The 71,805-nt window shown below is 35.9% G+C and overlaps 5 protein-coding genes across 16 annotated transcripts; 1 reads left to right on the top strand and 4 right to left on the bottom strand.

Annotated features, from left to right (window-relative positions):
• Window positions 1–28,568: 28,568 nt before the first annotated feature.
• LOC112290261 (endoglucanase 6) lies at window positions 28,569–33,914 on the top strand. Of its 6 annotated transcripts, none has more exons than XM_090255138.1 (12): window positions 28,569–28,719; window positions 28,894–28,998; window positions 29,852–30,282; window positions 30,449–30,629; window positions 30,741–30,772; window positions 30,939–31,139; window positions 31,415–31,504; window positions 31,690–31,854; window positions 32,117–32,240; window positions 32,447–32,610; window positions 32,786–33,125; window positions 33,302–33,914. In XM_090255138.1, exons 3-12 carry the CDS (start codon window positions 30,052–30,054, stop codon window positions 33,688–33,690), a joined length of 1,917 nt encoding a protein of 638 aa, XP_090111264.1. In that variant the 5' UTR covers window positions 28,569–28,719; window positions 28,894–28,998; window positions 29,852–30,051; the 3' UTR covers window positions 33,691–33,914. The 6 variants fall into 6 exon arrangements, with proteins under 6 accessions (XP_090111264.1, XP_090111268.1, XP_073394482.1 ...); XM_090255140.1 differs by having other exon boundaries at window positions 28,585–28,769; XM_090255142.1 differs by having other exon boundaries at window positions 28,579–28,998; window positions 33,329–33,914.
• A 5,601-nt stretch (window positions 33,915–39,515) lies between these two features.
• LOC112290544 (ethylene receptor 1) lies at window positions 39,516–45,142 on the bottom strand. 4 transcript variants are annotated; one of them, XM_024536905.3, is made up of 7 exons: window positions 44,537–45,142; window positions 42,508–43,534; window positions 41,903–42,271; window positions 41,389–41,703; window positions 41,076–41,203; window positions 40,745–40,942; window positions 39,516–40,504 (listed from the first exon to the last, which is right to left on the bottom strand). In XM_024536905.3, the coding sequence occupies exons 2-7, from the start codon at window positions 43,411–43,413 to the stop codon at window positions 40,129–40,131; spliced, it is 2,292 nt and encodes a 763-aa protein (XP_024392673.1). In that variant the 5' UTR covers window positions 43,414–43,534; window positions 44,537–45,142; the 3' UTR covers window positions 39,516–40,128. The 4 variants fall into 4 exon arrangements, with proteins under 4 accessions (XP_024392673.1, XP_090111263.1, XP_090111261.1 ...); XM_090255137.1 differs by having other exon boundaries at window positions 44,882–45,090; XM_090255135.1 differs by having other exon boundaries at window positions 42,508–43,526; window positions 44,537–45,088.
• A 2,104-nt stretch (window positions 45,143–47,246) lies between these two features.
• Window positions 47,247–53,160, bottom strand: LOC112290162 (SPX domain-containing membrane protein At4g22990). Of its 4 annotated transcripts, none has more exons than XM_024536164.3 (11): window positions 53,009–53,160; window positions 51,307–51,399; window positions 50,961–51,090; window positions 50,626–50,819; window positions 50,347–50,521; window positions 49,981–50,130; window positions 49,643–49,834; window positions 49,193–49,455; window positions 48,861–49,017; window positions 48,203–48,670; window positions 47,247–48,094 (listed from the first exon to the last, which is right to left on the bottom strand). In XM_024536164.3, the coding sequence occupies exons 2-11, from the start codon at window positions 51,357–51,359 to the stop codon at window positions 47,627–47,629; spliced, it is 2,250 nt and encodes a 749-aa protein (XP_024391932.1). In that variant the 5' UTR covers window positions 51,360–51,399; window positions 53,009–53,160; the 3' UTR covers window positions 47,247–47,626. The 4 variants fall into 4 exon arrangements, with proteins under 4 accessions (XP_024391932.1, XP_024391933.1, XP_024391931.1 ...); XM_024536165.3 differs by lacking the exon at window positions 53,009–53,160 and adding an exon at window positions 52,608–52,958; XM_024536163.3 differs by lacking the exon at window positions 53,009–53,160 and adding an exon at window positions 51,668–51,824.
• Window positions 53,161–56,118: 2,958 nt separating this feature from the next.
• On the bottom strand, window positions 56,119–57,454 carry LOC112290769 (chloroplast envelope quinone oxidoreductase homolog). The gene is made up of 3 exons (XM_024537432.3): window positions 57,404–57,454; window positions 56,960–57,193; window positions 56,119–56,829 (listed from the first exon to the last, which is right to left on the bottom strand). The coding sequence occupies exons 1-3, from the start codon at window positions 57,452–57,454 to the stop codon at window positions 56,119–56,121; spliced, it is 996 nt and encodes a 331-aa protein (XP_024393200.2).
• Window positions 57,455–62,751: 5,297 nt separating this feature from the next.
• On the bottom strand, window positions 62,752–65,158 carry LOC112290296 (uncharacterized). Its single transcript, XM_024536432.3, has 3 exons — window positions 63,992–65,158; window positions 63,603–63,763; window positions 62,752–63,489 (listed from the first exon to the last, which is right to left on the bottom strand). Exons 1-3 carry the CDS (start codon window positions 64,211–64,213, stop codon window positions 63,087–63,089), a joined length of 786 nt encoding a protein of 261 aa, XP_024392200.1. The 5' UTR covers window positions 64,214–65,158; the 3' UTR covers window positions 62,752–63,086.
• Between the last annotated feature and the right edge of the window lie 6,647 nt (window positions 65,159–71,805).

Genomic DNA, 71,805 nt, shown 5'->3' with positions numbered 1-71,805 from the left:
GACAATCAATATTATCTAATGGTTGTATGTTTTTTTATGACACCAATGTTCAAAGTGTTCAAAGTAATGATTTTTATACTCAAAATAATTTACAACATGATAGTTATTTTCTATATTATTAATTGCTTCAAAAATTCTTTTATCAAATAATAATAATATAATCAATGATACTGGTTTAAGTAATTTAAGATCTTTATCATCCATCCTATCAATACAATCCACAAGATCAACAAAAAGTTAATTACTAAACAAATATTATGATCATGTCTTATTTACAAATTATTCATGTTCTTTATTTGATTTTAATGAGCCTAATATAATTTTATAAGCTTTAAATAGTAAAGATGTCATCAGGTAGAAAGAAAAATTAGATTTTAAATGTAGTTTTTTAATTAGAAGTAATACATAAATTTTAGAGGATTATCTTCTGAGGCATTTAATAATAAACTATAAATGGATTTAAAAGAAAAAAATATTATTAATAAAATAAGAAAAAATATCATAAATACCATTAAAATATTTTAAAATATCAAAAATATTCTTTTAATCTTCATAATAACAAATATACCTCTTACTTTTGTGATAATTGAAAATCTATCTTTGAACTTAATAAATTATAATTTCATTTATATTTTAAGTGAATTCAAGGCTCAAATCACATATGCAAATTTGGAACATTATTTTTTTGTACAAGTTGGACTTTCAAAAAATTAGATGCTAGTATTGCGATTGCCGCTCTTGCTATATTCCCTTTGTTACCTACACATGGCTTAGTTGGTGGCATCAACACTCCACTACCTTAATGATTAAGTCCCAGTTTGACAACAAAGTTTTTTATTTGAATAATACCTAGTAGCTTCATAGACAATATATGCTAGTGATCCAAACATCGAATCACATTTGTATCACGGCCATAATCATGTAAGCTAATAATTACATATAGAAATAGGTAGAAGTAAGTAAAAGTAGATAAAAGTAAGTTAATTCTATAATATTTAATATAGAAGCTTCCTAAAACCTTCCTAGACGCTGCTTTGACTTCATAGGTGTCTTTAATTGACTTTTTGGATTAGAAACGTGGTCAACAAGTTGGCCATGTGCCACACATGTTGTTAGCTTGAAGATCAAGCTAACTATGTGGCCCACACGTAGAAAAACTTGCCTTGTAAGTCAAGGCATGTGTCCTACAAAGTCAACACATATTGGAGGTTCTATAGAACGTCGCCACGTAGCCCCTAGTTAGATAGTATATATAGAGACAAGAGTGAAGGCTTCTTCACTCTTGTCAACTCCTTTCTTGCTTCTAGTCTAGTTTCAAGGGTCTCTAGTTTTCTTGTCTTTTGGCAATAGCCATTCTAGTTTCTCTTTTCAATATACATACTTATTATTCATATTTTGTTACTTTTCTTTGAGTGAAGGCTTACTTGTCTGAACTGTTTTTTCATCGAGTTCTTGTCCTTGACAGATTGACAAGAGTGTACTTACAATATCAGAGCTTTGTTTTTCTTGAGTAAGAGTGGATTACCCCTTTCTCTTGACAAGGCATAAGCGTATTAGAAGTTTGCGGATTACCCACTTCTAAACTGATATTGTTCTTAGTATCTTCTTTGTTATCAAGTCTTTCTTTTCTTTTGTCTTGAGCAATATCAAACAAATTTTTCTTCTTAGTGTCATTATGGCAGAGCTTGTTGAAATGAAGAGTGCAATGGCACAAATGCAAGAGCAAATGAGGGAGTTAATGCTTGCGATGCATCAACTCAATTCACCAACATATGAAAGAACAAGAATAGCAGAAAGTGGGGATATAGAGATGATCGGAGCTGCTTCAACATCTACAACAAATCACGTTCCTTCTCCAATTGTACAACACCCTATAAGCACTAGAGAACCAAAAATTGCCTTACCTGAGAAATTTGATGGTACGAGATCAAAGTTTCGAGGGTTCATCAATCAAGTACAATTGGCAATTCAACTTCAAACATAAAACTATCCAACTCCAGGATCACAAGTCAGGTTTATTGGCACTCTACTTTCTGGTTCTGCATTATCGTGGTTTTCGTCTTTTCTTGAACAACGAAATCCAATATTGGACAATTTGGAAGCTTTTTTGGCAGAGTTTCGATCTATGTATGGTGAACACGATGCAACTCGTGTTGCAACAAATAAGATCCAAATTCTGCGACGAGGAAATCGCTCAGTAACAGTATATACTTCACAATTTCGACAACTTGCAATTGACATCAAGTGGGATGATGCTGCACTCATCAGTCAATTTCTTTATGGATTGCAATACGAAGTAAAGAAATTGATGCTCAACTTACCTGATCCTCAAACTTTGAGTCAAGCAATCGATTTTGCGGTAAAATGTGATAATCGACTTTTTGAATTTCGATCTGAGAATCATTCACGGGAACCTCAACATTATTACTCAATGGCAACATCAACATCTTTGCCAAACGTACATTCGGAAGTAGAAGACATGCAAATTGATGCGATACATTTTAAACCCCTAACTGAGGAAGAAAAGATTTGTCGTCGTCAAGAAGGATTATGTTTATATTGCGGAGAACCTAAGCACACTGCTCAACATTGTCCAAAGAAACGACACAACTATAAAATGAGGGGTACGAAGGTTCTTGAGTTGAATCCGCTGGTTGTTGGCTCTCCATCTAATTAGCGTCAGAAATGTAAAGAAGTTACAAACAAGGATAGGAAATTGAATGTTATCTTGCCTCAATCTTGTCTCTTTTATAAGAGAGATTTTCATCTTGGTTTTGATGGATGTCGTTGATGAAAAACTTTGACTTTAGCTGATGCATTTCCTAAATTCTTGGATGGCTCCCATGTGCGTTCACTAATATCATATCCGCGCCAATGAACAAGATATTCCAGCTTATTTCGGCGCCGCCTTGAGTCTAATATCTCTTCCACCTCAAATTCTTCATTATTATCTACTTCTATAGGAGGCGGTGGCATTTGTCTTCTTCCTTGTATATCCACTGTCTTATATGGTTCAAGAAGAGATACGTGGAATACAGGATGGATCTTCATTGACTCCGATAGATGTAACCGATATGCAACTGGGTTGATCTGTTCAGAAACAGAAAAGGGGCCAAGCCTACGATAGTCCAACTTGTCACAAGGTCGAGTAGTCTTGATATTGCGACGAAGTAGCCATACCTTATCACCCACGTTGATTTGTGGTTGCACCTTACGATATAGATCTGCGTTTATCTTTTGTTATTCTTGAGCTTCCTTCAATTGTGTCTTCATTATTGCATGTAACTCTGACAACCGATTTGCCATATCTTCTGCTGCAGGATTATCAACTTTTGAAAAATCAAAAGTATCAAGTCGTGGATGATAGCCATAATTGGCAAAGAAAGGTGTTTGTTGCGTGGAAGAATGTACCGTATTATTATAAGCAAACTCTGCCAATGGCAGAAGGGTTGTCCAATCATCTTGTTGGTAGTTGATAGTACACCTTAAATATTGCTCTAAGACTTGGTTTACGCGCTCTGTTTGTCCATCAGTTTGAGGATGGAAAGCCGAAGATAGCTTTATGTCCACTTTTAAAATCTTGAAAAGGGTCCTCCAAAATCTTGACACAAATTGAGTTCCCCTATCCGATATGATATCTTTAGGTAATCCATGATAGCGATAGATATTATCAATGAAAAGCTTAGCTGTTTCTTCACCTGTGATAGATTTTGTACATGGCACAAAATGTGCCATCTTGGTGAAACGATCTACTATCACAAATATAGAATCATAAGATCTTGAGCTTGGAAGATCTGTGATGAAATCCATAGAAACAAAAGACCATGGTTGTTCTGGTATAGGTAATGGCTGAAGAAGTCCGTAAGGTCGATGACGAGGAATTTTTGATCTTGAACAAATATCACATGATTGTACAAAGTCTTTGACTGACTTCCACATTTGTAGCCACCAAAAATCTCTTGATATGAGTTCCAAAGTCTTATTATATCCAAAGTGCCCTGCTACTGGAAAGTCATGACGTGCTTGAAGAACACGTAAACGTGCTTCTCCTTCTGGAACATATAGGCGTCCTTCAAAATATAATAGATTATTCTTGAACTCAAACTTAGAAGGATCATGAGACTTGGAAGAATTATTCTCGATATCATAAACAAGAGGGTCTGAGGACATACTGGATTGGATTTGCTTGAGAAAAGTTGAATCAACAGTCAATGTTGATTTCATTGCTCGGAGATGAAATTGATCCGGTTTCAAGAGGACCGTTCTTTGTTGCTCAAAAGCTGCATCTCCTTCTTTTGGTGCAAAATAAGAACTTCTAGATAGGGCATCGGATAAACCTTATTGTTTTCCTGGCCGATAAGTGATAATGAACTCGAATCTTGACAAAGACATACTCCAACGAGCTTGACGACGATTCAACACGCGTGCTGACATGAAATACTCGAGGTTCTTGTGATTTGTATACACAGTGACTGGACTAGAAGCGCCTTCTAGATAATGATGCCATTCTTGAAAGGAATCCACGATCGCAAGAAGTTCTTTATCGTGGATCTCATAATTGATCTCGGCTGCTGAGAATTTTCTTGAATGAAAAGCTATCGGATGGAGTTTGTCATCTGTTCCCATTTGTGATAAAACTGCACCCAAGGCAAAATCTGATGCATCTGTTTCCATAAAAAATGCCTTGGAAAAGTCAACACTATATAAGACTGGTGCAGAGACAAACGATGTCTGCAAGGCTTCAAATGCTGCTTCCGCTTCTTGATTCCATTAAAATTTATCTTTACTAGTCAAGCGTGTAAGTGGAGCTGTAACTCGTGAGAAATCTTTGATGAAGATCCGATAGTAATTGGCAAATCCCAAGAAACATTGGACATCTCTTACTGTCCTTGGAATCTTCCAATCCATGATTGTTTGGACTTTCTTAGAATCCATCATGAGACCATCATTTGAAATGATGTATCCTAAAAAGTCAACTTGAGTAGTGTGAAATACACACTTTTCCATCTTGGCGTACAATCCTGCATCTCTAAGTTTTTGTAATACTTGACGAACATGTATTTCATGTTCTTCGACGTTCTTAGAATAGATCAGGATATCGTTTAGATAGCAGACGACAAAATTGTCTAAGAATTCACGAAATACATCATTCATGAGATGTTGAAAAGCAGCTGGTGCATTCGTGAGTCCAAAGGGCATGACATTATATTCGAAATGTCCATACCTGGTTGGAAATGCAGTCTTCCATTCATCTCCTTCTTTGATCCGTACTAGATTATATGCTCCTCTTAGATCTATTTTTGTATAGATCTTAGCTTGATTCAACTAGTCAAGGAGTCCTGATATCAAAAGTAATGGATACTTGTTCTTGATTGTGATCTTATTGAGTCCTCGATAATCAACACACATTTGTAAAGATTCATCTTTTTTCTTTACGAATAGAATTGGAGCTCCTGCTGGAGATTTTGAATGACGTATGAAATTCTTCGCTAAATTCTCGTCAATATATGTCTTGAGTTCAGCCATCTCATCTTGCGATAAACTGTAAATTGGTCCAAATGGTGGCTGAGTTCCTTCCTTGAGGTCGATTAAAAAAACATCATATGGACGATGCTCAAGACGAATATCTGCATTCTTTTTCTCAAAAACGTCTTGATACTCTTGATATTGTTTCGAATGCCACTTGAAGTCTTTACGTTTTCAGAAATAGGTGCAGCATAAATAGCAAAAGTTGATCTTTCTTTTGCTGCGTGTATAAATGCTTTTGCACCTATCAGTACGGGTTTTACTGTACTAGACTTATAATTTTTTACTTGGTTCGTAGAACTATTAATAACGCTTTTGGAAAAGTCAAGTTTATGCTAATTCCAATCTATTCGAGGGTTATATTTTTCTAGCCAGGATAAATCTAAAATAACTGGATTGGACGGGGATTTAATTATGTTAAAAGCTATGTAGCTATCATGACCGTCTATTGTTACTTTTATAGGATGAGTTTCATGAGTGACATCTCCAGAAGACAAGGGACGACCATCTATGACTTCTACATGTATTGATTTAGGTTTCTGTACAAAGGGTATTTTACGACTTTTAACAAATTGTTCATCTAAAAAACATGCTGAGGCTCTCGAATCTAATAAAGCAAAGGCTTTGTAATTCTTAGGTCCTAAATATAAGTCTATTATAAAACAAGGAGAGGGTTCTGAGGAGAGGATAGGACCTTCATTAGGAATTGTACAAGGTTCCAGCTGCACGGTCCCTATTGTAGGTCAACGAATCCGTTTTCCGACATGTTGTCTTCTTTGACCGTTGTACCCCTCATTTTATAGTTGCATCGTTTCTTTGGACAATGTTGAGCAGTGTGCTTAGGTTCTCCGCAATATAAACATAATCCTTCTTGACGATGACGAATCTTTTCTTGCTCAGTTAGAGGTTTAAAACGTACCGCGTCAATTTGCATGTCTTCTACTTTCGAATGTATGTTTGGCAAAGATGTTGATGTTGCCATTGAGTAATAACGTTGAGGTTCCCGTGAATGATTCTCAGATCGAAATTCAAAAAGTCGATTATCACATTTTACCGCAAAATCGATTGCTTGACTCAAAGTTTGAGGATCAGGTAAGTTGAGCATCAATTTCTTTACTTCGTATTGCAATCCATAAAGAAATTGACTGATGAGTGCAGCATCATCCCACTTGATGTCAATTGCAAGTTGTCGAAATTGTGAAGTATATACTGTTACTGAGCGATTTCCTTGTCGCAGAATTCGGATCTTATTTGTTGCAACACGAGTTGCATCGTCTTCACCATACATAGATCGAAACTCTGCCAAAAAAGCTTCCAAATTGTCCAATATTGGATTTCGTTGTTCAAGAAAAGACGAAAGCCACGATAATGCAGAACCAGAAAGTAGAGTGCCAATAAACCTGACTTGTGATCCTGGAGTTGGATAGCTTTGCGGTTGAAGTTCAATTGCCAATTGTACTTGATTGATGAACCCTCGAAACTTTGATCTCGTACCATCAAATTTCTCAGGTAAGGTAATTCTTGGTTCTCTAGTGCTTATAGGGTGTTGTACAATTGGAGAAGGAACGTGATTTGTTGTAGATGTTGAAGCAGCTCCGATCATCTCTATATCTCCACTTTCTGCTATTCTTGTTCTTTCCTGTGTTGGTGAATTGAGTTGATGCATCGCAAGCATTAACTCCCTCATTTGCTCTTGCATTTGTGCCATTGCACTCTTCATTTCAACAAGCTCTGCCATAATGACACTAAGAAGAAAAATTTGTTTGATATTGCTCAAGACAAAAGAAAAGAAAGACTTGATAACAAAGAAGATACTAAGAACAATATCAGTTTAGAAGTGGGTAATCCAGAAACTTCTAATACGCTTATGTCTTGTCAAGAGAAAGGGATAATCCACTCTTACTCAAGAAAAAACAAAGCTCTGATATTGTAAGTGTACTCTTGTCAATCTGTCAAGGACAAAGATTCGATGAGGAAAAATATACACCAAAAGGCTATCTCGATATAAAATATAAACAAGTAGGTATATTAAAAGGAAACTAGAATGGCTATTGCCACAAGACAAGAAACTAAAGACTCTTGAACCTGGACTAGAAGCAAGAAAGGAGTTGACAAGAGTGAAGAAGCCTTCACTCTTGTCTCTATATATACTATCTAACTAGGGGCTACGTGGCGACGTTCTAAAGGACCTCCAATATGTGTTGACTTTGTAGGACACATGCCTTGACTTACAAGGCAAGTTTTTCTACGTGTGGGCCACATAGTTAGCTTGATCTTCAAGCTAACAACATGTGTGGCACATGGCCAACTTGTTGACCACGTTTCTAATCCAAAAAGTTAATTAAAGACACCTATGAAGTCAAAGCAGCGTCTAGGAAGTTTCTAGGAAGCTTTTATATTAAATATTATACAATTAACTTACTTTTATCTACTTTTACTTACTTCTACCTATTTCTATATGTAATTATTAGCTTACATGATTATGGCCGTGACTGATGGTCCAAGAAGACAACATGTCGAGAAACAGATTCGTCCAGCTACAATAGGGACCATGCAGCTGGACCTTGTACAATTTCTAATGAAGGTCCTATCCTCTCCTCAGAACCATCTCCTTGTTTTATAATAGACTTATATTTAGGACCTAAGAATTACAAAGCCTTTGCTTTATTAGATTCGAGAGCCTCAGCATGTTTTTTAGATGAACAATTTATTAAAAGTCGTAAAATATCCTTTGTACAGAAACCTAAACCAGTACATGTAGAAGTCATAGATAGTCGTCTCTTGTCTTCTGGAGATGTCACTCATGAAACTCATCCTATAAAAGTAACAATAGACGGTCATGATAGCTACATAGCTTTTAACATAATTAAATCCCCGTCCAATCCTGTTATTTTAGGTTTATCGTGGCTAGAAAAATATAACACTCAAATTGATTGCAATTCTCGTAAACTTGACTTTTCCCAAAGCGTTATTAATAGTTCTACCAACCAAGTAAAAAATTATAAGTTTAGTATAGTAAAACCCGTACTGATAGGTGCAAAAGCATTTATACACGCAGCAAAAAAAGGATCAACTTTTGCTATTTATGCTGCACCTATTTTTGAAAACGTAAAAACTTCAAGTGGCATTCTAAGTCAATATCAAGAGTATCAAGACGTTTTTGAGAAAAAGAATGCAGATATTCTTCCTGAGCATCGCCCATATGATTGTTCAATCGACCTCAAGGAAGGAACTCAGCCACCATTTGGACCAATTTACAGTTTATCGCAAGATTAGTTGGCTGAACTCAAGACATATATTGACAAGAATTTAGCAAAGAATTTCATACGCCATTCAAAATTTCCAGCAGGAGCTCCAATTCTATTTGTAAAGAAAAAAGATGGATCTTTACGAATGTGTGTTGATTATCGAGGACTCAACAAGATCACAATCAAGAACAGGTATCCATTACCTTTGATATCAGGACTCCTTGACCAGTTGAATCAAGCTAAGATCTATACAAAAATAGATCTAAGAGGAGCATATAATCTAGTACGGATCAAAGAAGGAGATGAATGGAAGACTACGTTTCGAACCAGGTATGGACATTTCGAATATAATGTCATGCCTTTTGGACTCATGAATACACCAACTGCTTTTCAACATCTCATGAATGATGTATTTCGTGAATTCTTAGACAATTTTGTCGTATGCTATCTAGACGATATCTTGATCTATTCCAAGAATGTCGAAGAACATGAAATACATGTTCGTCAAGTATTACTAAAACTTAGAGATGCAGGATTGTATGCCAAGATGGAAAAGTGTGTATTTCACACTACTCAAGTTGACTTTTTAAGATACATCATTTCAAATGATGGTCTCATGATGGATTCTAAGAAAGTCCAAACAATCATGGATTGGAAGATTCCAAGGACAGTAAGAGATGTCCAATGTTTCTTGGGATTTGCCAATTACTATCGGATCTTCATCAAAGCTTTCTCACGAGTTGCAGCTCCTCTTACATACTTGATTAGTATAGATAAATTTTAATGGAATCAAAAAGCGGAAGCAGCATTTGAAGCCTTGCAGACATCGTTTGTGTCTGCACTAGTCTTATATCGTGTTGACTTTTCCAAGGCATTTTTTATGGAAACCGATGCATCAAATTTTGCCTTGGGTGCAGTTTTATCACAAATGGGAATGGATGACAAACTTCATCCGATAGCTTTTCATTCAATAAAATTCTCAGCAGCCAAGATCAATTATGAGATCCACGATAAAGAACTTCTTGCGATCGTGGATTCTTTTCAAGAATGGTGTCATTATCTAGAAGGCGCTTCTAGTCCAGTCACTGTGTATACAAATCACAAGAATCTCGAGTATTTCATGTCAGCACGCGTGTTGAATCGTCTTCAAGCTCGTTGGAGTATGTCTTTGTCAAGATTCGAGTTCATTATCACTTATCGGCCAGGAAAACAACAAGGTTTGTCTGATCCCCTATCTAGACGTTCTTATTTTGCACCAAAAGAAGGAGATGCAGCTTTTGAGCAACAAAGAACGGTCCTCTTGAAACCGGAGCTATTTCATCTCCGAGCAATGAAATCAACATTGACTGTTGATTCAACTTTTCTCAAGCAAATCCAATCCAGTATGTCCTCAGACCCTCTTATTTATGATATCGAGAATAATTCTTCCAAGTCTCATGATCCTTCTAAGTTTGAGTTCAAGAATAATCTATTATATTTTGAAGGACGCCTATATGTTTCAGAAGGAGAAGCACGTTTACGTGTTCTTCAAGCACGTCATGACTTTCCAGCAGCAGGGCACTTTGGATATAATAAGACTTTGGAACTCATATCAAGAGATTTTTGGTGGCTACAAATGTGGAAGTCAGTCAAAGACTTTGTACAATCATGTGATATTTGTTCAAGATCAAAAATTCCTCGTCATCGACCTTACGGACTTCTTCAGCCATTACCTATACTAGAACAACCATGGTCTTCTGTTTCTATGGATTTCATCACAGATCTTCCAAGCTCAAGATCTTATGATTCTATATTTGTGATAGTAGATCGTTTCACCAAGATGGCACATTTTGTGCCATGTACAAAATCTATCACAGGTGAAGAAACAGCTAAGCTTTTCATTGATAATATCTATCGCTATCATGGATTACCTAAAGATATCATATTGGATAGGGGAACTCAATTTGTGTCAAGATTTTGGAGGACCCTTTTCAAGATTTTAAAAGTGGACATAAAGCTATCTTCGGCTTTCTATCCTCAAACTGATGGACAAACAGAGCACGTTAACCAAGTCTTGGAGTAGTATTTAAGGTGTACTATCAACTACCAACAAGATGATTGGATAAGCCTTCTGCCATTGGCAGAGTTTGCTTATAATAATATGGTACATTCTTCCACGCAAGAAATACCTTTCTTTGCCAATTATGGCTATCATCCACGACTTGATACTTTTGATTTTTCAAAAGTTGATAATCCTGCAGCAGAAGATATAGCAAATCGGTTGTCAGAGTTACATGCAATAATGAAGACACAATTGAAGGAAGCTCAAGAACGACAAAAGATAAACATAGATCTATATCGTAAGGAGCAACCACATCTCAACGTGGGTGATAAAGTATGGCTACTTCGTCGCAATATCAAGTCTACTCGACCTTGTGACAAGTTGGACTACCGTAGGCTTGGCCCCTTTTCTGTTTCTGAACAGATCAACCCAGTTGCATATCGGTTACATCTACCGGAGTCAATGAAGATCCATCCTGTATTCCACGTATCTCTTCTTGAACCATATAAGACATACAAGGAAGAAGACAAATGCCACCGCCTCCTATAGAAGTAGATAATAATAAAGAATTTGAGGTGGAAGAGATATTAGACTCAAGGCGGCGTCGAAATAAGCTGGAATATCTTGTTCATTGGCACGGATATGATATTAGTGAACGCACATGAGAGCCATCCAGGAATCTAGCAAATGCATTAGCTAAAGTCAAAGTTTTTCATCAACGACATCCATCAAAACCAAGATGAAAATCTCTCTTATAAAAGAGACAAGATTGAGGCAAGATAACATTCAATTTCCTATCCTTGTTTGTAACTTCTTTGCATTTGTGACGCTAATTAGATGGAGAGCCAACAACCAGCAGATTCAACTCAAGAACCTTCGTTTGCTGACCTGTCGGATGAGACATTACGATTGTCACAACCTTCAAGACGACGCAATCGAGATGAAGATCTTCAAGAACGATATGTTCTTACTCGAATAGATGGTGAGATACAACGCGTTTGGTATCACAATTTGGGAAGGGACTCCCGATGTTTGGTGATTTTGCTAGAGGTAGGAACAACTCCTGATGGTGTTCCAAATATTCTATTAGAAGGAAGTTACGAAGGCCTCAATAATGATCAAATAACTGGGTGGTCTTCTCGCCCTGGTATGGGACACTACCGATGGTTGAGAGGCCCTATCAATCATCTTCGAAGAGAATAGAGATCAGAGTATGTGGCGAATACAATTCGTCGCATCATAGATTTTCTCAACATATGATGACCGCTCTTCGTGGAACTCGTCTCTAGAAGGGGGGGTAATGTCACGGCTATAATCATGTAAGCTAATAATTACATATAGAAATAGGTAGAAGTAAGTTAAAGTAGATAAAAATAAGTTAACTCTATAATATTTAATATAGAATCTTCTTAGAACGTCGCCATGTAGCCCCTAGTTAGATAGTATATATAGAGACAAGAGTGAAGGCTTCTTCACACTTGTCAACTCCTTTCTTGCTTCTAGTCTAGTTTCAAGGGTCTCTAGTTTTCTTGTCTTTTGGCAATAGCCATTCTAGTTTCTCTTTTCAATATACATACTTATTATTCATATTTTGTTACTTTTTTTTGAGTGAAGGCTTACTTGTCTGAACTATTTTTTCATCGAGTTCTTGTCCTTGACAATTTGCCTACTTGTGGTGGAATGAATCAAAGAATATTCAATATAACATTATAAAGAAGAAGCATTCATTGACTAGTTGCCTAAATTACAACACGAATGCTAGACTTGACTCAATCACGGCAACTTCTACTGTAGATTGTTAAGTTTGGACACATATCCAAAAAAACAATAAGTCATTGGTGTCACTAATTTCAACTAAAAGACCTATATTTAAATTTGTTGATATATTAAGATATAGACAAAGAAATTAACTGATAACGATCATTTGCAATAGTGCATTTTATAATATCACTAGGCTTTCAAATTAATAAATGAGATATATGACAATATATATTTATGAAGTAGACAAATCTGATAGAAATATTCAAACAATGATTTTAAATTTTTTGGTCTTAAGTTCAAAATTTATTAGTTATAAATATACTAAGGAGTATATGGATTGAGAGTCATGATGAGTAATTAATGTTATAGTTTATTTTTTCAAAATATAAAACTTTTATATTAATTAGATATAGTGATAATGTTTTGCAGATGTTTGTCTTTAGAAATGGATTACATTATTTAAAATAAATATCATTTGAGAAATAAAAGTATGTCAAATTTTGAATCAATTTAATAATTAAAACAAATGTTGGACAATTATATTTAACAAATAATATAAAGAATAGTCTTAGATACAAATTTACAATCTCAACTCCATAATCTTTCTTTCTACTTAATCCATATATCTTCTAGATGTCTAGTTGAATTACAAGTAATTTAACTAGAGCTCAACTATAAGAATCAAAGGTCTAAAGACAACCACGACAATAAATACATCTGTACAAACTCTCCTATAAGAGAAGGGATGATCATATTCTATAGTGTAAATGCTCCAACTAACTTCTATAACCAATAAAAAAGACAATCAAGCTCTTGCTAAACTATACACTTGAAGGATAGAAAAGAAAACTGCATGATCCTCATTCGACATGCAAAAGAGGTTTTTGAGTTGATTATTGGTTATGATTTCATCTTGATCAAATAAAAGAATACTTTTATCTTTTCATATTTGAATGTAAAATTTCCTTTCAAATCCATACTTAGGTGGAATTAGGATGAGAGTTTTAGTACTTATGGTGAATGACATATTATTTATTATTGATCTTTCTAAATTCACGTATTGTTCCAAAATTTACGTATTATCGACAAGTTCACTAACTATCAAGGTAGTATAATTTTGATGCCATTAATAAAGCTAGGCATATATAACAAAGGAGATATGACAATAGCGATAACAACACCATCATATAGTTTGTAGAAGGCCAAACTTGTAGAAAAAAAATCGCATTAAAATGTGCATGGCACTTGAATTAGAGTCTATATTTACCTAAAATAGGAATAAAATTATATCTTATCAAGCTCATGGATAGATTTGCAAGTATCACAAAAGAGAAGGATATCTTTGCTATAATTAAAAATATATGAAAAATCTTCATATTTTAATATATTTTAAGGATATATATGATATTTTTTTATAAAATAATCACTATTTATAAAGCTTAATTGGTGGCTATGGATTTTTGACAAGAAAAAGGTATTAATTATGTAAAGATATTTTTTTTTAATAATAAAAATAAATTCATTACATACTACTAATATTCTTAGTAACAATATATCACGGCCATAATCATGTACGCTAATAATTACATATAGAAATAGGTAGAAGTAAGTAAAAGTAAATTAATTCTATAATATTTAATATGGAAGCTTCTTTGAAGCTTCTTAGACGCTGCTTTGACTTCATAGGTGTCTTTAATTGATTTTTTGGATTAGAAACGTAGTCAACAAGTTGGCCATGTGCCACACATGTTGTTAGCTTGAAGATCAAGCTAACTATAAAGGCCCACACATAGAAAAACTTGCCTTGTAAGTCAAGGCATGTATCCTACAAAGTCAACACATATTGGAGGTCCTATAGAACGTCGCCACGTAGCCCCTAGTTAGATAGTATATATAGAGACAAGAGTGAAGGCTTCTTCACTCTTGTCAACTCCTTTCTTACTTCTAGTCTAGTTTCAAGGGTCTCTAGTTTTCTTGTCTTTTGGCAATAGCCATTCTAGTTTCTACTTCAATATATATACTTGTTTATATATATTTTGTTACATATCTTTGAGTGAAGCATTACTTGTCTGAATTATTTTTTCATCGAGTTCTTGTCCTTGACAGATTAACAAGAGTACACCTATAATATCAAAGCTTTGTCTAATCTTGATTAAGACTGGATTACCCCTTTTTCTTGATAAGATATAAGCATATTAGAAGTTGCGGATTACCCTCTTCTAAACTGATATTGTCCTTATCATTTCCTTTGTCCTCAAGTCCTCTCTTCTATTTGTCTTGAGCGATATTAGACATCTTCTTTCTTCTAAGTGTTATCATGGCAGAACTTCTCGAAATGAAGAGTGCAATGGCACAAATGCAAGAGCAATTGAGGGAGTTAATACTTGCGATGCATCAACTCAATTTACCACCACAAGGAACAACAAGATTGGCAGGAAGTGAAGATATAGAAAAGGTTGGAATTGCTTCAATATCTGCACCAAACCATGTCCTTTCTCCTATGGTGGAACGCCTTTCAAATGTTAGAGAACCAAGAATTTTCCTACCCGAGAAGTTTGATGGCACCAGATCCAAGTTTCGAGGATTTATCAATCAAGTGTAACTGGTGATTGAACTTCAACCCCAAAGCTATCCAACTCCAAAATCACAAGTTAGATTCATTAATACGCTTCTTTCAGGTTCAGCACTATCATGATTTTCATCTTTTCTTGAATGACGAGATCCAATATTGGATAATCTAGAGGCTTTTTTGGTAGAGTTTTGATCCATGTATGGAGAGCATGATGCAATTCGTGTTGCAACCAATAAGATCCGTATTTTACGATAAAGCAATCGATCAGTAACGTTATATGCTTCACAATTTTGACAACTTGTAACTGATATCAAGTAAGATAATGCTACACTTATTAGCCAATTTCTCTACGGATTACAATATGAGGTAAAAAAATAAATGCTCAACTTACCTGATCTTCAAACATTGAGTCAAGCAATTGACTTTGTTGTGAAGTGTGACAATCGCCTTTTTGAATTTCGATCTGAGAACTGTACAAGTGGACCTCAACGTTACTATAATTCAATGGCAACACCAATTCCTCTTCAACACATACATTTAGAAGTAGAGGATATGCAAATTGATGCAGTACGTTTTAAACCTCTTACAGAGTAACAAAAGACTCGTCATTGTCAAGAAGGATTATGTTTATATTGTGGAGAACCAAAGTACACTGTTCAACATTGTCCAAAGAAATGACACAATCAAAAAATGAGGAGTATGGCTGTGAAAGAAGACATTATGTCGAAAAACAAATTTGTCCAACTATAATAGGGACCGTGCGGCTGGAACCTTGCACAACATCTAGTAAAGGTCCTATTCTCTCCTCAGAGCCCTCTCCTTGTTTTACATTAAATGTTATTTTAGGACCTAAACATTACAAAGTCTCTGCCTTGTTAGATTCAGGAGCCTCAGCGTGTTTTTTAGATGAAGAATTTACTAAAAGACATAGCATATCTTTAGTAAAGAAAATTAAACCTGTTCATGTAGAAGTCATAGATGGTCGTCCATTGTCTTCTGGAGATATTACTCACGAAATCCTTCCTATAGAAGTAATTATCAATGGTCCTAATAGTATTGTAGTATTTAATATTATTAGATCTCCTTCTAATCCAGTCATTTTAGATTTATCGTGGTTAGAAAAATACAACCCTCAAATAGACTGGATTTCTCGAACTCTTACTTTTTCTAAAAGTATAACTAATAGTGTAGTTAATCAATTAGAGAGTCATAAGTCCAATTCAATTAAACCCGTATTTATAGGTGCAAAAGCTTTTTTGCATGCTGCTATGAAAGAATCATCATACATTATTTATGCTACACCTGTTTCTACTGGTCAAAAGACTTCAAGTGGCATTCCAAGCCAATATCAAGAATTTCAAGATGTATTTGAAAAAAAGAATGCGGATACACTCCCGGAACATCGTCCCTATGATTGCTCAATTGACCTTCAAGAAGCAGCACAACCGCCATTCGGACCAATCTATAGTTTATCACAAAATGAGTTGGCTGAAGTCAGGGAGTATATTGAAGAAAATCTAGCCAAGAATTTCATACGACATTCTAAATCTCTTGCAGGAGCTCCAATTCTATTTGTGAAGAAAAAAGATGGATCATTGTGGATGTGTGTTGATTATCGAGGACTCAACAAGATTACCATCAAAAATAGGTATCCACTACCTTTAATATCTAGAATTTTTGATCAGCTGAATCAAGCTAAGATCTATACAAAAATAGATCTTCGAGGAGCATACAATCTAGTACGCATCAAAGAAGGAGATGAATGGAAGACTGCATTTCAAACTAGGTATAGACATTTTGAATACAACATCATGCCTTTTGGACTTACAAATGCACCAGCAGTTTTTCAACATCTAATGAATGATGTTTTTCAAGAGTTTTTGGACGATTTTATAGTATGTTATCTAGACAACATCTTGATCTATTCTAAGAATCCAGAAGAACATGAACTTCATGTTCGTCATGTGTTACAAAAATTAAGAGATGCAAGACTCTATGCCAAGATAGAAAAGTGTGTATTCCACACTACTCAAGTCGATTTCTTAGGTTACATCATTTCAAATGATAGACTTATGATGGATCCTAAGAAAGTTCAAACTATTATAGATTGGAAGATCCCAAAAACGGTAAGAGATGTCCAATATTTTTTGGGATTTGCCAACTACTATCGGATCTTCATCAAAGACTTCTCTCGAGTTGCAGCTCCACTTACACGTTTGACTTGTAAAGACAAACTCCAATGGAATCAAGAAGCGGAAGTTGCTTTTGAATCTTTAAAGACAACGTTTGTCTCTGCACCAATCTTGTATCGTGTTGATTTTTCCAAAGCATTCTTTATGGAAACAAATGCATCGGACTTTGCTCTGGGTGTGGTTTTGTCACAAATGGGAACACATGACAAATTTCATCTAGTAGCCTTTCATTCAAGAAAATTCTTAGTAGCAAAAATCAATTATGAGATCCACGACAAAGAACTTCTTGCAATTGTGGATTCTTTTCAAGAATGGTATCATTATCTAGAAGGTGCTTCTAGTCTAATCACTGTGTATACAGATCATAAGAACCTCGAATATTTTATGTCAACACGCGTATTAAATCTTCGCCAAGCTCGTTGGAGCATGTCTTTATCAAGATTCAAGTTCATCATCACTTATTGGCCAGAAAAACAACAAGGTTTATCCGATGCCTTGTCTAGACGTTCTTATCTTGCACCAAAAGAAGGAGATGCAGCTTTTGAGCAACAAAGAACAATTCTCTTGAAGCCGGAGCAATTTCATCTTCGAGCAATTAAATCAACATTGATTGTTGATTTAACTTTTCTTAAGCAAGTCCAGTTAAGTATGTCTTCAGACTCTCTTCTTCGTGATATCAAGAATAATTCTTCTAAATCTCATGATCTCTCTAAATTTGAATTCAAGAACAACCTACTCTATTTCGAAGGACACCTATATGTTCCAGAAAGAGAAGCACGTTTACGTGTTCTTCAAGCTCGTCACGACTTCCGAGCAGCAGGACATTTTGGATACAATAAGACTTTGGAACTGATATCTAGGGATTTTTGGTGGCCTCAAATGTGGAAAGCAGTTAAAGATTTTGTACAATCATGTGATGTTTGCTCAAGATCAAAAACTCCTCGTCATCGACCTTTTGGACTTCTTCAGCCATTACCCATTCCAGAACAACCATGGTCTTTTGTTTCTATGGACTTCATCACGGATCTTCCAATCTCAAGTTCTTATGACTCTATATTCGTGATAATAGATCGTTTTACCAAGATGGTACATTTTGTAACATGTACAAAATCTATCACAAGTGAAGAAACAGTTAAGCTCTTTCTTGACAATATCTATCGCTATCATGGATTACCCAAGGATATTATATCAGGTAGGGGAACTCAATTTGTATCTAGATTTTGGCGGACTCTTTTCAAGATTCTTAAAGTGGTTATAAAACTATCTTCGACATTTCATCCTCAAACTGATGGATAAACGGAGCGTGTTAATCAAGTTTTGGAGCAATATTTAAGATGTACTATTAATTACCAACAAGATGATTGGACAACTCTTTTGTCATTGGCAGAGTTTGCTTATAATAACACGGTACATTCTTCTACAAAACAAACACCTTTCTTTGTTAATTATGGTTATCATCCACGACTTGATACTTTTGACTTTTCAAAAGTTGATAATCCTGCCGAGAAAGATTTGGCAATTCACTTATCAGAGCTACATGCAACGATGAAGGCACAGTTAAAAGAGGCTCAAGAACAACAAAAGATCAATGCGGATGTCTATCGAAAGGAACAACCATCATTCATCTTGGGTGATAAGGTATGGCTACTTCGTCATAATATCAAGACCACTCGTCCTTGTGACAAGTTGGACTATCGAAGGCTAGGACCATTTTCTATTTCTGCACAAATCAATCTAGTTGCATATCGTTTACATCTACCGGAGTCAATGAAAATCCATCTAGTATTCCACGTGTCTCTTCTTGAACCATACAAGACAGTGGACATACCAAGAAGACGACAAGGTCCACCTCCTCCTATAGAAGTAGATAATAATGAAGAGTTTGAAATAGAAGAAGTCTTAGATTCAAGGCGACGTCGAAATAAATTAGAATATCTTATCTATTGGCACGGATATGGTATTAGTGAACGCACATGGGAGCCAATAAAGAATCTTGCAAATGCAGCAAAGGTGGTGGAGGCTTTTCTTCGATGACATCAATCAAAATCAAGATGAAAACCTTCTTTATAAAAGAAACAACATCTAGGCAAGATTACAATCTACTTTTAATTCTTGTTCGTAGCTTCATTGTAGTAGTGACGTTTAGGAGATGGAGAACCAACAACCAGCGGATTCAACTCAAGAGCCCTCATTTGCTGATTTGCCAGACGAGACATTACGATTGTCACAACCTTCAAGACTACACCATCGAGATGAAGATCTTCAAGAACGACATGTTCTTCCTCGAATAGATGGCGAGATACAACGCGTTTGGTATCACGATTTGGGAAGGGACTCCCGATGTTTGGTAATTTTGCTAGAGGTAGGAACAACTCCTGATGGTGTTCCAAATATTCTATTCGAAGGAAGTTACGAAGGCCTCAACAATGATCAAATAATTGGATGGTCTTCCCGCCCTAGTATGGGACACTACCGATGGTTGAGAGGTCCTATCAATCATCTTCGAAGAGAACAAAGATCAGAGTATGTGGCGAATACAATTCGTCGCATCATAGATTTTTTCAACATATGATGACCGCTCCTCGTCAAACTCATCTCTAGAAGGGGGGGTAATGTCACGGCCATAATCATGTAAGCTAATAATTACATATAGAAATAGGTAGAAGTAAGTAAAAATAAATTAATTCTATAATATTTAATATGGAAGCTTCTTTGAAGCTTTCTAGACGTTGCTTTGACTTCATAGGTGTCTTTAATTTATTTTTTGGATTAGAAACGTGGTCAACAAGTTGGCCATGTGCCACACATGTTGTTAGCTTGAAGATCAAGCTAACTATGTGGCCCACACGTAGAAAAACTTGCCTTGTAAGTCAAGGCATGTATCCTACAAAGTCAACACATATTGGAGGTCCTATAGAACGTCGCCACGTAGCCTCTAGTTAGATAGTATATATAGAGACAAGAGTGAAGGCTTCTTCACTCTTATCAACTCCTTTCTTGCTTCTAGTCTAATTTCAAGGGTCTCTAGTTTTCTTGTCTTTTGGCAATAGCCATTCCAGTTTCTATTTCAATATATATACTTGTTTATATATATTTTGTTACCTATCTTTGAGTGAAGGCTCACTTGTCTGAATTATTTTTTCATCGAGTTCTTGTCCTTGATACAATACATGATCTATATATTTATCAAATGGACAATAAGATCATGTTTCTTGATAGTCACTTGAATACAAAAATCTATATGGTTGTCAAAGACATGAATCTTGAAGAAAGAGAATCTTCAATATACTCTTCTATCACTAAAGAGAATTACAAAGTCACTCAAAAGGTGATATTATATTAATTAGAATGGCTATTGCAAAAAACAGGAAGACTTGAAAGTCTTGAAACAAGACTAAGACTTGAAAGGTATTGACAAGAGTGAAGAAGGCTTCACTCTTGCCTCCATATATACTATCTAACTAAGAGCTACATGGCGATGTCCTATAGGACCTCCAACATGTGTTGACTTTGCTAGCCACATGTCTTAACTTGTAAAGCAAGTTATCTATATATGCGCCACGTAATTAGCTTGTTCCACAAGCTACTACACGGAAGTAACTTGTTCCACAAGCTACTAATATATGGTTAGCTTCTTGGCCAAGTTTCTAACCTACAAACACATCTAAAGTCAAAACCACATCTATGAAGCTTCTAAGAAGCTTTTCTAGAAGACTTTATAAAATTATTCTATTTTACCTACTTCTACTTAATCATATAAGTAACTATTGAGGTAAATATATATGTCCATGACATTAGCCTCTCTTCTAGGGACAAGTTCCACAAGGAGCAGTCTTCATATGTTGAAGAAGTCCAAAATGCGGTGAATTATATTTGCTACATACTTTGATCTTTGCTCTCTTCGAAGATGGTTGATAGGTCCTCTCAACCATCTATAGTGTCCTATCCCAGAGAAAAAAACCACCCTCTAATAAAATCACTAAACATCGGGATTCTCTTCTAAGGTCGTGATATCAAATACATTGTATCTCGCCATCTATCCGAGGAAGGACATGTCATTCTTGAGGATCTTCATTTCAATTCCGTCGTCTCAAAGATTGTGACAATCACAATGTTTCGTCTAGCAAGTCCGCAAATGAAAGCTCTTGAGTTGAATCTCCTGGTTGTTGGTGCTCCATCTGATCACAAATACACACAAGTTACAATGAAAGATAGAAGGTAGAAAGTTATTTCCTTTGATCTTGTTTCTTTTATAGTAAAGGTTTTCTATTCTTTATCTTGGTTTTGATGGATGTCGTTGATGAAAGACTTCAACTTTCTTTGCTGCATCTGCAAGATTCTTTGATGGCTTCTATGTACATTCACTAATATCGTATTCATGCTAATGAACAAGATATTCCAACCTATTTTGGTGCCACCTTGAATTTAAGACTTCTTCCTCCTCAAACTCTTCGTTATTATCCACTTCTATAGGGGGAGGTGACATTTGTCTTCTTCCCAAGATATTCATTGTCTTATACGGCTCCAGAAGAGACACATGAAATACAGGATGGATCTTCATAGACTCCAGTAGATGTAATCAATAGGCAACAGGATTGATTTATTCACAAATAAGAAAAGATCTGAGCCTATGATAATCTAATTTATCACAAGGATGAGTAGTCTTGATATTACAATGAAGTAACCATACCTTGTCGCCCATATTATATTGTGGTTACTCCTTGCGTTAGGCATATGCATTGGTCTTTTGTCATTATTGAGCTTCCTTTAATTGTATCGTCATTGTTGTATATAGCTCTAACAAGCAATTTGCTAAATCTTCCACCGTAGGATTATCAACTTTTGAAAAGTCAAAAGTATCAAGAAATAGATGATTACCATAATTGGCAAAGAAAGGTGTTTGTTTCTTAGAAGAATGTATTGAATTATTATATGCAAACTCTGCCAATGGTAAAAGAGTTGTCCAATCATCTTGATGATAATTGATGGTACATCTCAAATACTACTCCAAAACTTGATTTACCTGTTTTGTTTGTTTATCAGTTTGAGGATGAAAAGTTGAAGAAAGCTTTATATCTACCTTTAGAAACTTAAATAGGGTTCTCCAAAATCTTGATACAAATTGAGTCCTCCAATCCGATATAATATCCTTTGGTAATCCATGATAGCCATAGATATTATCAATGAAAAGCTTAGCTGTTTCTTCACCTATGATAGATTTTGTGCATGGTATAAAATGTGCCATCTTAATAAAATGATCTACTATCACGAATATAGAGTCATAAGAACTTGAGATTAGAAGATCCCTGATGAAATCAATAGAAACAGAAGACCATGGTTGTTCTAGAATAGGTAATGACTGAAGAAGTCTGTAAGGTTGATGACAAGGAGTTTTTGATTTTGAGCAAACATCACATGATTTTACAAAATCTTTTACTACCTTCTACATTTGCGGCCACCAAAAATCCTTTGATATTAGTTCCAAAGTTTTATTGTACCCAAAATGTCCTGCTATTGGAAAGTCATGACGAGCTTAAAGAACACGTAATCGAGCTTCACCTTTTGGAACATATAGGGGTCTTTCAAAATATAATAGATTATTCTTGAATTCAAACTTTGAAGTATCATGGAACTTAGAGGAAGTATCCTTGATATCTTGAACAAGAGAATTAGAAGACATGCTTGATTGAATTTGCTTCACAAATATTGAATCAATAGTCAATGTTGATTTTATAGCTCGAAGATGAAAATGCTCGAGCTTCAAGAGAATTGATCTTTGTTGATCAAAAGATGCATCTCCTTCTTTTGGTACAAGATAAGAACGTCTAAAAAGAGCATCCAATAGACCTTGTTATTTTTTGAGTCAATAAATGATCTTGAAATTGAACCTAAATAAAGACATGCTCCAACGAGCTTGACTACGATTCAAGGGACGTACTGACATGAAGTACTCAAGGTTCTTATGATCTATATACATTGTAACTAGACTTGAGGTGCCTTTTAGATAATGATGCCATTCTTGAAATGAATCCACAATTGCAAGGAGCTCTTTGTCATGGATCTCATAATTAATCTTGACTACTGATAATTTCCTCGAATGGAAAGCTATTAGGTGGAGTTTGTCATCTGTTTCCATCTATGACAACATGACACCTATAGCAAAATTTGATGCGTCTGTTTCCATAAAAAATACCTTGAAAAAGTCAACGCAATATGAAATTAGTGTAGAAATAAATTCTTTCTTTAAAGTATCAAATGATGCTTCTTCTTCTCTATTCCACTCAAGTTTGTCTTTACAAGTCAAACGTGTAAGTGGAGCTGCAACTTGAGAAAAATTCTTGATGAAGATTCGATAGTAATTAGCAAAGTCCAAAAAACATTGCACATCTCGTACTATTCTTGGAATCTTCTAATCTATGATAGGTTGAACCTTCTTGGGATCCATCATAAGGCCTTCGTTGGAAATGATGTACCCTAAAAAGTCAACTTGAGTAGTATGGAATACACACTTTTTTAACTTAGCATATTATCCTGCATCTCTAAGTTTTTGTAACACACAATGAATATAAAGCTCATATTCTTCTGTATTCTTAGAATAGATTAGAATGTCGTCTAAATAGCAAACAACAAAATCATCTAAAAACTCACAAAAAACATCATTCGTAAAATGTTGAAAAGCAGTCGATGCATTCGTGAGGCCAAAAGGTATGACATTATATTCAAAATGTCAGTACCTAGTTTGAAAAGCAGTCTTCTATTTATCTCCTTCTTTGATACAAACTAAGTTGTAAGCTTCTCGTAGATCTATTTTGGTATAGATCTTTGCTTGATTGAGTTGGTCTAGAAGTCCTGAAATTAAAGGCAAAGGATACCTATTTTTGATGGTGATCTTGTTTAGTCCTCGATAATCCACACTTATTTGCAAAGATCCGTCTTTCTTCTTCACAAATAAGATAGGAGCCTTAACTAGACATTTAGAATGGCGTATAGAGTTCTTTGCCAAATTCTCATGAATGTATTCCTTTAATGCAACCAACTCATTTTGCGATAAGCTATAGATTGGTCCAAATGGTAGTTGAGCTCCTTCTTGCAGATCAATTGAATAATCATAAGATCGATGCTCGGAGAGAATATTTACATTCTTCTTTTCAAAAATATCTTAGAATTCTTAATATTGCTTAGGAATACCACTCAACGTTGTTTTACCATTGGAAATGGATATAGCATATATAACAAAAGATGATCTTTTTTTTGCAACATGCATGAAAGCTTTTGCAATTACTAATAAAGGTTTAAGCATACTGAACTTACATACTTCTACTTCACTAATACAATCTTGGATAATACTATTAAAAAAATTAAGGTTACGAGAAATCCAATCTATTTGAGGGTTATATTTTTCTAATCATGATAAACCTAAAATAACCAGATTAGAGGGAGATTTTATTACATTAAATACTACTACGTTGTTATGATCTTTAATTGCTATATCTAAAGGAATAGTTTCATGGATTACATTTCTTGAAGACAACAAATGACCATCTATGACTTCTACATGTACGGATTTAACTTTCTTTACTAAAGGTATTTTTTGATTTTAGGCAAAATCTTCATTTATAAAACATGCTGAGGCTCTTGAATCTAATAAAGCAAAGATTTTGTGATTATTAGGTCCTAAATATACTTCTATTATAAAATAAGGTGAGGAGTCTGAGGAGAGGATAGGACCTTTACTAGTTGTTGCACATGATTCCAACTGCACGGTCCCTCTTGTAGCTAAAAAAACTCGTTTTTCGACACATTATCTTCTTTGGTAATTGTGCTCCTCATTTTGTAATTGTGTTTTTTCTTTGGATAATATTAAGGAGTGTGCTTAGCTTCTCCATAATATAAACATAATTCTTTTTAGCGACGTCGAGTTTTTTCCTGATTTGTGAGAGGTTTAAAATGTATCATATCAATTTGCATTGGTTCTGGCTTTGACGAATATGTTTCAAAAAACTTGGGAGGTATCGCCATTACTTGACTTCTTCCTCTCCAACCAAATCTTTATTCTTGACACTTTTCAAATAAATGATTGTCAAATGTAATGGCTTGAGTAATAAATTGTTCGAAAGATTCTACTTTTGGTATTGTCAATAATAAATCTTTGATGCTATCCTTCAATCCATATCGCAATTGGTTGTTAAGTGCTTTATCATTCTAGTCCACGTCGCAAGCAAGATTTTAGAATTTGGCAGCATATGTAGTAGCTGATCGTGATCCTTGCTGTAAGGATAAAAGTTTGGTCTCTTCTACTTGTTCTCGATCACTTTCTCTGAATGTGGCCATAAACACTTCTACAAATGAATTCAAATCATAAAATAGTTGTGAATCTTTTTCCATTAAAGGAGCAAACCAAGAGAGAGCACTTTCTGATAGTAGCGTGCCTATAAATCTGACTTGGGTAAATTCATCAGGATATTGGAAAGGATGTAACCTTAGATAAAGCTTGACTTGTTGCAAAAATCCTCTAAATTTTGATCTTGTTCCATCAAACTTCTCAGGCATACTAATCCTTGTCCATGTCATACTTGTAGAAGCAAAACTCCTTGGATTTGGTTTTGACGTTGATGTAGTTGCTTCTTTCAACTGCACAACTTCTTGCTGCAAACTCTGAACTTCTTTCATAGGCTTAGGTATAGTACTTTCATGATTCTCGTTAGAAATACATGAGATTTTTACTCCTAGAGTGTTGACAAGCTCATGAAGATCTATTATAGTTGCAAATCTATTCTCACTTCAATTGAGAGTAGCATCCATAATCTTTTCTTCCATAGACAACTCAAATGAATTCAAAAGTTAAATTAGAGGAGGGTAATTTGCAACCTCTAAAAACAAATCCCACAAAGAGAGGTAATCCACTCTCTTTAAGAAAAATATCAGTATTAGAAAATAAGATTTTTTGTTTAAAGGTAGGTAGTCCATAACCTTCAAAATACAATAATAGAAGTGGGGTAATCCACTCACTTCTAGAACAAGTCAGAAACAATATGTTAGCACTCTTGTCAAACTATCAAGGACATAAATTACGAAAAAAGAAAATCTTCAATATATTCTTCTATAACTAAAGAAAACTAGAAAGTCACTCAAAAGGTGATGTAATATTAATTAGAATTGGCTATTGCAAAAAAAAAAAAAAAAAAAAAAAAAAAAAACTAGAAAGTCTTGAAACAAGACTAAGACTAGAAAGACGTTGACAAGAGTGAAGAAGGCTTCACTCTTGCCTCCATATATACTATCTAACTAAGAGCTATGTAGCGATGTCCTATAGGACCTCCAATATGTGTTGACTTTACTAGCTACATGTCTTATCTTGCAAGGCAAGTTATCTATATATGCGCCACATAGTTGGCTTGTTCCACAAGCTATTACACGGAGGTAACTTGTTCCACAAGCTACTAATACATGGTTAGCTTTTTGGCCAAGTTTCTAACCTACGAACATATCTAAAGTCAAAACCATGTCTATAAAGCTTCTAAGAAGCTTCTCTAGAAGACTTTATGAAATTATTCTATTTTACCTACTTCTACTTAATCATATAAGTAACTATTGAGGTAAATATATATATCCATGACAATGGCTCAATCAAAGAATTTTATTCATCCTTATTTTCTACACAAAATTTGAAAGTTAGATATATATATATATATATATATATCAAGCATTATATATGTGATATGAAAATTTTAACAATTATCTTATTAAAAATAATTTTTGTTGTAATGAACTAAATTCTATTCTATCTATCTAGATATGTATATATATATATATATATATATATAAAGAGAGAGAGAGAGAGAGAGAGAGAGAGAGAGAGCTAATGTATCAAAAAATTTCATGTTAGCATTATATGTTAATAATTTTATTATTATTATTAATATACAATTCTAAATGCTACTAAAAGATTTTTAGCAAGTGCCTTTGAAATGACCAACAAAGGATCTATTGAAAGTAGAAACAATTGTTTAGATTTGATGGTTGAATGTAATAAAATAAATAAATCTATGACTTTATAATATACTAAATATATAACAATTTTTTTTACAAGATTTAATATATATGATTATATTCATGTCCCAACTTCTCTTGATTAACATTAAGTAAAGATATGAATCCAATTAATAGTTATATGTCTTTTGAACCATCAATAGTATTTTTTTACATATGCTAAAGTAATAAAAATAATAATAATTAATAACTTGATTATAATTGAGTAAATTTTAAATATTTTCAAATCACACATTTAGAATGCCATTATAAAAAGCACCAAGATATCTTTCAATATTATGGTACTACAACTATTGCATATTTCTATGTAATCAAAGTAAGGTTAAAAATTAGTATAATATTGATAATTATGTAAAATCACATAAAATTAAAATTATCAAAGACTTGTCTAATTTTATGTAATTTTATATGAAGTATTTAATGAATTGGTTTTTGAGGTACCAAGTATGGTTAAAAAATTATTTAGACCAATCTTATTATATATGTAGTGTTATTTATATTGAATTTTTGTAGTTATAGATCTATTTTGAATGTTTCTTAAATTTAGCTTTATAAATAGTGATTAAGTCAAATTAAATCTTAAGAAAATAATCACTGTTTATAAAGCTGTATAAATAGTGATTAAGTAAAATTAAATCTTAAGAAAATAATCACTGTTTATAAAGCTGTATAAATAGTGATTAAGAAAATAAGAAAATAATTTATAATTTCTTAAACATTTATTAAATTCTTTTTTAAGTACTATTATTTATTTTACTAAATAAACTATTTCAGATCAACATGCCGAATCACATAAATACCAAATATATTAAAATAATTGTTTAATACATTATAAAACTATGTTCTATAAGACTTTTATCATGTGTTTTTAATTTTTTAATTTTAAGAAATGAAGTTTTTGAATACAACCAAATTTATTTTAAATAACCAGTTCGCCATGCCCTCCTCAAATCACTACTCCTGCCACTTCTGCATGTTCCAGATTTCGCGTATCTTCATCCATCCATCCTCCCCCCCCCCCGAGTTCATCGGCGCATCAAAGCTCGTGTACAAATGCGGCGTGCCACGTCAACTCTCACGAGCCTGAAAGAGAGAGGCCAGGGTCTCGTCACCCTCGCGGATTCCGTCAGTAGTGTCGGGGGCCGTTAACGGCCGCACATGCCCGGCTCTGCCCGGCCCAGTTCAGCCTAGCGCGGGGAGGGGGTTGTGCATGGTGGGGTAGTTCCTGGAGCAATGGCGGCTTGACTGAATGCCGCGGCACTCTTCTCTCTCTGCTGCTGCTGATAATGCACTCACATGTTCTAAGACAGGGACCAGAGTTATGGTGAGGTAAAGCCAGGATTCAATGCCGCGATCACCTGCCTTTTCATTCTTGCGTAGTAAGTGCAGGAATCACCGTAGCGCTCAATTGCTCCAGTCTGTTTGTAGGGTGTAACATTGTGATGCGCCGCAGGTCTGTTGTCTCATTAGTTTTGTGATTGTCGGTCCTGTTCGTTTCACCAGCTACTTCTGCAAGACTCTGCGTCAAGTTGACACACGCATTGTAAGTCAGAGGAGCCAGGCGAGATTGGGAGAATCGCGACCAAGGTGGTGGCATTGTTGCTTAAGGTGTAGTAAATCGAGACGTTCATCAATCGTTTAACTTCTTATCATTGAGTTGAGGATGTGGCCTTCAATACGGGTGATTGAGAGCGCGTGCTGTGTAATTTATGGCAGCAGCTCAGTGCAATGCTCCAGCAGCTCGAAACTGAATGCTCATAGGACATTGTGGTAGTATTGCAGGGAGGGGCCATTGATGGATGTTTACTTAATAGATCGTAAGCTTCACAGCAGATTCTTGAACCTTACAAACACAATGTTTCGTAGGCTTTGGTTGGTGTTGCTGATGTTTATTCCCATGAAGGTTGTCGAACTGGTAATTCGTATTACTGTCTTTTGCTCTCTCATGTTTTTACTATTGCAGTACAGATTAGGCCAAGTGAAATCCTAAGTGAGGGGTCATACTCGGTGACCCACTTCCTCGAGTAGTTAGTTACCAGCTGCGCGTGCTCCATGCCAGTTGCCGTTACGCCATCTACTCTGCTTGTTCCCCCTTCCATTGTAGACTGCCTGGCCTACCCTCTTTCCCTCGACTTTGGCTTCTCCTGACTATTCCTCGTTAGGTAGCATTGCTGCGAGAAAAGTTTTGTGGATATGCCTGTAGGCTTGAGAGTGCGTCATTGAGTTGCTCCTCCATCTCTTCAGTCCACATTGTCCCTCCAAAAAAAATAGATTACGAGACTTTATAGAAACCATAAAACTCTTTTTTGAGACTACAAAATTTGCATATTGTCCTCTTGTGCTTGTGTTTGTTCCCAGTTGATCAGAACATGGTCGTCCACCAAGCTGCATTGTACATTTTTGGAGCTTCTTATTCTCCTATTAATCCTAATTTTTTTCTTTGTCACCCGTTTCATTGCAGCTGCATTGCTGTGTAAGAGTAGGTCTGGACCCCTAGTTATTTGCTTCTTCAATTTTCCATGAGAAAGTTGGTCATGCGGAAGCGCTGTTGCGCCCGGGTGGCCAGCAACATATGAAGGTGACAGACAGTTGCTTCTCATCACCTTCGTGGACAGAAGAAGGTGCCGTATTTTGAGCGTCAGTACTTCTCAGAGCACCTTCATGAGGGCGGCGGAGATGGCGTCGACATCTCTGAATTATGAATTGCAATGGGCGTTCCTCAGCATAGTCCTGACAACGCGTTCATTTGTGAGCGCGGCAAACTTCGACTATGGTGACGCACTGCACAAAAGTTTTCTGTTCCTGGAAGCTCAGCGGTCCGGCAAGCTGCCTGCCAATCAGAGAGTGAACTGGCGAGGAGATTCCGGCCTCTCAGATGGAAGCTCCGCAGGAGTAAGACCTTCGTTTCGCGTTCTAGATGGGTGACTGTTTTATCTTAAGCATAGAAAAAGTTGTGAAGAGGATGTAGACATGCTCGCCAGCTGACAATTAAATATGATATATGTAGGATATAGTCATTGGTTCATTTGCTTTACGATTATTTGTACTTGTAATGTAGGTGGATCTGGTTGGTGGTTATTACGATGCTGGTGACAATGTCAAGTTTGGCTTGCCTCTGGCATTCACTGTTACCATGCTGTCGTGGAGTGTTCTTGAGTACGGATCACAGTTGCAGTCTCAAGGACAGTTGCAGTACTCCTTGGACGCTATAAAGTGGGGGACTGACTATCTCATCAAAGGTAAAAATCCTCTGAAATTTAAGTAACAGCATGGTTGATGACACAGTTTGAAAGAATTTTTAGACTTTTTCTTTTAAATTTCGTACTAATGAATTGTTTTGGTGTTGGCAGCTCATCCAAGTCCCAATTTCCTTTATGGAGAGGTACTTAACATGACATCCTTTTTGATAGCTGCAGATAATTTTCACTGAATGCCTGCATGTGGAAGTATTGCCTTGCACGCTTATAAAGCATTTCATAGGAAATGCGACTTAAACAATAGTGTTTGCGACACGTTCCCATGAGAAAAAAATTCCCTGGATCATATAGGTGGGGGATGGAGATTCCGATCATCTGTGCTGGCAGAGGCCGGAAGACATGACCACAAGCCGCACGGCCTACGCAATCACTCCACAGAGGCCAGGATCGGATCTGGCCGGTGAAACGGCTGCAGCTATGGCAGCTGCATCGTTGGCGTTTCGAAGCAGTAATCCCTCGTACTCCGACGAGCTCCTTTTGCATGCTCGACAAGTATGACCACCCGGATGGCATGAACAGCATTGTCATTATGTCTCAGTTTCTAATCAGATCCCAGTCAGCTTGATATGCATTCATGGACTTGAATTTGGTGCTTTTCATTTGAAAGTTCTTGAAAATTGTTTTTACATTTAGAAAAAATCGTTCCTACTTCTCCTCATACGTTCTTGCCTCGCTCAATAACTTGTGTTTTAAGTTAATGTTGTGAAGATTTGTGTAATGCCTTATATCGAAAGGGATCTATCTTTAAACACATTTCGTCTTCGCAGCTGTTTACTTTTGCCGACACATATCGTGGCAAGTACGACAGCAGTATACCTCAAGCGAAGAAGTATTATCAATCAACAAGTGGATATGATGTATGTCGAACTCTATAATCTCTCTTCTAGAATATAGCTTATAATTAAGAGTACCAATCTGTCTTGACTTCCGAACATCCTCAACTCTTTAAACTCCTTGAGACTGGTTGTGTTCTAGTTGTATTATGACTTCTGTAGCAAGGGTGCCCGTTCACTCACTGTTTGAGACTCATTTAAATCCGCAGGATGAGTTGCTTTGGGCTGCAGTGTGGCTGCATGAGGCTTCTAGAGAAGATGGTTATTTGAAGTATGTTGCTGATAACGCGGATCTACTGGGTGGCACGGGGTGGGGCATGGATCAATTCAGCTGGGATAACAAGTATGCCGGAGTTCAGCTCAAAGTCACGAAGGTATTCCTGCTTCCATGCATGTGTCTAAAACCAATTGCTCATTTTTATATTTAAAATTTAAACTATTTTCCGGCCGGAATGCATGTTGACATTCTATTTGTAGAACATCTCGAGACCTCAGATGTGAGAAGTTGTAATATCCTATATTGCGTCATTGTTCACTCGGTGTATGTTGATTCCCTCCCTTTCGTTACAGCCAAAATCATGTTAGTTTAACTGTACAAGTGAGTACTAACTGAGCGAAAGTGAATATATGTTCCAGCTGCTTCTCAATGGAAAAGCCGGAGATTACACCTCACCATTTCAACGCTACCAAGAAAAAGCTGAGTATTATCTGTGTGCCGCCATCCACAAGAACCATGGTCTGCAGATGCCAAAAACGCCTGGTAACACTCTTCAGTCTTCAGAGCTACTTGCTTTAATTATGTGAATAATTTAAATTTTTACTATTAGAATAAATTTTAGCAGAAGAGTCAATGTATCCTTGTATAAAATCCTGTATACATGTATCTACCAGCTATGTGCATCATGCGAGCAGGAATTGTTGGATGCTGGATTGGATGTCGCTAATGTAACAAATTCCACTATGCAGGTGGCATGTACTGGATATTCTACTGGAATCCGATGCAGTATGTCACCACCGCTGCCTTCCTGTTAACCGTCGGACATGATTATTACTCTTCATCAGGCCAGCAACTGTCGCATTGCTCATCTCCTGTTGATAATGCTGAGCTTCTTGCTGCAGGAAACGCGCAGGTGGGCGGGACATGCTGGATGAAACATATGTTGCTCTATTTGCTCCTTGAAAGTCCTAAATTTTCTTTTCACTCAAACTTGTTTGAAAAGTCTGTACCTCATGTTCTCATGGCCAATGTATTTGATTCTGCCTCTTTACTTGTGTAAATCGATTGGACATGGTTCTCTGGTGTAGGTGGATTACATTCTGGGTAACAACAACAGGAGAATAAGTTATCTTGTCGGTTTCGGCGAGAACTACCCTCAAAGAGTGCACCACAGAGCTTCTTCCATGGTAGCCTTCAACAAGAATTCCGGATTCATTGGTTGCAAGGATGGCTATGCCAATTGGTACAACGCCCAAACGCCCAATCCCAACCTTCTCGTGGGTGCGGTTGTTGGCGGTCCCGACCAGAATGATAACTTCATCGATCAAAGAGATGCATATCTCATGACTGAGCCGGCGATCTACAATACAGCCCCCTTGGTAGGGGTACTTGCTCGGCTGCAAGCTGGCGGGAGTACTCAATACGCAGGTCTACTTTTCTCACTCAGATATGTCCATTCTTGGTTGGACTAGCTATCCCTCTGTACACTTCGAGGGATTCATTACCGAAATCACGTTCAGCTTTAAACTACATTTATTTGTGCTGAATCTGACGAGAGGATGTCATCTTGATCTGTTGGGTATTCTGGGTGCAACATCGTTCAGAATTGAATCAATCTGCAGTTTCTGCAGTACGCTCTGCCACACAACAAAGCAAGATATTTCATGGGGGCTCCCATGCTCCACATTTGGCATTCCCACCAGTTCGAGTCGTGCAGAAGCTGCAGGAGGAATGGAGCTACGGAGGACAGCGCTACTTCAAGTATGTAGGGTCGTTGGAAAACTCATCCAGGCACACTGTGAGCAGCCTCACTGTTGTCATTCACAGGTTATATGGCCCTCTGTGGGGGTTGACGCCCCAGCAAACCAATGGCAATTCATATACCTTCCCTTCTCACACCAAAGCTTTGGCCCCTGGTCAGAAAATAGACTTTACTTACATTCATCACAATGAGGAGGCCCAAATATTTGTAGGCAGGTACACTCTTGTTTAGACCTTCACTTCAGGCCATTGCAATGTCCCGCTAGTGTAACTTGTTCCGAGCTGATGCCTTGCAGGCCAACCGAACACACTATTTTACACGAGGTCAATCTTTGTTACAGATCCTAATGATAATTAATAATTAGCAACGGGTCTTTTCCAAGGTCCCTCCAGATGGATCCTTTGTCAGAAGTGTTTTCTATAATATACGATAATTTTTTTGTGCTCTAGAAGCTTCATTATGTGTAGCTTTTGCGTCGTCACTGCGAGTGAATTGTTTCTTTCAGCAATTTCTTGACGAATAGCTCACCAGCTATTAAATTAGGATATCTACTGGCTGGAAACAAGGATGCATGTGTTTTGATCTACCATACTGAACAGCTTGTCCTAGACAACTCTTTGATGGAGTTCGATAACTACCGATTTATTTTGTTCTCTTAGAGTTTCTAAAAAACAACCCTGCTGTGCCGTCTGCGTATTATCTTAGCTGGTTTGAAATGTTTCAAATGGAAAAACATACACACAGGACTTGTTTTCATTCATTGTTGTAAGTATGTGTGAATATCTGTATTCCCTGCATTGTTCTAGGTTATTTTAATCTCAAATTTTATGAAAAAACTTATCGTTGAATTTATAGATCTATTCTTCATAACTGAGTACTTTTTAAATTAATTTAAAATTAAATTGCCCATACAAATTTGTTCTCTTGATTGTGAGGTTAAATAGTTTTTGTGTCTCTGTGCTTAACTTGTTTAGTACTTCGAAATCATTTTTGTAAATGATACTTATGTTTGTTCTTTGTATACAGTCGATTTTGTTTTAATAAACATCAACTTAAAAACCTAGATACAAACTTCAAATACTATAATGCAGCTCTTGTGAACTTATTTGATGATTGAAAATAATAGGATAATTCAACACTGATATTTGTACAAAAAAACAAATAAAATCTATATTAAAATTCATACTAAAATTTTATAAATAATAAAATTATTTCATATGATTTTTTATCAATAATAAAAAATTAGAAATCTTAAAAATGTACTTAAAAAATAAATTAATTAAGTAGTATATTTATTGAAACATACAAGAAGTAATTGAAAAAGAAGCGTTGAAATTACTTATACTAAGAATATTGAAATAAAGGATATTTTTAGGTTAGTTATTTACTTAACATTACATAAAAAAGATTAAAAAATTAAAGATGTAAATTCTATTTTTTTTTAGGTTAATATATCCTCTACATAATTATTATATAAGTACTTTGTAATCACTACATAAAAACCATATAATCTCTTCATTGCCCTAATTAATATTTAAATTAACTACCACTTTTTTCTAATCATTCTAAATTTGATTAATATTTAATCAAGTCATTGTTTTTTAGGCATAAACAACAAATGTTATCATCATTTAACATTCACTTTGCAAATTATCAAATCTATTCAGCACTATCAATCATATTAAATAAGGATGTTTATTCCTTACTGTAGCTTTTATTATCATATTTGCCACTATATAATATATGGAATGTTTCTCTAATTTAATTGTTTGTTTTTATCACCTTCTCAATTTCAATGTGATATTATGTTTGTAACATTCTTTAATTTTGCATGATACACCAAACTCTTGGCAAAAGCAATTATACCTTAAGTTTTATATACAATAAAATGCCTCAATCTTGCTAACATTCTAAATATATTAAAATTGATTAAGTATAATTTTTCTTTTATTTTAGATTAACATTATGTATTTGCATTAATAGAAGAAATATATATATATATATATATATATATAGATATATCTTCTTTATATTTATATTTGTAATTTTTTAATTATAGTTGTTCTTTTTACTCTATTATACAATCTTTTTTCTTAATATTAGCATAATGTATAAATTTGCTCTTATGTATTTCTAAACATTTCAATCATTGGACTAGTTTTCTTTGCAACTTTTTTAAAAATTGTTATATTGGTATCTAAGTTGTAGTTTTAGGTAGATGTGACTTCAAGGTATATTATGATCTTTATATCCATCCAATTGATCCACCTTAGTTTGGCCATGTCTTAATACACAATATTAATTGCAAATTTATATTCTAAGAAAGGTACATATCAATCTATTAAGAAGATGAATATATAAAAGACATGGGCAATGTACATTATGCTAATATTAAGAAAAATACATTGCTATTGCCCATAGATGACAAAACATCCAATATAATTTTCTAATGCAAGCATTGCAAAGCCAACCTTTTGCTCATTATCAATGAATTAAATGAGGATTTTAGATAATATACTTCCTCTCATTCCCTCTCTACCAATGGTGAGATTTGAAGCCAAGATATTCTAGGTGCAATCCCACAACTTCATCATCCTTCCTATTTCCACAAGTTCTTAGCCACCATTTGATGTCCAAAGGCTAAAAACTTAATCTTATAAGGTTGAAATCCAATCTATTCTTATTTTTTAAAGCTTTGTTGCCAACAAACTATGGCACTTCTTGCTTCTAAAATCTATTCATTTATTTATAAACTTACTTAAAACATGCTTACCAAATTTTATCTAAAACCAATTGGTTTATGATGCCACTCTTAAACTGAGTAGTAGTCTTATGAGGATTTAAATCAATTCTACCCATGATGTCAACTACAATAGCTTTGATAGCTCTAAGCAAGGCTAGCTGACCATTAATGAACTTAATATATAGAATCTCTTGAAGATTGATGAAGTCATTGGCATCTCCAAAGTTAAGAGTGGGTGTGTAAGTAAGTCAAGTCAAAGCAATATAAGGTGCATTTTTATTGAATGGTAGAGATTCATTACCTTTCATATTTAAGGCCTATTAATACGTTATATATACAGTGACAAACAAAACCGAGTACAAAATCTGAACACTCATAGTTCATTGATCCTTCCAACTGACACATAAGTCAATTGATAGAATTACTTTTTTATTGTGTGTATTCATCCAGTCCTCTACATGGATGAAAAATCTCATTATCATTTGAAGTAGGATTTATGAGAAAAGTGTTGTAGAAGCACACAGATGTACGTACTCAGTTTTGGTTGCTTCTTCTTGCTTAATTTCGAAATTTCAATGTACACTCCTTGTTGCAAGATTTGACGGCATTTTTTGTTTGTTGTGTTGCTCTTGTTGTGTACTATCTATAGTGAAAGTTGATTTGTCAATTGTATCTCTATGCCTCGGTTGTATGAATTATTGAACCACCAAGCATTGGTGCACCTTAGGAGTGGTGTTTCTACAAGAAAAGTTGCAGACTCACTTGGAATGAGTCAGTCTTCAGTAGCTCATCTAAGAAGGGAGATTAGTGGTGAAATAGAAAAGCAAAGAGGAGGACGTCCAAAGGTTTTAGGAGAGCAAGAGAAGCGACTTGGTGTGCACCTTGTCACTACTGGTTGTCTCAAAACGGCAAGTACAGCTGCAAAACAACTTCGAGAAAAAATAGGTAAATACTTCTCAGACATCACCTTGAGGCGTGGTTTGAGAGAAGCTGGTTTGGGTGCTTGTGTGCAATAAAAGAAGCCACTACTTGCCAAAAGACATGTTCTTGCAAGGTTGAGTTTTGCTCATAAATACAAAAATTGGACCCTTGATGATTGGAGACGGGTTATTTTTAGTGATGAGACAAAGATTAACCTAATCAACTCAGATGGTAGGTCTTGGTGTTGGTTGAGAGAAGGAGAACGACCTGGACCTAAACATGTTAGTCAAACTGTCAAACATGGTGGTGGTTCAATTATGATTTGGGGTTCTATGACTGCTTTTGGACCGGGTGTTTGGTATCAAATTGAAGGTAGAATGGAGCAACACTTGTACAAAAAAATTTTAGAAACCTACTTGCAAAGTACTACACAGAATTACAACTTAGATCCTACTAAGGTGGTTTTTCAACATGATAATGATCCCAAACATACGGCAAAAAGTGTTCAGTTTTGGCTCTCTTCACAGCCATTTCAGCTCCTTTGATGGCGAGCTCAATCTCCAGATTTGAATCCAATGGAACATTTTTGGGCCCTTCTCAAACAACGTTTAAGCCAAGTCACTCCAAGGCCAAGAGGTGTTCAAGAATTGTGGGAGAATGTTTGTAGTATTTACCCTAGTTTTGATGCAAAAGATTGTGAGAAACTATACAAAAGTATGCCAAGAAGGATTTCAGCTGTTTTGGAAGCAAAAGGTTATTGGACTAAATATTGAAGTTTGAAGATTTTCTTTGAACAATACTGAGTACAAGACATAGTTGTTGATTTGACTTTGTAGAAGGATGTTTAGTTATCAATTTGATGTGCAACTTTGTACATGTGTACAAGACTGTGTGTATTATTCCATGTAACTTTCAGATTTATAAAGCAATCATTGAAATTTCTGTAATTGCTCTTGAAAGTTGGCACTTCAGATTTTGTACTCGGTTTTGTTTGTCACTGTATATATATATTGTAAAAATATTGATCATATATATTAGCATTTTACAATAAAATTTAATATCTAAAGTTAATGTTAATAATTGTAAATATCTAAATGTTAATAATTGTTACAAATATTTACACTAACTATATATGATCAATATTTACAATTATTAGCATTTTACAATAAAATTTAATATCTAAAGTTAATTCTAGTAGTAGAGATTAAGATGGACAAAATGAATTGGCTTCAATCCAAAATTAACTTCTGTAAGGTTGACTATAATAAAAGTTGATTATATTTAGAAAGTAAGTTAAATTCATTACTTTACACATCAATATTATCCAAACTAAGTAAAATATACATACAATAATCTTTTAACTAACATCATTCATTGCAAGAAAAAGTATTAATTATGAAAGGTTATCAATCATGAAAGGTAGTCTATTAAAAGCAAGATAGAAACCATTCCTATCAAGATTTTACAATCTAAGCTACTCACTTTGTCTTTGCAGCCACATAATCCTATTGGCCATCTGACCTTGCAACATCTAATCACATGTAGCTACATGGTCTAGCCAATCACACATCTTCTTTTAATACTCTTTATTATTTAATAAAAATTAATAAATTATTAGAAATCAAAGATTGATGATATATATTTAAGTATTAAATTGAATCCCAAAATTCTAATTATTTGCTCTAGACTATAGATTATTAGTTTTTAAGGAATTAATTAATAAGGATCATTATATCTCTAATAATTCATTACAAATAAAAAAACGTTTTAACTTATTAAAAATCTTTTGTTGATAGAATCATTTATTTTTAGAATAAGAGTGTACAATGTAAAAAGTAGATCTTACATTTAAGTTTTAAATAATATTGATCTACATGACTCTCAAACTAAATTAAATTTACCATTATCTTGTTAGTGATAAGTACAAAACTTTAAAACTACGTGGATAAAAAAGTGTAGTAAATTTCATAAATCAAACTCAAACTTTGACTCAACATTAAATTTACTTAGTTACAACTGAGAATCACAGTACAAAATGATTAATGCCACAAATAGTGAAACCACTTTTGATTGAATGTATTCAATACACAATTATTCTAATAACCATTCAATTACAGTTACTTAAACAATACCGAAAACCTGATTGCTCTAAGACAGTTCGGTTTTTCACACTTACGAACAAGACTTCAAAATTGAACACGCCTCTCCTGACTACTGTTCTTGGCATTCATGGATCTGCGGCATTGGCAAGCTCACCCGAAAGGCATACAAAAGCATGCCACGAATGAAGACACAGCATTTCCTGAATTACTGAAAGCAATCATTATCAGGAACAAAAGATCTGTATAAAACTAAAATTGAAAGCATAACAATATTCGTTTGCCCCATAACGTTAGAAGAGAAAACAAGAGCGACGATTCATAACGGTCACTCAGCTTACCAATTACCAACTCCAATCAAGAGTAATTATGATACATTTAGTCTCCAACAGGTGGAGAAGACCTAATAGAGATCACGGTGAAGTGCTACAAGCTCCTTGACATGTAAGCCTCGCACTTACCAGAAAATCCCGAAAGTCATTACTTGAAGAACCTGGCACAATACCACCCGATTATACAAGAGTCCACGTCTACATTTAAGTAAGTCTCAGACGGACAATCCTAAAAGTGCTCATGCTGACATATTTATGAAACACTGCTTTAACTAGTACAACCTCTCGACCACTCATAGAGAATAGCCTTCTAATGGTCAATCTCCCTTGAAACCGGCACAAACTTCCCATATCTAAGTAAAACCTGCACAAGTGCTCAACAATCCATTTAAAATCTACCTCCAGAATACTAGCAGTCTTTGAAAGGGTGCTGCAATCCTTACATTGGAAGAAGCATACAGAATCCCCACAGCTGCGATAGAGAGCCCCACAGAGAACTGCTGGACAAAAAAGAACTAACTAGTATGTAAAAAAGAAAAAAACGAAAGAAAAAAAACAGAAACGTAGACTCTCTTTATGCTTTCCGCCGGGTTTCTGGTGTCAAGGAGCCCCGTTCCAAGAGCTCTGTTAAATTCATTCGCATCTTCTCCAACGAAATAGGTTTCATGATGACACCATCCATCCCCAAATCGAGACATTTTCCCCTCGTTTGCTTGTCAGTATTTGCAGTTAGAGCCACCATTAACGGCCGCTCATGCCGAGCAAACTTTTGCTGTATGCGAATAGCCACTTCGTAGCCATCCATTTCAGGCATGCAGACATCTAGCAGTAGCACTTGGAAATTCTGTCCAGGCTGAGAGATAACTTGCAGGCATTCGCTGCCGGAGCTAACAACAGTCACCTCACATCCAAGCCTCGTAAGTAACCCCCGAGTAACCATCCGATTCACCCTGTACATCACATTGAAGTAAGTTAATGTCTAGGCACAAGTACAGATGTAAAAGCAGCCGCACAATCAATAAACGAATCAATACAGGACCCTAACATGAAGTAACAGAAAGCTCAAGCGCATCAAACAAAAGACATTGGCTATCGAGACACCTTAGAAGAGCCGATGCAAATGATGATACATGCGAGCACATTAATAAAAACTACAATGATATCAGTCAATCAGAACTCAAGAGACATACCCATTATCATCTGTGACAAGGACCTTCACACCGCTAAAATCGGTTCGCAGATGTACTGATGCAGGAGAGGGAGTAATTTGCCTATCTTGTTCATTTGGTTTCTCAGGTAGGCTTAGTCTGACACTAAAATTGACGGTGGTACCCTTTCCAATGCCTTCACTCTCAACCCATATGTCGCCGCCCATCAGGGACACGAACCTGCACAATGAAATAGTTTATCCACTTCTTCAGATTGCATGTCGTCGGATCGATAATCACAGGACAAATGGTCACAACATCAACGAAGAACATGACATCTGCAACAAAAAGTAATAGTGACCGATTGAGTTACCTCCTACAGATTGCCAAGCCCAGGCCTGTTCCTCCGTAATTTCTAGTAGGAGAAGAGTCAGCCTGGAGAAATTTGTTGAAAAGATTGGGAATATCCAAAGGATTCAGGCCCACACCAGTGTCGACCACCTGCCATGCACAAACTTTGGACATCAAAACTAAGGACAAAAACAAAGGATCAACATGCATCTAACTTGACAAGGAAACTTTCAAAAGAACTTGTGATGTAGCCTATCATAGACACTTACATCAGCAATGCTATGATTTTTGCACGTCACAGTAAGTGCAGTTAGTTAACTCCAAAATTTCTGTACCTCAACTCTAATGTAGCAATGTTGCTCTCCCAAAGAAAGATGATGATCCCTTTGCGAGCGGGACTCTACTTGCGATAGAGGTTCTCTGAGAGAATGAGGCTCAGACCTTTGATAATCTGTTCTATCCCTATCAAGAATAACATGAATGGTCACGCTGCCCTCTTTCGTGAACTTCACAGCATTCCCAACAACATTGAGAACAGTTTGCATGAGCCGTTTTTCATCGCCCACCACAAACTCTGGTAGGTCTCCATCCAAAGTCAATTCAGATTTGAGTTTTTTCACTGAAGTTATCGGTGCAACTAATTTCATAACCTGCAAAAAAATCATCAAATTGATTAACACATTAAGGATAGTCAGCTATCCATACCTACCAAATATTGTTCAAAATCTATAAATCGAACTTTCAACGAAGTCAATAAGTATTTAGTAGTTTCCACCCTATGACATGATAATGAAGAAAGCCGGCGCCAATAGATTTTGAACAGAAGTGATTGAAGATAACATGCGCAACCTCTTTGAAAACGATTGGTAGGTTAAAGACCCGGGTCTCTAACTCCAAGCTTCCGTCTTCGAGCCGAGAGAGATCAAGTACATCGTTGATTAAAGTCGCTAATAAGTTGCTGCTTTTGAGAATAGTATCCACCATTGAACGCTGTTCGGGCGTCAATCGTGTCTCCTGGAGAAGGGAAGACAAGGCAATAATCGCATGCATGGGTGTACGCATCTCGTGGTTCATTACAGCTAGAAAATCATTCCGAGCACGTATGGCTGTCTCAGCTTCACGCCTTGCCAGGTCCAAAGCCACATTTTGTTCCACAAGAAGGCTGCGGGCTCTCATGGACTCTTCCAGGATTGCAGCATGTGACAAAGCAACAGCCACCTGCATAAAGAAGACTAGTCAGAATCTTATGACGGTATAGAATAGATAAGCTTCTCGAAATTGCCAGACAGACTAAAATACTAACTGACATCCAATACGAACCGCAAGCATATCCACATTGACTACTACAAATTCCTCGACCAGCAGTAGGAAAGTTCAGGAAAACGCGACTCTACAGAAAGAAGGAGAAGAAGAAGAAACTAATCATTTTTTAAAAAAGAAAGTAATCACCAAACCTGGTCTGCCACAGTCTCCACGAGCTGTAATTGATGAACGTGCCACCTACGAGCACTATCGCAAGGTAGCATAAGGACCATCAACGCATATGCCCGCTTCGAGTGGCTCTCAGGCCAATCAGTATGGAAGTTATTAAGAGGGAGAAGTGGGACCCGCACAGCTACGCAATCTCCCATTGAATACTTTCCTTGGCGGGATCTGATTAAGCAAACAGGGCTATTGGGTGTAATCATAATTGCTCGATGATTACTAAAGACTTGCTTTACTACTGGGTGATGTATAGGAACTGTAATATGCGTTTGTTCAAGTTGTCGCAGTGAATGCGTGAGCAACAAGTCCTGACCAAGCCGGGTTGGCATCCACAAAGTGCATTCCTCGAGGTCAAGTGCCTTTCCCAACTCAGCCAGTGTTGTCTTCAGAATAGTCTGCCGGTCAAGTGTACTCCGAATCTCATGAGTAAGCATGCGAACATGACGACCAGTCTCCTCTCGAGTTCGTATCAACCCCATCTCCCTGTCTAACTCTGCTGCCTTGTTCTTCAGAAAAAGCTCCCGAGTTTTAGCACTAAGCAGGTCTGGAATGATATGGATAAGCATAAGGGCAGTAGCGCAAGACACTACCGCGGTAAAAATCTTCGCTACAGTGAGCACCACAGCTACCGTGCGGGTATGGGGACTAAAAGTCCACAAGTTGATAAGATGTGTAGACCCACAGAGGACGATGAAAGCCCCAAACTGTACAAGCACCCATCGGTATGGAAATATAGAAGATTTCTTAACAAAATATATCAACTCAAGCGGAATCGAAAAGTATGCCAGGGCTATAAAAAAATCCGACACATATTGATAACGCATAAGAAGGTCGTCTGCTGGCCATTGCGGTTCGACACAATGGCATGTATCCATCTCTTCCGCTAACCCTAGGGATCTACGGTGATCCCGAAATTATCCTCCACAAGAGTGAGCGTTGTCACCCCTCTATATACTTCGAAAAATCTAGCCAATAATGTCTTGGTCTCCTGCATGCCTAGAAATCCAGAGACGATTTCAGTTCCATACAACTTCCAACCTTGAGATATTAAAGGCCGATCTAAGCCAAATGAAATCTTAGTTATCAAAAAAGACCCAAGAGTGCACGAAACCGAAAAAAGAAAGAAGACAGGATCAGTGCAGGAATCCTAGTCATCAGCAAGTGCTGTCCACCTCCCAAACCTAAACAAAATGAAAAACAAGAGGACCGTTGCCGCTTCATGCCCACCAAACATTGTATGGTGTTATGCACACGAAGTCTCCCTTAGAGACATACCTTACATGAGGACTAAACATAAGAGATTATGTGTGGGTACCTCTCAATCTAATACTACCACTTTCGATACAATTTCCAAATGTCTACCTGTTCTTCGTTAACAGAATCCCAAAATTGAGCCAATAACACAAACCATGTCTAGGAATTGAATTTGTTCATTCCAAAAGACCTGGACTTCTTAAGTTCAAAAAAAAAAAAAAAAAAAAAAAAAAAAAAAAAAACTCTTAATTCCAAAAATACACGAAAAAGTGATGTTCGAATTAATTTCCAAGCTTGATAAGTCACTCCAGTAGCCATACCTGAAACGAGTGCTAAACAATGAAATCTAGCTCGAGTGACTGGTGAACTCAAAATCCAAAAACTAACAATGACCCCATCTAACATCCACGGCAATCTCTCTCGCTCTCTCTCTGTTTTCATATATATATATATATATATATATATATATGAAAACCAGGAAACCCGAAAACCTAAAATTTGGGAGAAACCTACAAACCTTCAATTCAATTCGCATAGGGCAACCCCATTTCGGAACTCACTCACCACTCCAATTATCTGCACCCCATTTCGATTCCACCCCTTTCACCTACAACTCCAAAACGCAACCCCTACTTTGCCTCAAATTAACCCGTCGCACTCATGATCCTACATGAACATCATCGCCGCATACAACCACACGCCCGAAAAAAAAAAAAAAAAAAAAAACACCTCACACAAACTCACTCATCCGCGAGCGGCTCACAACGCGCGCGCACGCTCCGCCAGCTGGAGCGCGAAGATCCCCGCAGCGCAACGGAAATGCAGCAAAAGCAAAACTGGGTGACTCCTCCTCTTCTAGCAACTCCCTCCAGGCTCTCACCCGAACCGTTCCCGCAAGCACACCCTTCGCTCACGTTTCCCTCACAAGCCCCGGGCATGGCGCACGACGACACTGCAAACCCCGTGATCACAGCAACACACCACAGCACTACTACAGAGGAGTAGTAGCTCGAGGGTGCAAGCAGGGCATGTCACTGCCAGCCTCCTGCTGCTCCAATGGGCAGGCAGAGTGTGTACAGCACTACTCACTCATTTCTCAATCTTCCTCTTCTTCTTCTTCACGTCGGAGCGGGGCCTCCTCCTAACGCAGGCAGGCATGCAAAGTGGCAAACCTGGCCTCCTCCTCAGGCCCAAGGGAACATACAATAAGTTATGCTGCCTGGTGACGTCGTCCGGTATTCACCTTCACAGCACGACTCCCCCCCTCGCTCCTCTCTTCCCTCTTCTACTTCTCCTTCTTCTTCTAACCCTCCCTCCCCTTCCTCCCTCTTCGGATTCACGGCCGCGACGCCGCTCTTCTGCACTGCTTCACGCCCCCCGCCCTTGAACTCCCCCTTCTGTTCCTTCCAGTCACGGGATCGAATCCCAGGTTCTTTGCTGAGTTTGCTACGTGGCGTGCGCTCGCCGGCTCTTTGACCTGAATCAGGGCGGGTGAGGTGTCGCCTTCTCCGTCATTCTTCGTCACCTGACCTCATGGCCGTGGGGTGCCCCATCCCCGCATCCGCCGATTCTTTCCCAGCTCCGTGTCTCTTTTTGCTCTAGTCCCCTTCTTCTTCTGTCTCTCCGTATCTCTCTCCGTATCTCTCTCTATCTTTGAATATCTGACTTTGTGAAGAAGAATCCACCTGCGCTTTTCTAATCCGCACCTTTTTTCTTCTTTTTATTTTTATTTTTATTTTTTTTCCCTTCTTCTTCTTCTTCTTCTTCTTCTTCTTCTGTTTTGCTTGCATTTGTATTCAAATCCTCTTCTGGTGCTTGTGCATGCATTATCCTCTGAGCAATAGTGAGTGAGTGCTCTGAGTCTGACTACATTGGGTCAAACTTGACTTACTACTTTGTCTGCATGTTTGGTGAAATTTGCAAACCATTAACATCTTCAACTCCAAGTATATTCACTCACCTGTACAGTGGATTATCTATCTCGAAAAAGCATTATTATTATTATTATTATTATGTTGAGAAATGCTTGGAACAAGTTGTTGATAATTGTTGGATAAAGGCATTCATGCCATTTTTTTAAAGTAAAGTCTTTCAGTTGTAGATATACATATCTTTGGCATTAGTACATGGTTTTTCTTCATCTTTTCACAAATAAGTATGTTTTTCTTCTATTTGTTGTGTTTGGAACTAAAAATTTCCTTTTTTGTAACCAACTTGCTGATTTTAGTCATTGCATGCATTTTAAACATTTTAGTTTGAAGAATTTTGAATGATTTTGTTGTGAATCCATTGGTTGAATTTCAGAAAATATGATCAAATTCTGATTATGAACAAATAAATCAAAATTCCAATTTGAGTATACAATTAGGGGAATGTTAAATAGACCCAAACTTTTACAAAATTGATCTATCCATCCTAATCATCACAGGAAAAAAAAAAAAAAAAAAAAAAAATGACATTTAGATTTGTTTCTCTACTACTCAATCTGAAACCAATGAAAACCAACCACATTCATCATGATTATCATATTATTCATCATGGGTAGATTGATTTAGTAAAAATTTGGATCTATTTAACATTGAGCTGATGTTATGTTGCCAGTAAATTCAATGTAATAAAAGAAAACATCAAATACAAAATAAAAATTAGATAAATTAAGTTTTTTTTAATTAAGTAAAAATTAAATAAATTAAGTTTTTTAAATCCACATGTTTAAATTACATAACATCTTCAAATATTTCCATTGTTGTGGATTTGTCTTTGTTTATCATTATAGAAAATATTTACCATACATGAAGTCCAATATAAACACTCCTTTTAGCTATCTTATTCTCATCTTATTTAAAATGGTTTGTAAGTATTTGTTATTTCAGATTTTGTTAAAAAGAAGGAGAAGAAAAAAAAAAAAAAAATTGATGTGTGTGTTATTTGATTTGCTAGCTTTTTTTTTTTTAAAAAAAGGCATTTTTTTCTTTTCTATTTTTTGTACTTTTTTCATTTTAAGCATTTGAGATGAATATATTTTAAATCTATTGATCAATGATTTTGTCCACGACGTTTTTCACGAATAGATTACGCCTGTTTTATCGACTAGTATGGTGAAATAGGTAATCATACATTATGTCGGAAACCAAACGAATCTTGAGTTGAAACCTGGTCGACATGCTCAAGATTTTGACAATCATCGAAGTACAGCATTACAGTGAAATCCACCGTAATAAGATAAACATAGTGTAATTTGATACACATTTAATACCTGTCAAAGAAATATTTTCTCTTTTTAGAGTAAGGTATTCACAGTGTTCAGAACAATAAAGCCAATCAAGATCCCTTCTGAAAAATCTAGCACATAGTAACAATATCTGATAGGCAAACACTGCAAGGCTCTCTACTAGAGTCTATGCACTTGCTTCCATCCGGGATGCGCGTAATAGAGTCCAAAGGCATCCAAAGGTATCCAAAGAGATCAATGTTGCAATTGTATAACGTGAACACATCCAGTGAGAAGAGAAAACAAGGCAATCGCGGGGGGTTTAATACACTCTGGGGACACAGGGAACGGCGGAGCGGAGGGCGTGACGAGCTGCGTGAGAAGAGCAGAGAAAGGGAAGAGAATTGAAGAGAAGAGGAGACATGACGCCATTCACCTCTCCAGCTCTGCACTGCCATCCCTGTAGTAGCAACCCCTACTTCCTCAAGCACCAAGCATATGGCTACAAAACTTGCACACTTGCAATATCAGGGTGCATCTGTTGAGCTAGTTTTCTAAGCGAAGGAAGGAGGACTGCCATCCAGCTGATACGCTACGTATGTTTAAAAAAACAGTGGGAGTGGTTAATAGAGAGTGAAGTAGCCGATGCAGGTGTACCCGGTGGTGGCGGCCACTATGGCGAGAGTGGGCAGCATTGTCAGGTTTACTAGGTTCTGAATGCCACACTTCCCTGCTACACTGATCAATCCGTCGGCAATCGCCCGCGCTAGCGTCCCTGCCTCTGTTGACAACAGTCCGCAGTTGAATACGCCGCGCGACATCCGCGGTGACATCACCTTTGACAGCAGCGACATGTTCACCCCCTCTAGGACGTTTGTGGACACGAAGATCACTACCGCCGCGGTAACATACTGGTACGCGCTGTAGTGTACCCAGGGGCTGTAGCACAAGATTGCTGCCACCCCTACTCCTGTTGTTACCTGTGACCAAAGCACCACCACCCTGTCTTCGTATATGTTGCTGATGCAGTTGCCCACTACCGCACTCATGGGCAACACCGTCAACCCCAGCAATGATAGAAATATTGCCACCTGCAACATATCATGCACAGGTATGTCAAATATGTGACCCCTACTGATGTCCAACGCATACATCATTTGTCTGGGTACAAGAAAGGGTTAGTAGGGGACACTGGATACCTGAGACGTTTTCCAGTTGAAGTAATAATCAGTCAGTAGGCTAGACTCCGAGATGAGAAGCTCCGATGCGAACTTGAGCATGAAGTAAACCCATAACAGGATTTTCACTGGGCGGGTCAGTTCCTTCATCAGATCACTCACAGTTTCCACCGCCTTATCCTCACCATAGTCCGAGTCTCCTTCGGTGGTGCTCTCTCTGGATTCTTCTTCGTCCGATGGATACCCTTGCAAACCGTTCGCAACATTAATGCTGCCAGATAATAGGGGTGCTACGAGTGTTGATTCATCAGTTGAAACAATACTGTCCATTGTGTTTAGATTCGCGTGAGAGCTCATTCGTCGGCATAATGCAGTTGCTCGGTCGGGCTCTTTGAAGAAAAAAAGGACGATAATCAGGTACAAACTCCAACTCAAGAACAACAACCACCCGGGGGCAGTTACAAAATTCACAGGTAGTGTCCCGTAGATCTGCATCCGCAAATTTTACATAGGCAACGATGTTAATGCACGCTGGCTGATCAAGGTGAAAATACTGGATTAATCATACGATGAACATTGCACACGTGATTGATTTCAAAAATGGAACGAAACAAAAACCTCATCGTTGCCTTCAAAAAAAATTTTAAAAAATTAAACCAGTTGTATGGGAGATAGCTACCTTGAAGTTGATTCTGCTAAGCAGACCAGCAAGGGCTGGTCCAACTGCCATACCCAAAGCACTAGCACTTATAAAAGCCGCGGATGCACTCGTGAGCTGCTTCAGAGGCACATGGTCGCATATGTACCTCCTGTTGATAGCCCTTGCCCCTCCCAAACTGCCCTCCAAGCATAAATTTCACACAGCAAGATCAATAAACAGAAATACTACAGTAACCCACTGTTGATTTGGAAGCAGTGCATTGCAGACACGCCAAGCATCATACTAATAGCGTGAATTTCACAATAAAGAGATGGAGTGGTACAGTGGATTTATGGATATAATGCTCTTACCCGCATAAAAATCGACCAATGAGGAGGAGCCAAACAGAATCGAAGTGGAGAGCTATGGCATACAAGAAGTTGCCGGCCATGAGAATGAAAGAGCTGACTATCAAAGGTGCTTTGTACGAGAAATTGGACCACCAACTATAAACAAGCGCTGAGACCAGCGCGGCCAAAGGCATGGAGCCGATTATCACTCCACACAGCGTGCCTGGCGCATCCAAAAGTTTGGCATAGTCATCTGATGAAGGTACTATTATGTAATAATTTACCTGCAGTGGTGCAAAGTGTTATCGCCTTGTGATAAGCTCAACTAGCAAGGTCGGATGGTGACATGGTCTGTTCAGCTAGGTAGGAGGATCAAGGCCATTGATAGAACTGACCTCTTGGGGAACCAGTGACAACCTATATCTCAGCGAATATCAGGCATTGACATGGTGAGGTTTAGGGGTAAATTACCATGTACAAAAATGTATTGAATAGGTTAATTTGTATGGACATGAAATGGGCTTCTTCCTGCACCAACCCAGGTATTCTTCCGGCTTCTGCTTCCTGTTGCCTCCTGCTCGGAGCTGGTAGAAGAAGCTCTTTTGATAAATATGTTTGTATATTAACCTCGTGGGTCAAGCGCTGCATCGTCTCTTCAATTGCCTGCAGATCCAGGAAAGAGAGCGGGCCCAAGATTGACCTCAGTGATCGACGGGACATAGGCTGCAACACTGCATTCAACACAGCAACGTTTTATCTTACGTGCGAGCAAAGTAGATTCAGATGAAGGGAGGAATGGGTTTATATACCTGAATAACGGGCTCTTCCTCAATAATTCGTGCTGGAAGAGCAGCATAACGAAAAAGAGAAACGGCACTGCTTGCAGAGGCTGCCTCCAGGCTCTCGTTTCGTAGCTCAGCAAGATTTCTAGATATGGTTGCGACCATTGCACCTATTCCCTGTTATGCACATGTTAAACGTTTTAGAACATGGTAAATGCATATAATAGTATGAAGTCATTACTACTAACCACCATGTCCCCAATCAAATAGGTAGTCCGGTAGTAGAGATACCACGGTGCAGTGGGAATGATTCTTTAAAGCATGCTTTGATAGTAAACTGAAAATGAAGTGAGGTTGCAAACGTCAATGATACCAACATGAGAAGTCCCTTACAATAGTGCGGAAGACTTGCTGGAGTTGGGAATAAGGATGATTGGAGCGAGAGGCGATGTACTGACCACCCAAGCGAACTCCAACCCTTTTGTCGAACTTTTTTAATATTTTTCTTAGTCCCGTGACATTCAGTTCCACAAAGTTTAGCAGTTGTAGAAGCTCTGTACCGATTTGCCTGCACAGAAGCACTTCCACATTAGGGTCACAATGTGTTGTTGTATCTCCTGCAACAGGTTGCACCTGAATTACACTTACACAATAAAGAGTCAGAAGGAATACCTGTATTCATCCATGACCTGCCAATGAACCACTACCGGGGCACTTGGCCGCTCATTGAGATCCGATCCTTCATCAACCTCAGATTCGATAAGAAAATCTGCTGTGGCAGCAGCTTCTCGTTGTTTCCGCAGTTTCTGCAAGCGCTCTGCAAGAAGACCTTGCTTCTCTATCATAAACAACACCACTTTTTCAACCTGTAGTGAATAATTCCGTCGAGTCAGCAATAGAACCATGCACATCCAAATTGCTATCTGTAATCATTCTGAGACGGTTTGCTGACCTTGCTAAACTGAAAGTAACAAAATAAATAATCAGTACAAGAATAGTCGTCGAACCTGACAGTCCAGAAGTTCGGAGAATGTTTTCACAATTTCATGACGTTCCTCAGCCCCTATGGATGAATTTTGAGCACGCGTTGAATCCTGTTTAATCCTCTTCTTAAGGGACTTGTATGCGATGTAATACCTGCAATTAAGGGTAAGATTCAGTTCAAACCTCCTGATTTTCCACAAGTTTTAGTTCGTTGTTTACATGCAAGCGCGAACTACAAAAGCACACTGAAATACATATTTTTAGTAATAATAAATTAAAATTTAAATAATTAAAAAATAAAAATAAACTTATCCAAAAAAATCACTGCAGATGCATAAAATTGAATTTGAAAGGGTCTACGTGACGTACTCTTCCCAGCCCAGTATCTGACGGTCCCGAAGATATTGCCCGAAGTGCACCATCTCCACTCGGACAAATTGTTCTTCCTTAGTGACAATCAATCTGTAACACAGCATCCAGTTTCAATAATTGTGATATCCTTTCGAATTCTAGTTGGAAGAGTTCAAATTAAGCTGGAACTGGTCCGTCTTGGAACTTCAAATGCACAATGACCATGATAGAGCAATGCAATACGAAATGTTCCTAATGCCTACAACGTGGGTTGTGACAACTAATTCATGAGTCATGCGGAAGCCTGGTTATGATCAGTGCATAATCTGCGGGAATTCTGGTCGGCCTTCCCACTGGAGGTCGAAAGTAGAGTGCTCACAGAAGAAAGTGCTACAATCAAAACAGTTACATCCCTTAGCAAAATGCTGCTTGAAACAATCCTCACGACATCGTTTCCTACGTTATGATCAAGTATGCTAAGCACCAAGTCGCCTCTCCGAATAGAAATGTGCTACAATTCACATACGAAATTTTCTCTATGCTAGTCTCTCTCTAGACTTGTTCTCAGCTACAGCTTCTTCTCAGAGAAGGTCTAGAAAGAGAAACTCGCATTGTGTATTAGGCTGAAATAAAAGTAAGACAGACGAGGGAATATCTTTAGATAAGGTATCCTCGTAGATCCTACGATAAAGCGAAACTCGTGGGAAAAGATACTTGATAATTATGCCAGTTTTGTCAAGCTCGGCGTTTACATAACACTGCTGATGGATCCTTCTCTAGCCGAGCTAACGCACATAGTAGACATGGAAAATTAGAAGAAATTGAAAGGTTGAAAGTACAATGAGGACTTTCCAGAATATTCGAGTCACAGCTCTGGTCTATTCGAAAAAGGAATCCTGGTGACCTCTTATCAGGCTCAAGCGACTCAACTCTTGATAGACTTTAGTCTAGTGACCACATTGAAAATCTCTGCGGGACAATTGATGTTGATCATGAGAATTGGAGTTTCTAAAACCCCCACCACCCTGGTTCTACAGCAGAACAAAATGTACAGTGTCCGAGAGAGAGAAGGAGGGAGAGAGAGAGAGAGAGAGAGAGAGAGAGAGAGAGAGACCGAGATAGAATAGAGATCTTCCAGGGTGAGACCTTGAAATGCATCGGAGTAAAAAATTGATGCGGCCAAATTCAGTATTATCAAAAAATCACACACATATTCTGGTGTCAGTAGCAACATTTAAGCATCGTACTCGTACGAAACTGCCAACTCGAACACTCCTCTCACATTCAACTTCCCCTGTCGTGTGCGTTCAAGATCTTACCGCCAAACTAAAGCTAACGGGGTTCACTCTCACTCCTTGCCCTCCAGACTAAGTTGTCCTCTAAAAGCCCATGCTCTTCACAGATAATCGAAAAACTCCGTTCCGCTGAACATAGTGATTTCAGTTGAGAACTAGAGAGTAATAGCAATGTCGCAAGAGGTGTGTGAAGATGGCGGTGGGAGCTATATCCTCAGGAAGGGGAACCAGTGGCGGCTCAAGATGTAGGCCACTTTGGCGGCTGGGTAACAGAGGAAGCCCAGGAGTTGCAAAGACAAAGTTATGATTCAAAATCTAACTCTTTCCTACATCAAAGCCCGGTTGAAAGTGGCAGGACGTAGTATTCAAGATCGAGACGAGGGATTCGAAAACGGCGACATTATGCTATGTGAGAATATGACAACCTCGCAAGCTTAATAAGGAACGTCGCTGAGTTTTCTCCTTCAATTGTTTGTAGAAAACACCGCAAGTGAGTCGCCTCCCTGCAGCTGGGTGACGAAGCATACTCGCAGGGTTGAAAAGTTCCTCCTAGCCGTCGTCACGGGCAGATTCGTTAAACTCTCTCCTACGATTATCGTGAAGCTCCATGCTCGGTTTTGTGTCGATTACCTTGATCCGAGCGTGTTTGCAGCGTCGATGAGTCAACTGCATTCGAGATAGATATTTGAAGGGTATATCCATTCGGATATCCAGATCCTATACTGTTATCATTCTATCGCACTAGCGATCCTGGTTCTGCCATCTGTCCTTTAATACAGTTTTCCAATAACAGTTTTGCTCCCCGGGAACTTTGAGGAACTAATTACCAGAACATCCCCCTCTCCGTCCTCCCCGCAGTCTAGATCGGCAACTTTGGGCTTTAAACTTTTTAACTGTTTGGGTTGCAACTGGAACAAAAACCACTCACCTCATTCCTGGTTGACCCCAACGTCCCGTGCAAAGAGAGATTCGACCGAGTCGGTCGTGAACGTTCAAGATTAAACTTCAGAACCAAGTCACTTTCATCCTTCTGCGATACAACAGTGCGCGGAATGTGTTTGCTTCCTCTCTTTCGTTGCCGGCAATGGCACTGGGAACACGACGCAACCACTTTTTGCCCTTTCCACACCCTCATGGAAGGGCTAATCCATTGTCCGATCAGAGCATACAAGATCGTCAACTTGAACAGCCACTTTTGCACAGAAAAATTCGTAGCCCCTGGAGGTTCTACACATGACCTGGAGTTGTCACATACCACCACAGCTCCTCCCCTTCGCTGGCATTCTACTTCTTCGTCCCAGACCTGCGGCAACACTCATCACCTTCAATCACCTGTAGACTTTATAGCCGAACCGTCAACTGAACTTATCCAAAAAAAGAAGCACAATCAGAAAAAAGTGACGACTGTTCATTACAGAAACATGAGGTGAATTCACCCTTTCTGGGATCAATGCCGAGCAAAGGCTAAGGTCAACAGTTACAGGCGTGAAACGGGGGATGACACAGGGGAGGGGGTCGATCGAGGGGCGAGCCGAGATGTGACACGGAGCAGTACAGGGATGTGCAAATGAAAAAAACTGTTCGAGAGGACTATGCGATTGGGTTCTGTGCGTGGCTTGTCTATCCTTTGGGACATGACGAACCCACATTGGGCCACATCGCCTACCGCCACCCCCACCTCGAATGCCTCGCTGCACATCCAACGGAAGAAGATTATTGTCCCTGTGTGTCATTGCCAATGCATGTCCACGCACAGACCCACGCACTGATCCAAGTATCCAGGCATCCATCGAACTGTCCATCAAAGTAAAAGCTAGAAATGTAAGGTCATGGTTGGATCATGAGAGATGATCCAAACTGCATTCACTCTTGATCCTTTCTTATCACATCAACGGTGGGTGAATCCCTTTCTGCACAGCGCTCTCTTCACAGTTCTGCAACTCAGTTGAAGGAGTTGGGTCTGGGAGTGGTGTGAATGTGGACAACGATGGCGCTAAGGATTCATCTTTTGATGATAGTTTTGATGACGGAGGACAATGTTCCTACCTGTTTCAATCTTAGAGTATAGTATTTGTCATGTGGTTACACAACCTCTCTAAAACCCCACGTAATGTTTGTACTTTATGAATGAGATTTTATTTATTTATGTTATTATTACTTTGGTTTAGTTTTAACGTAAAATAATATATAATTAGGTGGTTCTTGTTGGTGGCGCCATTATAAGTATGAATGATTGATATCTAGAAATTTGTTGTAATTTGTAAGACTCTTCCTTAATAAACAAAAATGTATATATATATATATATATATATCAATCAGGTAGAAAATCAATGTCCACTTTATGTGTAACTTGTTAAGCATTAAGAAACTATACTAAGAAGATTTGATGTCAATGATTGAAATAGAGAAATTTGAATATGAAGCAAAGTTGATTATTTATAGAGTATTTTTGTATAAATTGGCTATTAAAAATAAATAGTATGATTTTTTGAAAATCCCCATATTATATAAGGTATGGTCTTTTACTTAAAAATATATAAATATAAACATATTCTTGTACAATGAAAATTAACTTGTAAAAAAAATTCATAAAATTTAAAGGCATTGGAAACATGTTTAAGAATTAAAAAAATGCATTAAATTTTAAAAAAACTTTCACTTTTAATATAATTCATTATGCAAAATTTACATATACATATATATTAATAATCAAGTTAAATATGATTTATTAGACATTTAATTTAAATTACTATATTTATAAAAAATCATCACCAATATTCAAAAAATAATATATAAGAAAAGTAATTTTTTCATATAAACAATATATAAGAAAAGTATTTTTTTTATAACTAAACTAATATGAATTTTTTTGTCTTAGCAACAATACATTTTCAAGTAGAACAAAATTAATATTTTACAAAACAAGTTATAAATATAAAAACAACAAAATAAAGAAAAAATATTATTGCCATTATAATAAGTATACATTATGAAAAGAAAATTAAAATTCTAAAAAAATATAATATCAGAAAGAAATATGTAGACTATAAAGGTATAAATTTATGGTTACAGTAATGTGTAAAATCCATGCAATAAAAATAGAAAAATACTAGATTCATGTATTAATACTAATTCCAAAACAAAAATTTATACTAGACTCATATATTAATAAACCCTTGAATTTTTATCATTTTTATCTTCACCATAAATATAAAATTTATCTTTATATTTATGAGAAAATAAAAAATAAAAAATATTTATATTAATAATCATAAAAATATATATTCATTTTTTTGTCATATAAAAAAAACATCGTACCTTGTAGAAAAACTAATCTAGTAATAGTCGAATGTAAGAAGCTCACACTTTTACTTTCTTTGTTTCAAAGTGGGCTCCAATCCAATCACATCACAGGGACAACACTCACAAATATTCAAATCTATTTGAAACTTTGCCACGTGAAATGCAAGCCAGCGTGTCAGTTCCACAATGGACTCCGCTTGTAGTTTCACGAAGAAGGTCACGACGAGGAAGGTCACGATGAAATGGGTGGAGATGAGCACAAGATGATTTTACCCGCGCAGCGCCGCTTCAAGCAGTGATCCCACGCATCGCCGGCTTTGCAAAGCGGGAAGGTGGTATCCAGCACTGCCTTCACTTTCCCTGCCCCCATCAGCTCCATCATCGTCTGCAGATCTTCCTGGTTATCCCACATGTAGAAGTTCTCGAATCTGTGAGGACTCCGCAACGACACTTTGTTAACCATGGCCACGACGATGCTGCGCCTTGTGGGAGTCAGGTCTATCACTCTTGCATTGGGTTGTAGTTGCGCCGAGAAATTGGACAAGGGTACAAAGTGGGCGCAATTAAATACGCGGTGGTATCTTCTTCCTGAAGGACTGGTGTAGGTTGCGCCCTGCTGAGTTTGGTAGTCCAGCACCTCGTCGGCTTTCAGGTTTCTCATGAGCTCGATGTTGCGATCGCTGCATGTGACCGTCACATGCGCGCCGGATAGCTTCACCAGCTGCAGAAGGATGGTACCCACGCCTCCCGACGCGCCGATGATCTGAACATTGAGGTGCTCGCATCCGCCTGCGAGGCTCTTGATGCCCACCTGCCGGGCACTTTGAAGCGCTGTGTAACCAGCCACCACTATCGATGCAGCTTCGGAAGCTGATATTTCTGGCACCCGCAGCACCACTCTTGATGACGACGCGATCGCGTACTCCGCATATCCTCCTCCTTTCTGATTGCATCACCCCTTATTACTAATACTTCACCTTCCTTTGCGCATGAGCTGAGTTCGAGTTCACGTTGATGTGTTTCTGACACAATTACAGTAAGTGACGGAAGCAGTGCGATAATTGGAGGCTCACCAGAACATGGATATGAGCAACGACCTTGTCACCGGGGCGGAATCCCTTGACGCCGGTGCCCAAGCTGACGACCTCACCTGCAACATCAGTGCCGGGGGCGAATGGGAATCTAAGTGGAAGAAAGTGCTTCATTAACCCATCCTGGATGCGTAATTCTACCGGATTGTTGCTGATCGCCTCAACCTTCAACAGCAGCTCACCGGCCTTGGGCTTCGGGATGGGCACCTCCACGTACTGCCACCCCAACGATCACTCATCAGCACCTTTCTCCGCATAAGATTACACTTCATGCTACACTTCACATTTCAACACCATGCAACAACATGCAATCCACCTTGTCCCAAAATCCATGTATTTCACGTTCAAAATCGTGCCGAAGTATGTCTACCTCATGTGAATGAAGACGAATTGTGAGGTAGGAAGTAACAGTTGTGAGAAACTTGCCTCAAGAGCCTTGCTGCCGCCGTGGTACCTGGAGTATTGAACATGCTTCATGGTTCCAGACACCGTTTTCTTCACTCAAATCTCAAGTCGGATTTCAGGCTCTTCTTTTGCAGAGGTATGAAACAAAGTAGGTTTCTTTGCATTTCCCGAGCAGGCAAAATGCAAGCGCTGAATTGTAGCAATGTCTCCACGGTGGGTGGTTATATAGCTACAGATCCAGACACGGATGGAAAGGCCAAGCTACTTCTGTTTAACAATCAGTAATTGAATATGCTCAAATCCGAAAAGGTTCCTAGTCAAGCGCTAGTCAAGTCCTCTGTTTATGTTCCAATGTTTTGTTTGTTTGTTAGTGTGTGTGAGTAAATTTGTTTGTCAGTATGTGTGAGTATGCAAACGGAGCATCATGACTTACATTTTCACAAACTTATTGTAAACCCAGACTGCACTGATGGTCTTGAATACTAGTGTGCAATAGACTTGTTTAGTTTGGAATGCCACTCACTATATGTTGAATTTTCCATACTTGATGTACGAAAAGGTGTGACATATCCAGCACATAACAAAGACACCGGATATTCTAACTCTTTAATGTTGCGCCACATTCTCGTTATCAACGGATTGATATTCTTCCAGTTTAAAACATGTTGTCAGAGCCGTGGCTACGGATGCAATTCGTTACAAAACATTTGGATGAAAAGTTTGGATGGTTTTTGAAGTTGAAAAAGTAATAATTGGATGGACATTTCCTGTAGATGATCCGCCTGTTGTCGGAGCCGAGGAGCGCTGCCTAAGTGCTGCTTGGAGTGTTGGAGCGGTTGGAGTTTCATTGTTGTTGGAGTTCAATGCCATTGATGATGCTGCTGTTTTTTATTTAAGTAAATTCTATTTTTTTGCTGGCGGTAAAAATAAGTTTTATTGCTCCAATATAGCTTGGAAATGTAGGACGTATTGGCTAAAATCCACAAGCCTTTGAGAGTAATTATTAAGATATTTTTAATGAAGAAATTGCATAATCTTTGATACATGGATGGAGAATCTATGAAGATTTTTCTTGGAGAGATTTTTGATCATAGAGATCAAGATATTGAAGCCAGTGATGAAATGGGCAAACAATGCATGACATTTCTTATACTTATTACAATACTAGAATCTTAGGATCCTCTTGTTTAGTTGATTGCATCAAAGAAAAGAAAAGGAATCACAAAAGAAGTAGTATTGTCTATTCTCCTTAAAGAGGAGATGCAAAAAAAAAAGGGATTAATTATCTATTTTTTGCTTTAATAAAATATGGAAGAAGAAAGCAAGTCTTAAAGAAGCACTATCTATAACAAAAACAAAAGCCTAAGATTCATAAGTCTAAAAGCACTTAGAGGGCTTGTGGACAAAAGGGGCATTAGCAAGGTGATACAAAATGTCTTAGAATAATTAGCAATGGTGTTGTAAATGCTAGGGTTGTTGTTGTACTTTCAGCCGGAGAAGCATCATTTAATTCAAAAACAACAATTGCATTGTTGTCTCAATTACGGCATTATATTTGCATTGATAGTTCAATAGATGTACACATCCAAAGAGATAGGAGAAAGCTTCTCAATTTTAATAAAAATATGACTATCCAACTCCAAAGCTATGATAGTGGCATTAGCAAATCACAAAGCTCAAGTGAGATAAATCTCACAATTTTGGACCTTACATGAAAATATATTCTTATAGTTGTAAAGGATATTGACTAGATTTCTAGAGCACGTGATACTCTATTATCAACTACAACTTTATGCAAGAAAGGTTGAAAATTTAATTTGGATGTCAATAGAATCAATTAAATTTTGCCTTCAATTGACTTATTCATATAAGGTACGTTATCCAGTAAATCTTATTTTATGCCTTGTGAAATTGAAGAAGTTGCCATAATTTCTAATTCATCTATTTTGGATCATAGACTTATTAAATGGCATTAAGTATTAGAACATGATTTAATGTATATAATATGAAAGGCATAGAAGATGAATAATATTGAAGAATTAAAAATCAAGGAGAAGAAGGATAAAATACCTACATATAAATCATGCATTGTTGGGACAGCCTACAGGTGGCCTTTGTCACATAAGTACAAGTATATCAATAGTATTTTAGATGTAATAGTATTTGACCTTTGTTATTTAAAAACATGTAGTTTTGATGGTGCAGAATGATTAGCTATGTAGATTAATGAATATTTTGATTATTATTGCCTTATATTTCTTCAAACTAAAGACCAAGGTTATATTACTTACAAGACTTGGAAAGAAAAAGTATAAAGAAAAATTGAAAGGAAGATAAAAACTTTTTTAATTAATCAAGATACTAAATACTTGAATAGTAAGTTTGATTCTCACTTTAAAGTTGAAGGCATTTGACACATAATTACTCTTGCATACATACATGAAATTATTGGTATATTAGAGCATATGATGTGAATTATTTTTGAAAGAGTACAAACACTTCTAAATGATGCTAAATTCAATTGTCAATATTGGGTGTTTGTAACAAAATTTGTGACTTAGACTCACAATCGCCTTCAACTTGCAAGACTCGGCAATAAGAAACCACATAAAGTATTCTATGATAAAAAAAAAAAAAACTTTTTCTTTAAAATAATTATTATTTTGGTTTTCTTCCTTGATATCCTATGGCAAAAGAAAAATGTCAAAAGCTTGATTCAAAAGCAAAGAAGGATATTCATATTAGATATTTAGAAGTGGAAAAAGGATATGAGATTTTTCTACTTAAAGGAAAAAAAAAAAAAAAAAAAAAAAAAAATCTATAATTTAGATATGATTTTTTTTGATAATAAGGATGAGTTACTTGGTGAGCCACCAACTACTTAAGAAAAAATTGGAAAAGATATGGATCATAGAAATAATTTTAATTTTCTAGATTTTCAACATCTAAGTAAATTAAAAATATTCCAACCTCAAGCTTATAGACTACATGTGTATGATGGATTGGATGGAGAAAATGGTTGAAAAAAAAGAAAATTCTATACTAACAAAAATAGAAGAGTTTAATCAACTAAAAGTAGAAGCAATCACTCAAGTTCTACTATCAAGATGTTATTATGAAAGTGGCATTGCCTTCATAAATATTATAAGTGGTAGTAGGACGTGTTGCATGCCTTGAGAAAAAGACAACAATTTCCTTTGAAGAGATTATGACTTATTGATTGAAACATTGGATGTAATTCATGTTGATGAATATGCAAAACCAAAGACTTTTAAACAATCCATGAATTCACATTTTTTCACAGAGTGGAATCATGCTATGAAGGAAGAACTTGATTCCTTGAAAGATCATGGTACATGAAAATTTTTATTTTTATCCAATGATAAAAAGGTTGTGGATTCAAAATAGATTTCTAAGAAAAAAAACTTATTAGTGATGATTCCATTGAGCATTTTAAAGGACAATTGCTTGCAAAAGATTTTACTCAAGTAAAAGGTCTTAATTATTAATGGACTTTTGCACCAATTTTCCACCTTGCAACAACTTGCATATTTGTTGCAATTGCTACTAACCTTAATTGGAATATGTTGCAACTTGATGTCGTCTCAACTTATTTAAATGGTGAACTTAAAGAAAAAAATATCTATATGAAGATTCTAAAAAGATTGGAAGTTCCATCAAAATATAATAGCAAGGTGTTGCAATTGCTAAAGACTTTATATGCTTTGAAGCTATCTGGACATAGATAGAATGAGAGTTTGGATAAATCTCTATTGAATCTTGATTGGGAGTACTTAAAAACAGACCTTTGTTTGTACACAATGTAGATTGAGATATTAGTTGTTATATTAATTATCTATATTAATGACATACTTATTGATGGCAAGAGCTTCGAGATCCTTGTAAAATACAAAGATGAACTGCAAGAATGCTACAAGATGAAAGATCTTGGTGAACTTAATAATTTTCTTTATATTGAGTTTTTACAAATCAAAAATAATAAAATTATTAATTTAAGCCAAATTAAGTAGATTTGTCAAAAGTTGGCAGAATTTGGAATGAAAGATGTAAAGACAGTTGCTACATGAATAATATAAAGTCATCTTACTATACATAAGAACAATAAAATTTTGGATGCAAAAGGTATAAAGCTTTAACAAAAGATCTTAGGTTTGTTATTATACCTTGTAAATAATACAAGGTATGACATTGCATTTACTTGTCAACACTTTACTCAATACATGTCACATTCATATGTTTTGCATTGATAAGGAATCAAATGAATATTTTATTATTTACAAGAAATAAAAGATTTGGTTTTATAGTATGGAAGAAAAGAAGCAAATTTGTGACTTGTAGGCTATAATGATGCAAATGGAGCAAGTTGTGTAGAGACACACTGTTTAGTAGGAGGTTATACATTTATGTTAGGTGTTACAATCATCACTTAGTTAAATAAGAAACAATCATTAGTTTATATTTTGTCAAGAGAGGCAAAATATGTAACTTTGACTATTACAGTAAGGGAGACTTTGTACCTTTGTAAATTACTTAGGAATTATGATATTTTTAAACCAAAAAGATCACTGTTTATGAAGATAACTAGAGTGCCATTGCTATTGTCAAGAATCCAATACATTATAATCGTACAAAATATTGGGATACAAAACACCATTTTGTTAGACAATGTGTAGAAAGGACAAATTGGTTTGGAGCATTATTCCATAGAGTACATGGCTATAGACATCTTTACAAAACCTCTCTCTAGAAATAAGTTTCTAGCTTTTAGAGATAGGTCTTATTTCAATAGAGAAATAAGTACCACTTTTGGAAGAAGAATATTAAATATCTCATATTTTATGTATCAAAAGCTGTGACTTATCTAGTACATAATAAAGACCTCGAAGGTATTTCCTCTTTAATTTTCCACTCTAATATTCTAATACTTTAATTGTCTTATCCCCTCATTTACCACTTAAAGATTAATCTTCTAAAACTTCTCTAAAGAAATTATAAGAAATATATAATATCATCTAATTTTAAAAAAATCTTTAATGAAATTATTTTTAAAACTATAAACATTCACAAATAGCTATGAAAATTACATTAAAGCTTTTATAAAAAAAATCCTTAAAATGATTCTTTTTACCTTTGTAAAATGTACCTTTAATATAAAACATTATTGTTGAAATAACTTTCAATATTATTGTTGAAATTTGTTTTGTATTGAAAGTTAAGCAGCACAATTATTGAGTTTCTTTAATCACAATTAGAAGTTTCTATCAGGATGCATTTGTCTATATGTATACATACAAATTATACTTTAGTAGAATGATCGATAAAAAAGGAGAATCATATACCCGCACGTATACGAAATAGGAAACACTTTCATTAAAATAGTAAGCACAACCACAAATTGTTTTATCGAGTCCAATAGAGGCCAGTTGAAGCTGATGGAGGTCACAACCACAGAATTACGAGAGTGTCTGCTTTCAACGGAGCAATGATTGTTTCAGGCTCATAGTTGATCATCAACCTGCTGTTCAGAAGAAAAAGCTCATTCCACTCCAACAACTCTATGCTTTCCTATACCAAAAAAAGGCATCAGGGATGGGTTCCGTTCATGTTGCAGTCCGACAGAGGGGCAGGTCCGGGACGACGGAGGAAGAACTGCTGAAGTGCGTGACGAAGATGGCGTGGACGATCAGCGTGCTCCGTCGGGAAGAGGGCCTAGAGAGCCCTCACCGGTCTTGAGGAGCTGGTTGTGGTGGAATTTCATGGGATGCTTCAGCTCGAATTCGTTGACGCACAGAGGGCGATTCTCGGCGTAGTCGATGAAGTCCTTGGAGGTCTGGGGATCGGGTGGGTACCCGCGTAGACGCCGCGTGGTTTTGCCGAAGGTTTGGGAGAAGAGATGCTGCTGGGCATGCACATGGCCCGTGTAGCCTTTGAGATGATGCCGCGCTTCCATCACCTCCAGCGTGTCGTCCTGGAACGCTTCGAACGTCTTCTTCGTCTGAATCTTCACGTTCGTGTAGGGCAGCACCGTCATGCTCATGGACAGCGGCGCGGGCTGGCAGTATTTCTCCGTGGTCCCTGTTTTTACTCTGCGCCACTATCCATGCGTATCAGCCCCCCAGCGTTGTGCTGTGGTCCGATGCATTCACTAACCCTTCTAGCGATGGAGATTAGTTTTGTTGTAAAGGTCGAGTGAGAAAACCTGACGGTTCTGTAATCCAGCTGACCGCTGATGTATTTCAACTCTTCTGGGGTTTCCCGCTTGCTGGCCAGCCATTTTACAGGCGCTGGGTCATTCACCTCTCCGACGTGGGCGAGTTGGGCGTAGAAGAAATCTCGCCCCTCTACTTTGTTTTCAGTGGTCTACTCATGCAGATTCACCCCCACACAACACCATGACCACCATTAACAATGTTGGATCCACGGGGTAATTTCGGCATCCCCGAATGCTGTGCTTTTACCATTGAGGAACAGATATGGTTAAATCTTGCAATTAAAAAAGCTGCTACAGCGAATCCAAGTGACTTTTAAGAAAATTGCAAATAAGTCAGCAGAAAAACACTGAAACCCATAATAACAGATAGCACTGACCAGATGGTAGGCATCCTCAGGTTTTTTGCGACGCAACGAGTCAGTGAAGGCGGCAGCTCGTCTACTGGAGTCAGAGAAGCCATGTCCAAGAACGTGAGTCTTTAGCGCTGGAATGACGCCAGTGTATCCTGGAATAGGACCTTCCTTGGCAATCTTTGCTCCCGGCACTGTGTGCCTTTTGCTGGGCGGGAGGGGCAAGGGATACCTCGGAGGGCTTTCCATGCCCTTTTCGCAGTTCTTGCCGACGCCCGGGTTTACAGTGCGTTCTCTGTCGCGCACATGCACAGACGCCTGCGTGTGACAAATTTCGGATACAATTTTTCCCACTTTAATTACGCATCTTACGGCCTGCCTTGCTATCGACAAAAAGGCTCGCACACGACTGAACCAACCATGCGCTTCTCGGGAGGCACTCGCGAGACGATCTCAAATTCTCATCACGAATGCCTCTGTGAAAGCTGTTCAATGTGAGATTACGCTGGTTAATATAAATCCTTGAAAACATAATTTGTCGCGGAGTTAAGATCTGAAGAAACGTTATCGATTCAACTGGATGCTAGTGAAATCATGGATCAGACATTAGCGGAAGGTGGTGAAGTCGAAACGGCTGGATAATTCGAGAACGTAGGAGTCCACAGGAAGGATGGAACGATGACGATCTGTTACTGGGTCAGTAACTGAATATTTCTGGCGCTGCATTTGTAGAAGCTACCATCTGATATTCAGCATCTCAGGAGAATTTGGATGGATATACGTGGAGTCGTTTGAATCCAGATGGTGACGAGAAATGGAGCGATAGAGGTGTGTGTGAGGGGGGCTGTTGATATCATATTCTCAGATTCTTATCTACAAAACGATTGATTGAAATGGAGCCTATGCTCACTATTCGATCAATTGGCGCAAACCTGGAGTAACTGTTCACAGACTCCAAAGGTGCGACGACAAGCGAGTCTCCTCCGTTCTCGTTATCATCGTCACCTGCGAATAAGCCACTTCAGATCCGTGCTTGGACAAATTGTTCTTCAGGGAAACCAGTATTTTCATGAAAGAATTCCTACCTATTTACAAATACCTAGTTCCTCCAAATTCTACTCATGATTTCAGAAGATATTGTATGTTGGTAATAATGGTATCTGTTGATATAAACATCTCTCAATGTAAATAATCATGTTTCAACTATTTTAGTACCACTGCTTGTTTCTTTGAATTAGATTTTTAAAATATTTCTCATTATTAATGTTTGGGATTATAAAATAATAATAATAAATATTGTACAAATAAAAGCATTTAGGTGCCATTATTTTCGTTAACACAGGGTGTATAGAAGTACATCCATGCTAATAAGTGCATATTACAGTTATATAACTCAAATATCCCATTAACAACATGAGTTAAAATACACTAGGACAAAACAATTTCTTATACAAAGAACTCAAAATCTGACTTTAGATTGTGTACTGTAAAGATAGCAATAATATTTGTGGTTATCTCTGTAAATAAGGTTTGAAATTGAATCAAAATAAACATTTATCATGGATTGTAGTTAGGATCCAAACTTAAAGTTGATTTGGTTTATACTTTCTTTTTTCTTATTTCTTTCTCACTAATTTACTCAAATAATATTTTTTGAATCAAATTACTTGTAATTATAAAATGCAAGATACAAAAATGTGATGATATGTAAATAAATATTGTTATATACAACAATATTGATGTGCTAGAAATCAAATATAAAGTATGCAATCTAAACCAAATACAAATGTACAAGCAACACACTTTTAAGGAAAGATGGTAAATCTAAATACCACTAAGTTAACTTATCTCTTACACCACAAAGGGAGAATTGAAGAGTGAAAGTATGTGTAAAGAAAATTCTAAAAGCTTTACTAAAAGGCTAGTTAGTATAGCCAAGCAAAAGCTTTCAACAAAGGCTTTCTTACTCTCAAAACCACTCACAAGAATTGACTTGGTAAGAATTTTAAGTCAAAGGGGTTTTTTCCACCTAACTCTTCAAACCCTAGTTGATACTAATAAGGTCAATTGATAAAAAAAAACAAAGTGGATAAAAATTCACTAAACTAAAGTAAATTACATACATCAAATGGGATTTGGCACATAATGCCACATCACATCACCATAATATATATATATATATATATATATATTATTCTTGATTGTATAAAACATAACATAGAGATGAATTAATAATATATATATATATATATATATATATATGTATATATTACTTATAAAAATTTAAATTTAAATCAATTTTGAACCAAGTTAATTCAGTATTGAGTCCTTATTTATAAAATATCTATGTTAAAAAGAACTAATGAGTAAAGTTTTCGAATTGTAAAATTTCTTCTTAGAAACAAAAGTATTATGTACATTGAGGAATATTGTGTATGAAAAAAAAAATTATTCTTTGAAGCAAGAATAATGGTTGAAAATCAAAACATGTGGTTTTCTCAAAATTCACATAATATAGTCAAAAATTATTTTTACAAAACTTTGTAACTTTACAAACGAGAGTTTATCTATAAGTTTTTGAGACAAGATTATGATAAGAAAGTCAAGAAAAATTAAAATAAAATTGTATGCTTTGTAGTACATAATTGAGTAGATTTTACAATGTAGAAGTGATAAAATAGCTATCAAAGGTTCTCTTAAGACTTGGTGACATAGAGATTTCTTGTCACATTGTTAATGAATATGGGGTAGAATTGTCATGCTATTCCCTCCTCTCTCCTTCTACTAGCAATAATTAGGATTTACTTTGCCATTTAATACTTGCATCATTTTTATTCATTTATTTTTTATTTCATACCATTAAGTAATAAGTGAAAAACATAAAATAGTCAAAGAAGATCAAAACATGAGCTCTTATGAAAAAAATACAAGTAGATTATTTGTTCTTTTTAAAAAATAAAGTATAAAATATATTATCTACTAAATTAAAAATCACTCATAATAGTATGTTCTAAATCACATTAATTTTTTAGAATAAATTGAGTCTATACATACATTTTTTTGTTGTAAATATTATAAATATATACAGCATGATTTTAAAATTAATTTTTACATTACATACATTCATACCTACATATGTATTGAAGTTGTATGCATTGAATTAGAACTTAAAACAATTGTTATTTATTTTGATTATATATATATATATATATATATATATATATCCCATAATTTAAGTCAATTCTTAGAGATACATTTTTTTAAATGATGTCTTATGATAAATCCAAAGAAAGCACCAGCTTTTACAAATAAAAGAAACTCCATGAAAAATAAGAAAAATTTCATATTTTTTGGCTTTATCAATTATTATCAAAATTTTATGAAGATTTTTTTTAAGTTGCAGCTTCTTTATCATGTTTGACTTGCAAAGACAAACTTTAAGTAGAGAGTATGAAAATCAAGCAGTACTTTTGGCTTTAAAGACAAGTTTTAAAGCATCACCCATCTTATATTAAAGCTGATTTTTTAAGGCCTTTTCTTTAGATACTAAAGTAAAAATCTTTGCATTGGATGTAATGTTATTAAAATAGATGTAGATGACAAATCTCACTAAGTAGATTTTTAATTTAAAATAAATTGAGGAAGAAAGATTAATCGTAAAATCTAAACCAAAGAACATTTTAGAATTGTGGATTTATTTTAAGAATTGCATCATTATCTAAAAGACAAATTTAGTCCAATGTTAGTTTTTATCAATATTAAGAATCTCAAGTATTTTATATAAGCATATATTTGAATTATATTAAATCTAATTAAAGTATATCATTCTAAAGATCTATTTTTAATATTACTTCTTGAACAAGAAAACAATAAGGTTTATCAAATGCCTTATTTAGACTATTTTATCTTGAAATAAAAATAAATAAATAAATTATAATCAACAATCAATTCTTTTGAAACTTAAGAAATTTCATCTTTCAATAATAAAATCAACAATGCCAGTACATTTCACATTTCAAAATTAAGTTTATTTAATTATGTCTTTAGAACTTTTTGTACATGATATAATGAGAAATCTATCTAAGTTCTATGGTGTATCTAAATTTGAATTTGAAGACAATATTTTCTATTTTAAAAGTCACTTATGTATTCAAAAAAATAAAGTATAATTATACATTCTTTAAACTCATCTTGATTTTTTTGCACTAAGAAATTTTAAGATCAAAGACCTCTCATTATTAATCTTATCAAATTTTTCAATCATTACATATACCAAAATAATTATAATTATTTGTTTGTATGTATTTTATCAAATATCTTTTGATTTCAAATTCTATTGATTTTATATTTTTTATAGTAGATTGTTTAACCAAGTTAACAGATTTAATACCATCTACAAATTTATTATAAGTAAAGAAGTAATTAAGTTTTAGTTTTATAATATCTTTAGGTATTATATGCTATTTTTAGTATATATCTATATTTATTAATATACTTACTTTGATAAATTTAATCAAATATAAATAAATAGAAGTAAGTTTAATTGTTGATATCTTATTAGAAAGCTTTTTAGAAATTTTATAGATTTTATACTTTCTTATAAATAATTAGTAGATTGACAACTTGGCCAACAAGTTGGCTATATATTATACATTTAGTCATTAGTATTACAAATTTGCTATGTAGAATATATGTGGCAAATTTGTCTTGTAAGTTAGACATATATTTTCTAAGTTAGACATGTTTCATATAGTCTATACAACATTGCTACATAATTCTTTAGTAGATAGTATATATAGAGGTAAAAATAGAGCCTTCTTCATTTTTATCATTAATATTTTTTTGTTCTATCTTGGTTTAAAACTTTTAAGTCTTTTGCATTTGGCAATAGCTATTTTATTTTCAATTCTATATCTATATTTTAATTCTCTACTTTTTCTCTTTTGGTAATACAAGAGTGTATTATCACGTTTTGAATTTTGATGTGGTTCATGTTTTAGTCCCTTCAAAAGATATTATATCAAACAAAAAAGATTTCATTTATATCTAAAGTTTTTAGAATGCTTTTAATAATATTGAATATAGATACTAAACTATTATTTGCCTTTTTTTGTCAAAGTAGTTTAAAAAAATATTAGAAAAATATTATTAATATACTATTAACTATCATCAATTTAATTAGATTTTTTTATTATTGGTAATTTTTTTTATAATAATATTATACATTCTTATATTTAAAAATAAATATTCTATATTAACTAAGGTTAAAATCCTTAATTTGATATTTTTGACTTTTTAAAAGTTTAAAATGTTTTGAAAAAAGATTTGACATATTTTTTATTAAAGCTATATATAATAATAAATATATAATTAAAGAAAGTTCAAAGAAAACAAAAGATGAATACAAATATCCATTGGAAGATAAAAACTTAATTCAAAGTTGATGATAAAGTGTAGCTACTTTGTTGTTATGTCAAAAATAATTGTTGTTGAAACAAGTTTGATTATTGTAGACTTAAACCATTTTCTATTAGTAAATAGATCAAAAAAATTGTATATGAATTACATCTACTAGAGTCATTGACAATTTATAATGTTTTCAATGTATTCCTTCTTAAGCCATAGAAAACAATGGATATTACAAGCAAAAGGTAATTTTTATCTTCCACCAATAAAAATCAAATACATTTAAGAATTTAAAATAAAAAGTCTTACATTCAAGGAAATAATTAAATAAATTAGAATATCTTATATATTAGTATGGATATGATAATAGTAAATACACATAAGAGTCATAGAGAAATCTTATAAATTTAGATGAAAAGATCAATGTCTTTCATCAACAATATCCATCAAAATTAAGACAAGATGTTTATAAATTAACGTGGTATGAAATATAAGAAGTCCAATCTACAATCAACTCTCCTCTCTCTTTTTATTTTTTTTCACAATTTTTTTGCAATGTTTTTATTCCACCAAGATAAAATAAAATTAACAATCTTAGGAATCAACTCAATTTTTTTTATTAAAAGAGTTATCAAAAAAATTATTCAAATTATTATAAACTTCACAATTAAATAATTTAGACAAATATATTAAAAAATAAAATGATAGTTCTTAGATAAATGATAAGATACTATTAACGGTATGAATCACAAACAATAAAAACCTCAATATACTCTTGTGTCATTCAAAAAGAATAGATATTTATTTAAAAGTAATATAGTATTAAAATTAAAATAACTATTATTAAAGATAATAGGACAAAAGATTCTTGAAACAAGACTAAGAATAAGAAAGATATAAATAAGAATGAAAAAGGCTTCAATCTTATCTCTATATATACTATTTAACTAGAAGTTATGTGACAATGTATTATAAGACCTCCAACACATGTCCAACTTATGAGACATGTGAGTAACTTGTAAAGCAAGTTTAATACACATGCACCACATAGCCAACTTGTACCACAAGTTGCCAATATTTGCAACATGTGGCTAACTTGTTGGCCATATTACTATCCTATCAATCAACTATAAACATGTATAAAATCAAATTTGTGTTTATGAAGCTTTTTTCACATGATATTATCAAATTTACTTAAAATTATCTTTTTATCTAAAACTTCTTGTATAGGTAGCTATGTATGTCCATAATAGATACAACGTGTTTGGTATTACAACCTTAAAAAAAAAATCAATGTTTGATAATATTATTAGAATAAAATAGAAATTCTTTTGAATGGTGTTTCAAGTATATAATTTTTAAAAAGTTAAAAACTATCAACATTGACTTAATAATAAGGTGATCTTTTTACTATAGTATAAAACATACTAATAAGTGTTTATAAATACTTGATAAGTTAAAAACTTTGCCAATAAATTATCCACATATTATCTATATTGGTTATTGTCACGGCCATAATCATATAAGCTAATAATTACATATAGAAATAGGTAGATGTAAGTAAAAGTAGATAAAAGTAAGTTAATTCTATAATATTTAATATAAAAGCTTTCTAGAAACTTCCTAGACGCTGCTTTGACTTCATAGGTGTCTTTAATTGACTTTTTGGATTAGAAACGTGGTCAACAAGTTGGCCATGTGCCACACATGTTGTTAGCTTGAAGATCAAGCTAACTATGTGGCCCACACGTAGAAAAACTTGCCTTGTAAGTCAAGGCATGTGTCCTACAAAGTCAACACATATTGGAGGTCCTATAGAACGTCGCCACGTAGTCCCTAGTTAAATAGTATATATAGAGACAAGAGTGAAGGCTTCTTCACTCTTGTCAACTCCTTTCTTGCTTCTAGTCCAGATTCAAGAGTCTTTAGTTTCTTATCTTGTGGCAATAGCCATTCCAGTTTCCTTTTAATATACCTACTTGTTTATATTTTGACTTATTATATCGAGATAGCCTTTTGGTGTATATTTTTCCTCATCGAGTCTTTGTCCTTGACAGATTGACAAGAGTGTACTTACAATATCAGAGCTTTGTTTTTTCTTGAGTAAGAGTGGATTACCCTTTTCTCTTGACAAGACATAAGCGTATTAGAAGTTTGCGGATTACCCACTTCTAAACTGATATTGTTCTTAGTATCTTCTTTGTTATCAAGTCTTTCTTTTCTTTTGTCTTGAGCAATATCAAACAAATTTTTCTTCTTAGTGTCATTATGGCAGAGCTTGTTGAAATATAGAGTGCAATGGCACAAATGCAAGAACAAATGAGAGAGTTAATGCTTGCGATGCATCAACTCAATTCACCAACACAGGAAAGAACAAGAATAGCAGAAAGTAGAGATATAGAGATGATCGGAGCTGCTTCAACATCTACAACAAA

This window comes from Physcomitrium patens, chromosome 13, assembly GCF_059467195.1.
Source record: "Physcomitrium patens ecotype Gransden chromosome 13, ASM5946719v1, whole genome shotgun sequence".
Taxonomy (NCBI): Eukaryota; Viridiplantae; Streptophyta; class Bryopsida; order Funariales; family Funariaceae; genus Physcomitrium; species Physcomitrium patens.
This window is presented reverse-complemented; position numbering and strand designations above follow the sequence as displayed.

Bases quoted from the DNA above. Each gene is read 5' to 3' on its own strand.
- LOC112290261 (XM_090255138.1), top strand. From the start codon at position 30,052: ATGAGGGCGGCGGAGATGGCGTCGACATCTCTGAATTATGAATTGCAA. The intron at 30,630-30,740 runs GTAAAAATCCTC...TGGTGTTGGCAG, and splicing joins GACTGACTATCTCATCAAAG to CTCATCCAAGTCCCAATTTC. The intron at 30,773-30,938 runs GTACTTAACATG...TGGATCATATAG, and splicing joins CCAATTTCCTTTATGGAGAG to GTGGGGGATGGAGATTCCGA.
- LOC112290544 (XM_024536905.3), bottom strand. From the start codon at position 43,413: ATGGATACATGCCATTGTGTCGAACCGCAATGGCCAGCAGACGACCTT. The intron at 41,704-41,902 runs GTTGCGCATGTT...ATTTTTTTGCAG, and splicing joins TACCAATCGTTTTCAAAGAG to GTTATGAAATTAGTTGCACC. The intron at 40,943-41,075 runs GTAACTCAATCG...TTCATTGTGCAG, and splicing joins GGCTTGGCAATCTGTAGGAG to GTTCGTGTCCCTGATGGGCG.
- LOC112290162 (XM_024536161.3), bottom strand. From the start codon at position 51,413: ATGCTGTGTTACAGATTGATTGTCACTAAGGAAGAACAATTTGTCCGA. The intron at 50,820-50,960 runs GTTCGACGACTA...TATTCACTACAG, and splicing joins CCGAACTTCTGGACTGTCAG to GTTGAAAAAGTGGTGTTGTT. The intron at 48,671-48,860 runs GTAGCTATCTCC...TTGCGGATGCAG, and splicing joins TTAGCAGAATCAACTTCAAG to ATCTACGGGACACTACCTGT.
- LOC112290769 (XM_024537432.3), bottom strand. From the start codon at position 57,454: ATGAAGCATGTTCAATACTCCAGGTACCACGGCGGCAGCAAGGCTCTT. The intron at 57,194-57,403 runs GCAAGTTTCTCA...TTGGGGTGGCAG, and splicing joins GCGGCAGCAAGGCTCTTGAG to TACGTGGAGGTGCCCATCCC. The intron at 56,830-56,959 runs GTGAGCCTCCAA...TGATGCAATCAG, and splicing joins TTGCTCATATCCATGTTCTG to AAAGGAGGAGGATATGCGGA.
- LOC112290296 (XM_024536432.3), bottom strand. From the start codon at position 64,213: ATGGAAAGCCCTCCGAGGTATCCCTTGCCCCTCCCGCCCAGCAAAAGG. The intron at 63,764-63,991 runs GTCAGTGCTATC...CTGCATGAGTAG, and splicing joins CTGAGGATGCCTACCATCTG to ACCACTGAAAACAAAGTAGA. The intron at 63,490-63,602 runs GTTTTCTCACTC...ATAGTGGCGCAG, and splicing joins CTGGATTACAGAACCGTCAG to AGTAAAAACAGGGACCACGG.